This window comes from Sinohyriopsis cumingii, chromosome 1, assembly GCF_028554795.1.
Source record: "Sinohyriopsis cumingii isolate HCF-2022 chromosome 1, ASM2855479v2, whole genome shotgun sequence".
Classification (NCBI taxonomy): Eukaryota; Metazoa; Mollusca; class Bivalvia; order Unionida; family Unionidae; genus Sinohyriopsis; species Sinohyriopsis cumingii.
In genome coordinates this window covers 98,829,300-98,901,388 of record NC_142961.1, presented here as the reverse complement: position 1 = coordinate 98,901,388, position 72,089 = coordinate 98,829,300, and the positions used below count along the sequence as shown (strand labels likewise).

The 72,089-nt window shown below is 38.0% G+C and overlaps 8 non-coding genes across 8 annotated transcripts; 7 read left to right on the top strand and 1 right to left on the bottom strand.

Moving 5' to 3' along the window:
* Positions 1 to 3,413: 3,413 nt before the first annotated feature.
* Positions 3,414 to 3,486, top strand: Trnav-aac (transfer RNA valine (anticodon AAC)). Its single transcript has one exon. It is a non-coding gene; the product is annotated as a tRNA-Val (tRNA).
* Positions 3,487 to 12,793: 9,307 nt separating this feature from the next.
* Positions 12,794 to 12,866, top strand: Trnav-aac (transfer RNA valine (anticodon AAC)). The gene has a single exon. It is a non-coding gene; the product is annotated as a tRNA-Val (tRNA).
* Positions 12,867 to 16,758: 3,892 nt separating this feature from the next.
* On the top strand, positions 16,759 to 16,831 carry Trnav-aac (transfer RNA valine (anticodon AAC)). The gene has a single exon. It is a non-coding gene; the product is annotated as a tRNA-Val (tRNA).
* Positions 16,832 to 26,137: 9,306 nt separating this feature from the next.
* Positions 26,138 to 26,210, top strand: Trnav-aac (transfer RNA valine (anticodon AAC)). The gene has a single exon. It is a non-coding gene; the product is annotated as a tRNA-Val (tRNA).
* Positions 26,211 to 30,102: 3,892 nt separating this feature from the next.
* On the top strand, positions 30,103 to 30,175 carry Trnav-aac (transfer RNA valine (anticodon AAC)). The gene has a single exon. It is a non-coding gene; the product is annotated as a tRNA-Val (tRNA).
* A 9,306-nt stretch (positions 30,176 to 39,481) lies between these two features.
* On the top strand, positions 39,482 to 39,554 carry Trnav-aac (transfer RNA valine (anticodon AAC)). Its single transcript has one exon. It is a non-coding gene; the product is annotated as a tRNA-Val (tRNA).
* A 5,782-nt stretch (positions 39,555 to 45,336) lies between these two features.
* Trnav-aac (transfer RNA valine (anticodon AAC)) lies at positions 45,337 to 45,409 on the top strand. Its single transcript has one exon. It is a non-coding gene; the product is annotated as a tRNA-Val (tRNA).
* A 3,642-nt stretch (positions 45,410 to 49,051) lies between these two features.
* Positions 49,052 to 49,124, bottom strand: Trnav-aac (transfer RNA valine (anticodon AAC)). The gene has a single exon. It is a non-coding gene; the product is annotated as a tRNA-Val (tRNA).
* Positions 49,125 to 72,089: the final 22,965 nt, after the last annotated feature.

Sequence of the window (72,089 nt, the reverse complement as noted above, 5' to 3'; positions counted from 1 at the left end):
TTTGAAACAATGTAAGAATTTTTTTAATAAAATAACTGTAGTCCGATGCCTCTCTTCTCCCAAATCTGTATTGGTATGTAGTGTGACATAAGATTCGACATCTCCTGTTCAGAAAACCTGCAAATATTTCATATAGATATCTCCGTAACATACAGTAGCGAAGTAACGGAATGGGCGGGGGGGGGGGGGAGGGAGGTCGCCACAGCGCCAAAGGTCTTGGGTCGCGAAAATATCTTTACATTTAGATCATCTTCCTCCCCCCAGGCGTTATTTACCGTACGTACACCACTCGCAACATATCAGTACACATATCGATTGTTTCTATATACTTACAGGAATTCTCTTGGCTCTTAAATTGGTATTCATTAGCCACCATTTCACTTATCATTCCCCGAGACTTTTGAAGAACTTTAGTTTTGGAAGAATATTAAAGAATTTTATTCAATATATCTTTCCATCCAGTTCTCTAATGATTGCAGGCATCGATGTTTTTGCAAATATAACCAGGATCTGACCCATTCGGAAGTTGTAGCTTACCCAGAATCTCGCAATGTATTCATCTGGCCCAAATACAATCTAGCCTAAATTAGTTAATGGATGTCGACTCTGACTGTTCTGCTAGTCTCACTTCCGTCTCCCTTCTTAGAGATTCGGGACTCACTGAACCAGAAGTTCGGTCACTCAAAAGGATTCCTTTACGAATCATTGTCTTTCCTTAGAATCTCCTCTCTACGTTTTACCGCTAAATTACGTGTGACTTTCTCGAAGTAAACCTTATCTGCTCATCAATCTTCCCAGGAGAACTAAATTTTCGCTTTTTGATTGATTATTTGGATTAAAGAGGCCATCGCACAATTGTTCATGTGCCTCTTGTTTATTCCTGCACGAAGGATGATAATTGTTCCTGGGGGAAGGAATGAGAGCTACATCCCCCAGGCGTTTATGTGCTAACAGAGCACTGTTAATTTTAGCCTCGGGTCGTAGGACAGTAAGTAAGTCCTTAACGACCGGAACAACGGGATTTCATGAGTGAGAATAGACCCAACACACACTCATGTTAAATAAATGGATGTCAGGCTGCTATCGACTAGTCCATGTGCCTACAAAAACAGTATGTGACGCCAGTTGAGATTGGTTGCCACTATGACGTTACATCGGGACACCTGCATTTGACGGGTCGAAATGGTTCCACAAGTCCGTCATGGAAGAGGAGGTCCAGGAGAAACAAGGGAGGAATGGTACCCGGCAGCAGGCGCAAACGCACATACCCCTGAAACGCCAGCCCGTACTTAACTAAATTTACTCCAGTTATTTAAATGGACGATAACAATTCCAATATTGTGTTAGCCACCTGTGCAATTAGTCAAATCAATAATAGTTATTAATTTTCCTACATCATTCTATTTCAAGCTGGAATTTTGTGTACAAACTGTACGTCAAGAAACGCTAAAGAAATACCAGTCAACTAAGTCAAAATGATTAATAATATTTAGTATCACGCTTAAATTTCAAAATAATAGTGAACATGTTTTGTTGGTGGTATCGAAATGGTCAAATTAGATTTTAAAATAGAGATATTATAAAAAGTGGTTTCCCAACCAAAATGGAAACCATGTAATTCACTTTGGCAATTTTGGCAGGTAGCTCAACCTTTTCCACATCGAGATAAAACCGGTGGTCATCAGAAGTAAGTCAGCACCTGGTTACAGCGCTGCCATCGTCAGTCAACCATAAGTCATCCGGCTCCACTCTTCAAGTCCCTAACAAACTCGTTTGAGAGTCCACCTTGCCATTGGACTGCTAACATCCCAGCTGGTATTTGGCTTGCATACTGCAGAGTAAATTTCCCGTTTTAACTTCAGCAGTACTCTCCTCTATTATACAATAGAAGGAGATTCGATGATATGCAGGTATTACCGGACTTCTGTCTTTCTTCTTCCCCAATTATGTGGCTCCCTGTGTCCGCACATGCAGCATGTTTCCCATGCACCCACAGACCACTCCGTCAAGATACCAGCCAGGGCTCTTATGTTTACTCCCTCGTTGTCGCCAAAGTGAACTACTCTCATTCTTTCAGGCAGGCGGCATCCCCAACTGAAGCAATACAGCAGCAGTGCTCGAAAACTACGGCTACAACATAGTCATTTCAGGGCTGGTGGCTCAGTAGTCTCCATTCCAAATGGCACCTCATGGCCGAACGTGGTCGCTAGAGTCTACTGCTCACCGTTGTTCACTGGTCGACGTATCCAACCCGAATGAATCAATGAATGGATATGTTAATGATGTTGGAATGAAATATATTTTCGCTTGCTAGTTAGAAGTTATGATACGATTCGAAAATGTTATCACCCCCTCCGTCGCAATTCCGATTGGGTCTCTCTTTCACAATGTCCTTCTCGCTGCCTGTCCACGTGGGGACGGATTTAGAACAGGCCCCGGTCCCTCGAGGTTCCTCTGATCTTGGACAAAGCTTTAAAACCTGGGTGGGAAGTCGCTCGATCTAACGCCTAAGCTGATTCAAGATGCCGTGTCCTCTCACTGGTCATGATAGCATTGCGTAAGAGTTTAACTCTAGCCTGCTTACTGGACATTTTTATGATTTCGATAATTCTGTTACATTATGACTTGACTTCACTTTATTTTAATTCTAGTCGTTATAACGGTAGGTATCTGGCATGGTGTATACAGTATACATATACCAGATTTTTTACATTTACCTGAGCGAGAGAGGCCGCTCAGGGTGACCTAGTGATTAGAGCGTGGGCAACGATTGCGGGATGTCTTGGGTTCGAGGCCCAGCCGAGTCATAACAAAGACTTGTAAAAAAACATGGTACTAACAGCTGACTCGCTTGGCGCTCAGCATTAATAGGATATTGTTAGGACTGGTCGGCCTGGTGTCAGGATAATGTGACTGGGTGGGACATCATGCTACGTGTCTGCGGCATGATACCCCGATTCTATCACCATAAACTGCCACACTGCAGACATCGTAGCGATATGACTGAACAATTGTTAAAGTTAGGTTAAAAATTCAAATCACAAACACACACACCTGAGCGAGAGTCTGCGCCACACCACTGCATCTCTTCCTGTACATTAGCCTGCTCTTACTCCTTGAAAAGAATTATCTTGACACTTTCGGTCCACCTAGGCTATTTTTGCGAGAGAAAAATATGTCTGAGGTATTAACTTCTAAGCTGTGGGATGGATTTGACAATGCACTTGCCGTTGACTACATTTGTCCAAAACAAATATACGCGCGGACGGCACAAGATATTATCCGAAATAGGTAAGTTAAGAATAGTTTAATCATTCCCAGATGGATTGAAATCGTGCCAAGATTGACTTTGATTTATATTCGAAATGGATTTCAAGCTAGGTATAGGCTGTTTGACCTTAGGGAATGCAGTTGTTTCTGTGGTGTAGCGGTTATCACATCTGCCTAACACGCAGAAGGTCATTGGTTCGAGCCTCATCGGAAACGTTAAGAAAAAAAAAACATTTTGTTTGTGTCGGGGTATACATTTTTCCAGGCGTTTCTCGTTTACTATCTCAGTGAAAAGTAGACGGGAAAGTCAATAATTCACTTTTAGCCATTTCCTCTATCAGATTCATAGGTACATTGTCTTATAAACTAAAATGCATCTCCATGCCTGGAATGAAATTTCTCTACAGGGTAGACAAACCGGGTCAGAACTCTGGTAGAAGAACTAGCTCGCGTTTCAAGTCGCCAAAGACGACATTGCAGTGTATTAAATGAAAAATGCACAAATATCATTAGTAGACATAATTCTACACAAGATTTCATGAACGTAAGAATGTTTCCATTCTCTTTCTATCTACCTTAAGGTCGTTTCCAAATGTACACGGTTATTTTAAGATGTTTATCTATTATTCTTTCTGTCAAATGTCGGAAAGTTGTTAACATATATATTATATTCATTTTATTCCCTTATTAATTACACTTCATTCTTTCTTCTTTTGCATTTGAGTTGTGCATCTCATCTTTGTACATACTTTATTACATAGACAATAACACTCGCTAACTGGGTTGATCCGTGTTAAATAAGTCTCGTCTCAGACCAGAATCAATTTTCTTCTATTTTATAAAGAAGCATTCAGCACTATGCCGCTTCTACCATAACTGATCTATCGCTTCTTTGCCACATATTAATTCACCTTATTTCAAGAAATCCTGCACGGGATCGGCTCGTTTTATTCGTGTTCCTAATGTAAACGAGCTAAGTAGATGAGGTAATCAAGCAGCGTCTACATGACCAAAGAACAGTAAATTTTACAATCAATTTGCAAGTTACCGTGCCCATGAAACGGCAAGCAGAGGTAACTCTTTAAATTTTCATCAAATAAATTGCATAGTCTACCAATTCATAATTATTAAAATAAGTACTTCACCAAATAAGCCAGTAGTAAACAGATCATACAAACACTGAATCTGGTTGACCTCAGCGAGGACTGAAGTGTAACTGTAAGTTTTAGGTCTCTCTGTCCCCAAATCTATTGGTATGAAGTGAGGCCTAAGATCCGATCTCACCTATTCAGAAAACCTGCAAATATTTCAGACAGATGTAAGAGGTTACAAGCATCATACCACACTTTGCTCAGCCTGCGCCAACCTTTGGAATTTGTAAAATGTAGTCTTCAGTGGCGAGTGCAATGTTCAATTCATTTTTATTGGCGGGGGGGGGGGGGGTAGCACAAGAATAAGCTAGCTGCACAAAATAACATATATACCGTGTCCAAAATGCAAGATATATGTCTCTAATTAAATAAATACAACACTAAAGGAATCTATCCAATACAGACTCTACATTTTTATGATTTTAAGGATTCTGTTACGGTAAATCGTGTTTGCACTTTGGGTTAATTCTAACCGTTAGAACGGTAGGTCTCTCTTCATAGTCTATACAGTATATATGTACTAAAGATTTTATTTTAGATCAACGAGAGACTGCGCCATACCCTTTCGTCCTTTCCTGTATATTAGTCTGCTCCTTCTCCTAAAAATAGCATTCCTTTCACACATTCGGTCCACCTCGGCAACTTCTGCGAAAGTAAAATATGCCTCCAAGTTGCCAGTGAGATTTGACAATGCACTTGCCGTTGACCACATTTTTCCGAACAAAAGATATGCGCAAGGTATTGTCTGAAATTTGTAAGTTATGAAGAAATTAATCTTTCTCAGCTAGATTGGAATTGTGTCAAGACTGAAGTTAATCAGCATTCAGAGTGGAGAAGAAGCTAGGTATAGGCTCGTTGATCAATACAGGTTCAGTTGTTTCTGTGATGTAGTGGTTATCACATCTGCCTAACGGGCGACTTCCGGTTATGACATCAGAAGGAAAACACGTTTGATGATCGCTCCCTGAATTTTCAAGTTTTTTCCTTTAATAGACATTTTTGCTGTTTTAATTTGTTACAGGTACGTTTATAAGATTTGTGTGATCGCATTCATATATAAGTGAGATATATTTTGAGTGTGTGGATAACTTTATCCACCACACAAAATACTATTTTCTGTGACAATGAATACAAAGCCTGGTCGTGCTGCACGTGCAGCACAAGGAGCTGACTCGCACTCTAATGACACCAGTGGAATAGCTAACAATAAGAATGGCATGTCGAGTAACATCGATAGACAGACAGGAGCTTCTCGTCGTTTTGGGAAAGAATGTACCGTGGTGATTGATGTAAAGGATGTGAAGAAAATAAAGGCAAGTGATATTGTTAGAAGTGTAGAAGAATTAACCGGAGATATGTCGGTCTATGCTGTTGTGCCCAAAGGTGCAAATTTGTATGAGGTCACACTACCGAGCAAGGAAGTAGCATATAATATCTTGTGTGGAATTGATATTGGAAGTGAACACTTTGATTGTACTCTCTTATATTCAGACACTATTATTGTGTCAATTCTTCATTTACCAGCATACATCACCGATGATGATATAAGTATGAAGCTCGGTGAATACGGAGTAGAACTTCTTTCTCCCATTCAACGCAGATATTATCCTGGGACTAGTGTGGCTGATGGGACTCGTTATGTCAAATGTAAATTTCCACAGCAGGTAAAATCCTTGCCTTACAGTCTGAAATTTCAGACTGTCAATGGTCAGCAATACTTTAGAGTATTACACGATAACCAAGTTAAGGTGTGTTCTAGATGTCTAGATCCGGGACATGTTATAAAAGACTGCCCTGATTTTGTATGCTACAAGTGTGGGGAGCAAGGCCATGTAGCAAAAAAATTGCACAAGGCAAAGATGTGACAGTTGTGGAAGTTTTCCTCTAATGTGTACATGCAGGATATGCGACAAATGCCACAAAGAGGCGCAAACATGTATGTGTTACAGAGAGGCCATTGCAGGGATTCATTCGCAAGTTGATGATGATACGAGGGAAGACATATTGGAGATACCGAGTGACGAAGATGATAAAGAAGAAATTGAGAATGCAAAACAAGATAACGAGAGTGGAGAAAGTGGGGAAGAAAAAGAAAGAAGTGGAGTTGATATGACCAATGTAGAAATAGAATCTGAGGAGGAAGTAAACAACAATCATACAATTGGAGATGGATCGGGGACAGATTCAGATGATGACAGGAAGATGGTTGCAGACGTTGTTGAAAGATCAAACGAATCACGTACATGTCAAGAAAACGGTACTAATATCGAAAATTTCAAAGTAGTACAAAGGAGAAGGAGAAGGTTTAATCCAGTACCTAACCTGAAAATGAATAGCATGCGACGAACACCTATCAAGAAATGATCAAACACTCAACATTTTTTAATACTTTCAATACACTCATCATAATCATGGCTTTAAATATTGTATCTCTAAATGTAAATGGCTTGCGTAATTTGAATAAACTAAAGTCTGTTTTAGAAATATTTAAAGAGAAAAGAGGCCATATTTTATTATTGCAAGAAACCTTTTGGGATGATGAGTTTGCTGAAAGTATTAGAGAAAATGAGATTTGGAATGGTGACATATTTTATAGTAATGCAGACAATAGGAGGGCAGGTGTTGCTGTTTTAGTAGTGAGAGAATTGAGAAATCAGGTGACACAAGAAATGATTGAAAAGGGTAGGATTTTACATCTTAAAATAGCTATTGATGATAAAGTGATTGATTTAATCAATATTTATGCTCCAAATGTTGTGAAGGAAAGGTTTAACTTTTTCATGAAGCTAAATACATATTTACATAACAGTACTAGTGATAGCACTATCCTGGCTGGTGATTTTAATACAACTTTAGCAGGTATTGATCGACATAACAAAGCCTTACATATTGATGATGTAGCAGTGCGTGAACTTTATAAAATTATTCATGATAGGAATATTACCGATTTATGGAGATCACGAAATCCTAGTACTCGTAGTTTCTCCAGAAAACAAGTTGTACTAGGCGAAATGAAGCAGAGTAGAATAGATTATTTTTTGATTTCCTCAAAATTGCATTCCAATGTGCAAAATATTTATTATGCAGATACATCCTTTAGTGATCATTCTTTTGTATACCTTAAACTAAATACCTGCAAAGTGGAAACAGGACCCGGATTATGGATACTAAATAACAATGTTCTTTTTGAGGAAAAATATGTACAAAGAGTGAAATCAATTCTTACCGAGGGAAAAACTGACGAAATGTATTTTAGTGAACCACTCATTTGGTGGGATAATGTAAAATACAAAATTAAAAAATTTTCCCAAGTATACTGTACAAGAAGAAAAAAGGAAAGATTACAAGAATACTTTACATTGCAAAATAAATTAAAATCATTTTCAGAAAAAGTCGCAAATAAAGAATCATATGACATTAACAAATATGAAGAACTAAAACATCAACTAAGTGACTATGAAACCGATTTTTGTCGGGGTGCTATATTGAGATCTAAGGCGAAATGGGCAATTGAAAGCGATAGAAATACTAAATACTTTCTAAATCTTGAGAAATATCGACACAACAAAAATGTAATCAATGAATTGATTGATGATGATGGTGTAATTATTTCAAATACAAGCGGAATCTTAGATGAAATACATCAGTTTTATAGTCATTTATATTCTTCGGTAACTGTTAATGATAATTGTACTGATTCACTTTTAAATTTTGTAAATTGTTCTGTATCTGATGAGGATAAAGATATGTGTGATGCCATAATAACAGTTGATGAAATACATACAGCTATAAAAGGGATGGCTAAAAATAAAAGCCCCGGCCCGGACGGATTGACAGTAGAGTGGTATTGTAAATTTTATGATTGTATATATGATATTCTGTTGCACATCTTTCAGAGTGTTAAGAATGACACTATTATGTCGAAATCAATGAGATTTGGGGTTATATCACTTATTTATAAAAATAAGGGGGATAATAGAAGATTGCAAAATTGGCGTCCTATCAGTTTACTTAATGTAGATTATAAAATTTTGGCAAGGATTTTGTCTACACGTTTAAAAATGGTATTACCCAAAATTATTTCTCAAACTCAGACATGTTGTATAGTTGGGAGAGATATTGCTGATACTATAGTCACTGTAAGAGATATTATAGATATGGTTGAGAGAGACAATCTTGAGGGATATATCTTAAAAATTGATCAAGAAAAAGCGTTTGACAGAGTTTGCCACTCATATTTGATTTCTGTTTTACGAAAGTTCGGTTTTGGTGACAATTTTATTCAGTGGATAAAGATATTTTATAATGAAATTAAAAGTAGTGTTAAATGCAATGGTCATCTAACGAAACCCTTTTTAATTAAAAATTCAGTCAGACAAGGTTGTCCTATATCAGCAATGTTATATGTATTAGCAGCAGAACCCTAGGGACTCGCTATCAAAGCAAATCCCACTATCAAAGGTATTCCACTCCCACTGTCTAGTAATACAAGTAAAGTTTTTCAACATGCAGATGATACAACCTTGACATTAGCGGACACACAATCCATTAATCAATCTTTTAATGTACTTGACTTGTATTGTAAAGGATCTGGTGCAAAGGTGAACAAGGAAAAGACAGAACTTCTGTGTATTGGATCTGGTAAACTTACTGATGATTATTGCAAACAATTACAAATTCAAATGTGTGATCAAGTCATCTTAATTTTGGGAGCTTATGTTGGAAAATGTGCAAAGTTATGTGAGCAACTGAACTGGAATGATAGATTGTCTAAAATTAAAAACTTATTGCAACTGTGGTCACAGAGATATTTGACAATACAAGGAAAAGTAACAGTTGTTAATAACTTATTAGTTTCTAGAGTATTGTACATAGTGTCAGTTCAGCCTCTTCCTGATATGATTGCTGATGAATTGAAGCAATTATTTCTCAGATTTATCTCGTCAGGAAAGTCCCATTTGGTTCACTATTATACAATAATTGGTGATAAGCGAAATGGCGGACTACAGTTAACTGATATAAAGATGAAAATGTATGCATTCAGACTAAAATTTTTAAAAAGATACTTTGATGTGAATTGCCATGCTATGTGGAAAAATACCTTTGGTCACTTTTTATCTACTGTCCTGAACATGAGGTTGACCAAAGAGTTGTTTCTCATGTCTTTAAATAAGCAACAATTGAATACCCTACCTATATTTTACAGAGAAATGTTTCATGCATGGGAAAAACTTAGAAATAATATCGATACAAATATTGATGTGAGGAATGTTTTTGAATAACCTCTCTTTTTAAATCCTAATATTACATGTGCTGGTAAAACGTTGTTTTTCGCAGAATTTATAGAAGCAGGAATTGTTCTTGTTCAGGATATTACATATGAATTTGTACCTGGAATACTACCTTATAGAGCTATTCAAGAAATGATATACAAATCAAATTCTGAGATCAAAACAGATAAGATAAAAAAAAGACTATAATTGCATAATAGAAAGTATACCATTAGGCTGGAGAAATATTGTTGCAACAGAGTCAAAACCCACTGTAACCAATGGGAAAAATAATATGTTTCTCAGAGTTGATACAAAATTATATGACCTCTGTTTATGTACAACACAACTATTTTACAAGCTTTTATGTACGTTGATTTTTAAAGAACCAGCTTCTGTTTCCTTTTGGAGTAAGATATTTAGTTTGGAAAAGCATAAATACTGGAAATTGATACATCTACCTTTCAAGACCCCAGATTGTATAAATTTGGATTACAGAATAATGCACAATCGAATATTTACAAAAGAGAGACTAAAATACTATGGCAAAATTGATAATGACTTATGTCCAGTGTGCCAGTTGGAAACAGAGGATTTATTTCACATGTTTTTGAAATGTCCTGAATTAAGCTCTTTTAAGAATTATATTGTATATATAGTTGAGATTCTTTTTAAAGAATGTAGAGTTGGTGTTCTCAATAGCACTTCTTTTGAACAAATGCTCATGATAGGATATAACAAAGAAACAAAATCAGTAAATAGTTATTTTTTGAACTACATTCTGAGCATTGCTCGATTGTGCATTTACAAAAGAAGAAACATTATGTCGTTATTAAGCAAACAAATAGACATCGAAAGATTGTTCCAATATTTGACTAGAAAATATATATTATATGCGTATCAACATTACAAAGACAAAAATCAGACTTTGATAACGAAATATTTTGTTAAAGATAATCCTTTAATGAGAATGGAAGAGGATAAACTGTTTATTACATTGTAGAATCATTGTTTTGTACTATAGCATTACAAAATATAATTTTAGAATCATTGTTCTGTAATATAGCTTAACAAAATACTTTTGTAGAATCATTGTTTTGTAATATAGCATTACAAAATACTATTGTAGAACCATTATTTTGTAATATAGAATTACAAACTCCTATGTAAATACTAACTCTATACTTTTAACTTATATACTGTACAAAACGTTTTTTAAATAAAGAAAGAAAAAAAAATCACATCTGCTTAACACGCAGAAGGTCATTGGTTCGAGCCTCATCGGAAACGTTAAGGAAAAAAAAACATTTTGTTTGTGTCGGGGTATACATTTTTCCAGGCGTTTCTCGTTTACCATCTCAGTGAAAAGTAGACGGGAAAGTCAATAATTCACTTTTAGCCATTTCCTCTATCAGATTCATAGGTACATTGTCTTATAAACTAAAATGCATCTCCATGCCTGGAATGAAATTTCTCTACAGGGTAGACAAACCGGGTCAGAACTCTGGTAGAAGAACTAGCTCGCGTTTCAAGTCGCGAAAGACGACATTGCAATGTATTAAATGAAAAATGCACAAATATCATTAGTAGACATAATTCTACACAAGATTTCATGAACGTAAGAATGTTTCCATTCTCTTTCTATCTACCTTAAGGTCGTTTCCAAATGTACACGGTTATTTTAAGATGTTTATCTATTATTCTTTCTGTCAAATGTCGGAAAGTTGTTAACATATATATTATATTCATTTTATTCCCTTATTAATTACACTTCATTCTTTCTTCTTTTGCATTTGAGTTGTGCATCTCATCTTTGTACATACTTTATTACATAGACAATAACACTCGCTAACTGGGTTGATCCGTGTTAAATAAGTCTCGTCTCAGACCAGAATCAATTTTCTTCTATTTTATAAAGAAGCATTCAGCACTATGCCGCTTCTACCATAACTGATCTATCGCTTCTTTGCCACATATTAATTCACCTTATTTCAAGAAATCCTGCACGGGATCGGCTCGTTTTATTCGTGTTCCTAATGTAAACGAGCTAAGTAGATGAGGTAATCAAGCAGCGTCTACATGACCAAAGAACAGTAAATTTTACAATCAATTTGCAAGTTACAGTGCCCATGAAACGGCAAGCAGAGGTAACTCTTTAAATTTTCATCAAATAAATTGCATAGTCTACCAATTCATAATTATTAAAATAAGTACTTCACCAAATAAGCCAGTAGTAAACAGATCATACAAACACTGAATCCGGTTGACCTCAGCGAGGACTGAAGTGTAACTGTAGTTTTAGGTCTATCTGTCCCCAAATCTGTATTGGTATGAAGTGAGGCCTAAGATCCGATCTCACCTATTCAGAAAACCTGCAAATATTTCAGACAGATGTAAGAGGTTACAAGCATCATACCACACTTTGCTCAGCCTGCGCCAACCTTTGGAATTTGTAAAATGTAGTCTTCAGTGGCGAGTGCAATGTTCAATTCATTTTTATTGGCGGGGGGGGGGGGGGTAGGACACTAATAAGCTAGCTGCACAAAATAACATATATACCGTGTCCAAAATGCAAGATATATGTCTCTAATTAAATAAATACAACACTAAAGGAATCTATCCAATACAGACTCTACATTTTTATGATTTTAAGGATTCTGTTACGGTAAATCGTGTTTGCACTTTGGGTTAATTCTAACCGTTAGAACGGTAGGTCTCTCTTCATAGTCTATACAGTATATATGTACTAAAGATTTTATTTTAGATCAACGAGAGACTGCGCCATACCCTTTCGTCCTTTCCTGTATATTAGTCTGCTCCTTCTCCTAAAAATAGCATTCCTTTCACACATTCGGTCCACCTCGGCAACTTCTGCGAAAGTAAAATATGCCTCCAAGTTGCCAGTGAGATTTGACAATGCACTTGCCGTTGACCACATTTTTCCGAACAAAAGATATGCGCAAGGTATTGTCTGAAATTTGTAAGTTATGAAGAAATTAATCTTTCTCAGCTAGATTGGAATTCTGTCAAGACTGAAGTTAATCAGCATTCAGAGTGGAGAAGAAGCTAGGTATAGGCTCGTTGATCAATACAGGTTCAGTTGTTTCTGTGGTGTAGTGGTTATCACATCTGCCTAACACGCAGAAGGTCCTGAGTTCGAGCCTCAGCAGAAACATTATATTTTGTTTGATTCTTTTGGACGTTTAATCACTGCTTTTATCGCATGAAAAATACGCTGGGTTGGCCACGATTCACTATTAGCCATTTCCTCTTCCGGTTTATTAGGGAATTTTATTACATAACCTTATAAAGTTCTCAAGGCATCGACACGAAATTTCTCCACAGAATAGATAAAACGGGTCAGGATTATGGTATAAACTAGATCAAGTTTCAAATCCAGAATAACAACACTGCTATGTATCAAATGGCAAATACACACATAACATTAGTAGACAAAATTCTACACAAAATTTCAGGATCCTAAGAAAGATTTTATGATATTTTAAGATCATTTTTATAGGTATAATGTTATTTTAATCTGTCTATCTATGTATCTTTCTACGAGATTTAGGAAAGTCGTTTACACATAATCTATTCTTACGTGTTTAAGCTCGAATAAACAGTAACACAAGAAAGAGTGAAAACCACAAGCTTTGAAACAATGTAAGAATTTTTTTAATAAAATAACTGTAGTCCGATGCCTCTCTTCTCCCAAATCTGTATTGGTATGTAGTGTGACATAAGATTCGACATCTCCTGTTCAGAAAACCTGCAAATATTTCATATAGATATCTCCGTAACATACAGTAGTGAAGTAACGGAATGGGCGGGGGGGGGGGGAGGGAGGTCGCCACAGCGCCAAAGGTCTTGGGTCGCGAAAATATCTTTACATTTAGATCATCTTCCTCCCCCCAGGCGTTATTTACCGTACGTACACCACTCGCAACATATCAGTACACATATCGATTGTTTCTATATACTTACAGGAATTCTCTTGGCTCTTGAATCGGTATTCATTAGCCACCATTTCACTTATCATTCCCCGAGACTTTTGAAGAACTTTAGTTTTGGAAGAATATTAAAGAATTTTATTCAATATATCTTTCCATCCAGTTCTCTAATGATTGCAGGCATCGATGTTTTTGCAAATATAACCAGGATCTGACCCATTCGGAAGTTGTAGCTTACCCAGAATCTCGCAATGTATTCATCTGGCCCAAATACAATCTAGCCTAAATTAGGTAATGGATGTCGACTCTGACTGTTCTGCTAGTCTCACTTCCGTCACCCTTCTTAGAGATTCGGGACTCACTGAACCAGAAGTTCGGTCACTCAAAAGGATTCCTTTACGAATCATTGTCTTTCCTTAGAATCTCCTCTCTACGTTTTACCGCTAAAATTACGTGTGACTTTCTCGAAGTAAACCTTATCTGCTCATCAATCTTCCCAGGAGAACTAAATTTTCGCTTTTTGATTGATTATTTGGATTAGAGAGGCCATCGCACAATTGTTCATGTGCCTCTTGTTTATTCCTGCACGAAGGATGATAATTGTTCCTGGGGGAAGGAATGAGAGCTACATCCCCCAGGCGTTTATGTGCTAACAGAGCACTGTTAATTTTAGCCTCGGGTCGTAGGACAGTAAGTAAGTCCTTAACGACCGGAACAACGGGATTTCATGAGTGAGAATAGACCCAACACACACTCATGTTAAATAAATGGATGTCAGGCTGCTATCGACTAGTCCATGTGCCTACAAAAGCAGTATGTGACGCCAATTGAGATTCGTTGCCACTATAACGTCACATCGGGACACCTGCATTTGACGGGTCGAAATGGTTCCACAAGTCCGTCATGGAAGAGGAGGTCCAGGAGAAACAAGAGAGGAATGGTACCCGGCAGCAGGCGCAAACGCACATACCCCTGAAACGCCAGCCCGTACTTAACTAAATTTACTCCAGTTATTTAAATGGACAATAACAATTCCAATATTGTGTTAGCCACCTGTGCAATTAGTCAAATCAATAATAATTATTAATTTTTCCTACATCATTCTATTTCAAGCTGGAATTTTGTGTACAAACTGTACGTCAAGAAACGCTAAAGAAATACCAGTCAACTAAGTCAAAATGACTAATAATATTTAGTATCACGCTTAAATTTCAAAATAATAGTGAACATGTTTTGTTGGTGGTATCGAAATGATCAAATTAGGGTTTAAAATAGAGATATTATAAAAAGTGGTTTCCCAACCAAAATGGAAACCATGTAATTCACTTTGGCAATTTTGGCAGGTAGCTCAACCTTTTCCACATCGAGATAAAAACCGGTGGTCATCAGAAGTAAGTCAGCACCTGGTTACAGCGCTGCCATTGTCAGTCAACCATAAGTCATCCGGCTCCACTCTTCAAGTCCCTAACAAACTTGTTTGAGGGTCCACCTTACCATTGGACTGCTAACATCCCAGCTGGTATTTGGCTTGCATACTGCAGAGTAAATTTCCCGTTTTAACTTCAGCAGTACTCTCCTCTATTATACAACAGAAGGAGATTCGATGATATGCAGGTATTACCGGACTTCTGTCTTTCTTCTTGCCCAATTATGTGGCTCACTGTGTCCGCACATGCAGCATGTTTCCCATGCATCCACATACCACTCCGTCAAGATACCAGCCAGGGCTCTTATGTTTACTCCCTCGTTGTCGCCAAAGTGAACTACTCTCATTCTTTCAGGCAGGCGGCTTCCCCAACTGAAGCAATACAGCAGCAGTGCTCGAAAACTACGCCTACAACATAGTTATTTCAGGGCTGGTGGCTCAGTAGTCTCCATTCCAAATGGCACTTCATGGCCGAACGTGGTCGCTAGAGTCTACTGCTCACCGTTGTTCACTGGTCGACGTATCCAACCCGAATGAATCAATGAATGGATATGTTAATGATGTTGGAATGAAATATATTTTCGCTTGCTAGTTAGAAGTTATAATACGATTCGAAAATGTTATCACCCCCTCCGTCGCAATTCGAATTGGGTCTCTCTTTCACAATGTCCTTCTCGCTGTCTGTCCACGTGGGGACGGATTTAGAACACGTCCCGGTCCCTCGAGGTTCCTCTGATCTTGGACAAAGCTTTAACACCTGGGTGGGAAGTCGCTCGATCTAACGCCTAAGCTGATTCAAGATGCCGTGTCCTCTCACTGGTCATGATAGCATTGCGTAAGAGTTTAACTCTAGCCTGCTTGCTGGATATTTTTATGATTTCGATAATTCTGTTACATTATGACTTGACTTCACTTTATTTTAATTCTAGTCGTTATAACGGTAGGTATCTGGCATGGTGTATACAGTACACATATACCAGATTTTTTACATTTACCTGAGCGAGAGAGGCCGCTCAGGGTGACCTAGTGATTAGAGCGTGGGCAACGATTGCGGGATGTCTTGGGTTCGAGGCCCAGCCGAGTCATAACAAAGACTTGTAAAAAAACATGGTACTAACAGCTGACTCGCTTGGCGCTCAGCATTAATAGGATATTGTTAGGACTGGTCGGCCTGGTGTCAGGATAATGTGACTGGGTGGGACATCATGCTACGTGTCTGCGGCATGATACCCCGATTCTATCACCATAAACTGCCACACTGCAGACATCGTAGCGATATGACTGAACAATTGTTAAAGTTAGGTTAAAAATTCAAATCACAAACACACACACCTGAGCGAGAGTCTGCGCCACACCACTGCATCTCTTCCTGTACATTAGCCTGCTCTTACTCCTTGAAAAGAATTATCTTGACACTTTCGGTCCACCTAGGCTATTTCTGCGAGAGAAAAATATGTCTGAGGTATTAACTTCTAAGCTGTGGGATGGATTTGACAATGCACTTGCCGTTGACTACATTTGTCCAAAACAAATATACGCGCGGACGGCACAAGATATTATCCGAAATAGGTAAGTTAAGAATAGTTTAATCATTCCCAGATGGATTGAAATCGTGCCAAGATTGACTTTGATTTATATTCGAAATGGATTTCAAGCTAGGTATAGGCTGTTTGACCTTAGGGAATGCAGTTGTTTCTGTGGTGTAGCGGTTATCACATCTGCCTAACACGCAGAAGGTCATTGGTTCGAGCCTCATCGGAAACGTTAAGAAAAAAAAAACATTTTGTTTGTGTCGGGGTATACATTTTTCCAGGCGTTTCTCGTTTACTATCTCAGTGAAAAGTAGACGGGAAAGTCAATAATTCACTTTTAGCCATTTCCTCTATCAGATTCATAGGTACATTGTCTTATAAACTAAAATGCATCTCCATGCCTGGAATGAAATTTCTCTACAGGGTAGACAAACCGGGTCAGAACTCTGGTAGAAGAACTAGCTCGCGTTTCAAGTCGCCAAAGACGACATTGCAGTGTATTAAATGAAAAATGCACAAATATCATTAGTAGACATAATTCTACACAAGATTTCATGAACGTAAGAATGTTTCCATTCTCTTTCTATCTACCTTAAGGTCGTTTCCAAATGTACACGGTTATTTTAAGATGTTTATCTATTATTCTTTCTGTCAAATGTCGGAAAGTTGTTAACATATATATTATATTCATTTTATTCCCTTATTAATTACACTTCATTCTTTCTTCTTTTGCATTTGAGTTGTGCATCTCATCTTTGTACATACTTTATTACATAGACAATAACACTCGCTAACTGGGTTGATCCGTGTTAAATAAGTCTCGTCTCAGACCAGAATCAATTTTCTTCTATTTTATAAAGAAGCATTCAGCACTATGCCGCTTCTACCATAACTGATCTATCGCTTCTTTGCCACATATTAATTCACCTTATTTCAAGAAATCCTGCACGGGATCGGCTCGTTTTATTCGTGTTCCTAATGTAAACGAGCTAAGTAGATGAGGTAATCAAGCAGCGTCTACATGACCAAAGAACAGTAAATTTTACAATCAATTTGCAAGTTACCGTGCCCATGAAACGGCAAGCAGAGGTAACTCTTTAAATTTTCATCAAATAAATTGCATAGTCTACCAATTCATAATTATTAAAATAAGTACTTCACCAAATAAGCCAGTAGTAAACAGATCATACAAACACTGAATCTGGTTGACCTCAGCGAGGACTGAAGTGTAACTGTAAGTTTTAGGTCTCTCTGTCCCCAAATCTATTGGTATGAAGTGAGGCCTAAGATCCGATCTCACCTATTCAGAAAACCTGCAAATATTTCAGACAGATGTAAGAGGTTACAAGCATCATACCACACTTTGCTCAGCCTGCGCCAACCTTTGGAATTTGTAAAATGTAGTCTTCAGTGGCGAGTGCAATGTTCAATTCATTTTTATTGGCGGGGGGGGGGGGGGTAGCACAAGAATAAGCTAGCTGCACAAAATAACATATATACCGTGTCCAAAATGCAAGATATATGTCTCTAATTAAATAAATACAACACTAAAGGAATCTATCCAATACAGACTCTACATTTTTATGATTTTAAGGATTCTGTTACGGTAAATCGTGTTTGCACTTTGGGTTAATTCTAACCGTTAGAACGGTAGGTCTCTCTTCATAGTCTATACAGTATATATGTACTAAAGATTTTATTTTAGATCAACGAGAGACTGCGCCATACCCTTTCGTCCTTTCCTGTATATTAGTCTGCTCCTTCTCCTAAAAATAGCATTCCTTTCACACATTCGGTCCACCTCGGCAACTTCTGCGAAAGTAAAATATGCCTCCAAGTTGCCAGTGAGATTTGACAATGCACTTGCCGTTGACCACATTTTTCCGAACAAAAGATATGCGCAAGGTATTGTCTGAAATTTGTAAGTTATGAAGAAATTAATCTTTCTCAGCTAGATTGGAATTCTGTCAAGACTGAAGTTAATCAGCATTCAGAGTGGAGAAGAAGCTAGGTATAGGCTCGTTGATCAATACAGGTTCAGTTGTTTCTGTGATGTAGTGGTTATCACATCTGCCTAACGGGCGACTTCCGGTTATGACATCAGAAGGAAAACACGTTTGATGATCGCTCCCTGAATTTTCAAGTTTTTTCCTTTAATAGACATTTTTGCTGTTTTAATTTGTTACAGGTACGTTTATAAGATTTGTGTGATCGCATTCATATATAAGTGAGATATATTTTGAGTGTGTGGATAGCTTTTTCCACCACACAAAATACTATTTTCTGTGACAATGAATACAAAGCCTGGTCGTGCTGCACGTGCAGCACAAGGAGCTGACTCACACTCTAATGACACCAGTGGAATAGCTAACAATAAGAATGGCATGTCGAGTAACATCGATAGACAGACAGGAGCTTCTCGTCGTTTTGGGAAAGAATGTACCGTGGTGATTGATGTAAAGGATGTGAAGAAAATAAAGGCAAGTGATATTGTTAGAAGAGTAGAAGAATTAACCGGAGATATGTCGGTCTATGCTGTTGTGCCCAAAGGTGCAAATTTGTATGAGGTCACACTACCGAGCAAGGAAGTAGCATATAATATCTTGTGTGGAATTGATATTGGAAGTGAACACTTTGATTGTACTCTCTTATATTCAGACACTATTATTGTGTCAATTCTTCATTTACCAGCATACATCACCGATGATGATATAAGTATGAAGCTCGGTGAATACGGAGTAGAACTTCTTTCTCCCATTCAACGCAGATATTATCCTGGGACTAGTGTGGCTGATGGGACTCGTTATGTCAAATGTAAATTTCCACAGCAGGTAAAATCCTTGCCTTACAGTCTGAAATTTCAGACTGTCAATGGTCAGCAATACTTTAGAGTATTACACGATAACCAAGTTAAGGTGTGTTCTAGATGTCTAGATCCGGGACATGTTATAAAAGACTGCCCTGATTTTGTATGCTACAAGTGTGGGGAGCAAGGCCATGTAGCAAAAAAATTGCACAAGGCAAAGATGTGACAGTTGTGGAAGTTTTCCTCTAATGTGTACATGCAGGATATGCGACAAATGCCACAAAGAGGCGCAAACATGTATGTGTTACAGAGAGGCCATTGCAGGGATTCATTCGCAAGTTGATGATGATACGAGGGAAGACATATTGGAGATACCGAGTGACGAAGATGATAAAGAAGAAATTGAGAATGCAAAACAAGATAACGAGAGTGGAGAAAGTGGGGAAGAAAAAGAAAGAAGTGGAGTTGATATGACCAATGTAGAAATAGAATCTGAGGAGGAAGTAAACAACAATCATACAATTGGAGATGGATCGGGGACAGATTCAGATGATGACAGGAAGATGGTTGCAGACGTTGTTGAAAGATCAAACGAATCACGTACATGTCAAGAAAACGGTACTAATATCGAAAATTTCAAAGTAGTACAAAGGAGAAGGAGAAGGTTTAATCCAGTACCTAACCTGAAAATGAATAGCATGCGACGAACACCTATCAAGAAATGATCAAACACTCAACATTTTTTAATACTTTCAATACACTCATCATAATCATGGCTTTAAATATTGTATCTCTAAATGTAAATGGCTTGCGTAATTTGAATAAACTAAAGTCTGTTTTAGAAATATTTAAAGAGAAAAGAGGCCATATTTTATTATTGCAAGAAACCTTTTGGGATGATGAGTTTGCTGAAAGTATTAGAGAAAATGAGATTTGGAATGGTGACATATTTTATAGTAATGCAGACAATAGGAGGGCAGGTGTTGCTGTTTTAGTAGTGAGAGAATTGAGAAATCAGGTGACACAAGAAATGATTGAAAAGGGTAGGATTTTACATCTTAAAATAGCTATTGATGATAAAGTGATTGATTTAATCAATATTTATGCTCCAAATGTTGTGAAGGAAAGGTTTAACTTTTTCATGAAGCTAAATACATATTTACATAACAGTACTAGTGATAGCACTATCCTGGCTGGTGATTTTAATACAACTTTAGCAGGTATTGATCGACATAACAAAGCCTTACATATTGATGATGTAGCAGTGCGTGAACTTTATAAAATTATTCATGATAGGAATATTACCGATTTATGGAGATCACGAAATCCTAGTACTCGTAGTTTCTCCAGAAAACAAGTTGTACTAGGCGAAATGAAGCAGAGTAGAATAGATTATTTTTTGATTTCCTCAAAATTGCATTCCAATGTGCAAAATATTTATTATGCAGATACATCCTTTAGTGATCATTCTTTTGTATACCTTAAACTAAATACCTGCAAAGTGGAAACAGGACCCGGATTATGGATACTAAATAACAATGTTCTTTTTGAGGAAAAATATGTACAAAGAGTGAAATCAATTCTTACCGAGGGAAAAACTGACGAAATGTATTTTAGTGAACCACTCATTTGGTGGGATAATGTAAAATACAAAATTAAAAAATTTTCCCAAGTATACTGTACAAGAAGAAAAAAGGAAAGATTACAAGAATACTTTACATTGCAAAATAAATTAAAATCATTTTCAGAAAAAGTCGCAAATAAAGAATCATATGACATTAACAAATATGAAGAACTAAAACATCAACTAAGTGACTATGAAACCGATTTTTGTCGGGGTGCTATATTGAGATCTAAGGCGAAATGGGCAATTGAAAGCGATAGAAATACTAAATACTTTCTAAATCTTGAGAAATATCGACACAACAAAAATGTAATCAATGAATTGATTGATGATGATGGTGTAATTATTTCAAATACAAGCGGAATCTTAGATGAAATACATCAGTTTTATAGTCATTTATATTCTTCGGTAACTGTTAATGATAATTGTACTGATTCACTTTTAAATTTTGTAAATTGTTCTGTATCTGATGAGGATAAAGATATGTGTGATGCCATAATAACAGTTGATGAAATACATACAGCTATAAAAGGGATGGCTAAAAATAAAAGCCCCGGCCCGGACGGATTGACAGTAGAGTGGTATTGTAAATTTTATGATTGTATATATGATATTCTGTTGCACATCTTTCAGAGTGTTAAGAATGACACTATTATGTCGAAATCAATGAGATTTGGGGTTATATCACTTATTTATAAAAATAAGGGGGATAATAGAAGATTGCAAAATTGGCGTCCTATCAGTTTACTTAATGTAGATTATAAAATTTTGGCAAGGATTTTGTCTACACGTTTAAAAATGGTATTACCCAAAATTATTTCTCAAACTCAGACATGTTGTATAGTTGGGAGAGATATTGCTGATACTATAGTCACTGTAAGAGATATTATAGATATGGTTGAGAGAGACAATCTTGAGGGATATATCTTAAAAATTGATCAAGAAAAAGCGTTTGACAGAGTTTGCCACTCATATTTGATTTCTGTTTTACGAAAGTTCGGTTTTGGTGACAATTTTATTCAGTGGATAAAGATATTTTATAATGAAATTAAAAGTAGTGTTAAATGCAATGGTCATCTAACGAAACCCTTTTTAATTAAAAATTCAGTCAGACAAGGTTGTCCTATATCAGCAATGTTATATGTATTAGCAGCAGAACCCTTAGGACTCGCTATCAAAGCAAATCCCACTATCAAAGGTATTCCACTCCCACTGTCTAGTAATACAAGTAAAGTTTTTCAACATGCAGATGATACAACCTTGACATTAGCGGACACACAATCCATTAATCAATCTTTTAATGTACTTGACTTGTATTGTAAAGGATCTGGTGCAAAGGTGAACAAGGAAAAGACAGAACTTCTGTGTATTGGATCTGGTAAACTTACTGATGATTATTGCAAACAATTACAAATTCAAATGTGTGATCAAGTCATCTTAATTTTGGGAGCTTATGTTGGAAAATGTGCAAAGTTATGTGAGCAACTGAACTGGAATGATAGATTGTCTAAAATTAAAAACTTATTGCAACTGTGGTCACAGAGATATTTGACAATACAAGGAAAAGTAACAGTTGTTAATAACTTATTAGTTTCTAGAGTATTGTACATAGTGTCAGTTCAGCCTCTTCCTGATATGATTGCTGATGAATTGAAGCAATTATTTCTCAGATTTATCTCGTCAGGAAAGTCCCATTTGGTTCACTATTATACAATAATTGGTGATAAGCGAAATGGCGGACTACAGTTAACTGATATAAAGATGAAAATGTATGCATTCAGACTAAAATTTTTAAAAAGATACTTTGATGTGAATTGCCATGCTATGTGGAAAAATACCTTTGGTCACTTTTTATCTACTGTCCTGAACATGAGGTTGACCAAAGAGTTGTTTCTCATGTCTTTAAATAAGCAACAATTGAATACCCTACCTATATTTTACAGAGAAATGTTTCATGCATGGGAAAAACTTAGAAATAATATCGATACAAATATTGATGTGAGGAATGTTTTTGAATAACCTCTCTTTTTAAATCCTAATATTACATGTGCTGGTAAAACGTTGTTTTTCGCAGAATTTATAGAAGCAGGAATTGTTCGTGTTCAGGATATTACATATGAATTTGTACCTGGAATACTACCTTATAGAGCTATTCAAGAAATGATATACAAATCAAATTCTGAGATCAAAACAGATAAGATAAAAAAAAGACTATAATTGCATAATAGAAAGTATACCATTAGGCTGGAGAAATATTGTTGCAACAGAGTCAAAACCCACTGTAACCAATGGGAAAAATAATATGTTTCTCAGAGTTGATACAAAATTATATGACCTCTGTTTATGTACAACACAACTATTTTACAAGCTTTTATGTACGTTGATTTTTAAAGAACCAGCTTCTGTTTCCTTTTGGAGTAAGATATTTAGTTTGGAAAAGCATAAATACTGGAAATTGATACATCTACCTTTCAAGACCCCAGATTGTATAAATTTGGATTACAGAATAATGCACAATCGAATATTTACAAAAGAGAGACTAAAATACTATGGCAAAATTGATAATGACTTATGTCCAGTGTGCCAGTTGGAAACAGAGGATTTATTTCACATGTTTTTGAAATGTCCTGAATTAAGCTCTTTTAAGAATTATATTGTATATATAGTTGAGATTCTTTTTAAAGAATGTAGAGTTGGTGTTCTCAATAGCACTTCTTTTGAACAAATGCTCATGATAGGATATAACAAAGAAACAAAATCAGTAAATAGTTATTTTTTGAACTACATTCTGAGCATTGCTCGATTGTGCATTTACAAAAGAAGAAACATTATGTCGTTCTTAAGCAAACAAATAGACATCGAAAGATTGTTCCAATATTTGACTAGAAAATATATATTATATGCGTATCAACATTACAAAGACAAAAATCAGACTTTGATAACGAAATATTTTGTTAAAGATAATCCTTTAATGAGAATGGAAGAGGATAAACTGTTTATTACATTGTAGAATCATTGTTTTGTACTATAGCATTACAAAATATAATTTTAGAATCATTGTTCTGTAATATAGCTTAACAAAATACTTTTGTAGAATCATTGTTTTGTAATATAGCATTACAAAATACTATTGTAGAACCATTATTTTGTAATATAGAATTACAAACTCCTATGTAAATACTAACTCTATACTTTTAACTTATATACTGTACAAAACGTTTTTTAAATAAAGAAAGAAAAAAAAATCACATCTGCTTAACACGCAGAAGGTCATTGGTTCGAGCCTCATCGGAAACGTTAAGGAAAAAAAAACATTTTGTTTGTGTCGGGGTATACATTTTTCCAGGCGTTTCTCGTTTACCATCTCAGTGAAAAGTAGACGGGAAAGTCAATAATTCACTTTTAGCCATTTCCTCTATCAGATTCATAGGTACATTGTCTTATAAACTAAAATGCATCTCCATGCCTGGAATGAAATTTCTCTACAGGGTAGACAAACCGGGTCAGAACTCTGGTAGAAGAACTAGCTCGCGTTTCAAGTCGCGAAAGACGACATTGCAATGTATTAAATGAAAAATGCACAAATATCATTAGTAGACATAATTCTACACAAGATTTCATGAACGTAAGAATGTTTCCATTCTCTTTCTATCTACCTTAAGGTCGTTTCCAAATGTACACGGTTATTTTAAGATGTTTATCTATTATTCTTTCTGTCAAATGTCGGAAAGTTGTTAACATATATATTATATTCATTTTATTCCCTTATTAATTACACTTCATTCTTTCTTCTTTTGCATTTGAGTTGTGCATCTCATCTTTGTACATACTTTATTACATAGACAATAACACTCGCTAACTGGGTTGATCCGTGTTAAATAAGTCTCGTCTCAGACCAGAATCAATTTTCTTCTATTTTATAAAGAAGCATTCAGCACTATGCCGCTTCTACCATAACTGATCTATCGCTTCTTTGCCACATATTAATTCACCTTATTTCAAGAAATCCTGCACGGGATCGGCTCGTTTTATTCGTGTTCCTAATGTAAACGAGCTAAGTAGATGAGGTAATCAAGCAGCGTCTACATGACCAAAGAACAGTAAATTTTACAATCAATTTGCAAGTTACAGTGCCCATGAAACGGCAAGCAGAGGTAACTCTTTAAATTTTCATCAAATAAATTGCATAGTCTACCAATTCATAATTATTAAAATAAGTACTTCACCAAATAAGCCAGTAGTAAACAGATCATACAAACACTGAATCCGGTTGACCTCAGCGAGGACTGAAGTGTAACTGTAGTTTTAGGTCTATCTGTCCCCAAATCTGTATTGGTATGAAGTGAGGCCTAAGATCCGATCTCACCTATTCAGAAAACCTGCAAATATTTCAGACAGATGTAAGAGGTTACAAGCATCATACCACACTTTGCTCAGCCTGCGCCAACCTTTGGAATTTGTAAAATGTAGTCTTCAGTGGCGAGTGCAATGTTCAATTCATTTTTATTGGCGGGGGGGGGGGGGTAGGACACTAATAAGCTAGCTGCACAAAATAACATATATACCGTGTCCAAAATGCAAGATATATGTCTCTAATTAAATAAATACAACACTAAAGGAATCTATCCAATACAGACTCTACATTTTTATGATTTTAAGGATTCTGTTACGGTAAATCGTGTTTGCACTTTGGGTTAATTCTAACCGTTAGAACGGTAGGTCTCTCTTCATAGTCTATACAGTATATATGTACTAAAGATTTTATTTTAGATCAACGAGAGACTGCGCCATACCCTTTCGTCCTTTCCTGTATATTAGTCTGCTCCTTCTCCTAAAAATAGCATTCCTTTCACACATTCGGTCCACCTCGGCAACTTCTGCGAAAGTAAAATATGCCTCCAAGTTGCCAGTGAGATTTGACAATGCACTTGCCGTTGACCACATTTTTCCGAACAAAAGATATGCGCAAGGTATTGTCTGAAATTTGTAAGTTATGAAGAAATTAATCTTTCTCAGCTAGATTGGAATTCTGTCAAGACTGAAGTTAATCAGCATTCAGAGTGGAGAAGAAGCTAGGTATAGGCTCGTTGATCAATACAGGTTCAGTTGTTTCTGTGGTGTAGTGGTTATCACATCTGCCTAACACGCAGAAGGTCCTGAGTTCGAGCCTCAGCAGAAACATTATATTTTGTTTGATTCTTTTGGACGTTTAATCACTGCTTTTATCGCATGAAAAATACGCTGGGTTGGCCACGATTCACTATTAGCCATTTCCTCTTCCGGTTTATTAGGGAATTTTATTACATAACCTTATAAAGTTCTCAAGGCATCGACACGAAATTTCTCCACAGAATAGATAAAACGGGTCAGGATTATGGACGATAAACTAGATCAAGTTTCAAATCCAGAATAACAACACTGCTATGTATCAAATGGCAAATACACACATAACATTAGTAGACAAAATTCTACACAAAATTTCAGGATCCTAAGAAAGATTTTATGATATTTTAAGATCATTTTTATAGGTATAATGTTATTTTAATCTGTCTATCTATGTATCTTTCTACGAGATTTAGGAAAGTCGTTTACACATAATCTATTCTTACGTGTTTAAGCTCGAATAAACAGTAACACAAGAAAGAGTGAAAACCACAAGCTTTGAAACAATGTAAGAATTTTTTTAATAAAATAACTGTAGTCCGATGCCTCTCTTCTCCCAAATCTGTATTGGTATGTAGTGTGACATAAGATTCGACATCTCCTGTTCAGAAAACCTGCAAATATTTCATATAGATATCTCCGTAACATACAGTAGTGAAGTAACGGAATGGGCGGGGGGGGGGGGAGGGAGGTCGCCACAGCGCCAAAGGTCTTGGGTCGCGAAAATATCTTTACATTTAGATCATCTTCCTCCCCCCAGGCGTTATTTACCGTACGTACACCACTCGCAACATATCAGTACACATATCGATTGTTTCTATATACTTACAGGAATTCTCTTGGCTCTTGAATCGGTATTCATTAGCCACCATTTCACTTATCATTCCCCGAGACTTTTGAAGAACTTTAGTTTTGGAAGAATATTAAAGAATTTTATTCAATATATCTTTCCATCCAGTTCTCTAATGATTGCAGGCATCGATGTTTTTGCAAATATAACCAGGATCTGACCCATTCGGAAGTTGTAGCTTACCCAGAATCTCGCAATGTATTCATCTGGCCCAAATACAATCTAGCCTAAATTAGGTAATGGATGTCGACTCTGACTGTTCTGCTAGTCTCACTTCCGTCACCCTTCTTAGAGATTCGGGACTCACTGAACCAGAAGTTCGGTCACTCAAAAGGATTCCTTTACGAATCATTGTCTTTCCTTAGAATCTCCTCTCTACGTTTTACCGCTAAATTACGTGTGACTTTCTCGAAGTAAACCTTATCTGCTCATCAATCTTCCCAGGAGAACTAAATTTTCGCTTTTTGATTGATTATTTGGATTAGAGAGGCCATCGCACAATTGTTCATGTGCCTCTTGTTTATTCCTGCACGAAGGATGATAATTGTTCCTGGGGGAAGGAATGAGAGCTACATCCCCCAGGCGTTTATGTGCTAACAGAGCACTGTTAATTTTAGCCTCGGGTCGTAGGACAGTAAGTAAGTCCTTAACGACCGGAACAACGGGATTTCATGAGTGAGAATAGACCCAACACACACTCATGTTAAATAAATGGATGTCAGGCTGCTATCGACTAGTCCATGTGCCTACAAAAGCAGTATGTGACGCCAATTGAGATTCGTTGCCACTATAACGTCACATCGGGACACCTGCATTTGACGGGTCGAAATGGTTCCACAAGTCCGTCATGGAAGAGGAGGTCCAGGAGAAACAAGAGAGGAATGGTACCCGGCAGCAGGCGCAAACGCACATACCCCTGAAACGCCAGCCCGTACTTAACTAAATTTACTCCAGTTATTTAAATGGACAATAACAATTCCAATATTGTGTTAGCCACCTGTGCAATTAGTCAAATCAATAATAATTATTAATTTTCCTACATCATTCTATTTCAAGCTGGAATTTTGTGTACAAACTGTACGTCAAGAAACGCTAAAGAAATACCAGTCAACTAAGTCAAAATGACTAATAATATTTAGTATCACGCTTAAATTTCAAAATAATAGTGAACATGTTTTGTTGGTGGTATCGAAATGATCAAATTAGGGTTTAAAATAGAGATATTATAAAAAGTGGTTTCCCAACCAAAATGGAAACCATGTAATTCACTTTGGCAATTTTGGCAGGTAGCTCAACCTTTTCCACATCGAGATAAAAACCGGTGGTCATCAGAAGTAAGTCAGCACCTGGTTACAGCGCTGCCATTGTCAGTCAACCATAAGTCATCCGGCTCCACTCTTCAAGTCCCTAACAAACTTGTTTGAGGGTCCACCTTACCATTGGACTGCTAACATCCCAGCTGGTATTTGGCTTGCATACTGCAGAGTAAATTTCCCGTTTTAACTTCAGCAGTACTCTCCTCTATTATACAACAGAAGGAGATTCGATGATATGCAGGTATTACCGGACTTCTGTCTTTCTTCTTGCCCAATTATGTGGCTCACTGTGTCCGCACATGCAGCATGTTTCCCATGCATCCACATACCACTCCGTCAAGATACCAGCCAGGGCTCTTATGTTTACTCCCTCGTTGTCGCCAAAGTGAACTACTCTCATTCTTTCAGGCAGGCGGCTTCCCCAACTGAAGCAATACAGCAGCAGTGCTCGAAAACTACGCCTACAACATAGTTATTTCAGGGCTGGTGGCTCAGTAGTCTCCATTCCAAATGGCACTTCATGGCCGAACGTGGTCGCTAGAGTCTACTGCTCACCGTTGTTCACTGGTCGACGTATCCAACCCGAATGAATCAATGAATGGATATGTTAATGATGTTGGAATGAAATATATTTTCGCTTGCTAGTTAGAAGTTATAATACGATTCGAAAATGTTATCACCCCCTCCGTCGCAATTCGAATTGGGTCTCTCTTTCACAATGTCCTTCTCGCTGTCTGTCCACGTGGGGACGGATTTAGAACACGTCCCGGTCCCTCGAGGTTCCTCTGATCTTGGACAAAGCTTTAACACCTGGGTGGGAAGTCGCTCGATCTAACGCCTAAGCTGATTCAAGATGCCGTGTCCTCTCACTGGTCATGATAGCATTGCGTAAGAGTTTAACTCTAGCCTGCTTGCTGGATATTTTTATGATTTCGATAATTCTGTTACATTATGACTTGACTTCACTTTATTTTAATTCTAGTCGTTATAACGGTAGGTATCTGGCATGGTGTATACAGTACACATATACCAGATTTTTTACATTTACCTGAGCGAGAGAGGCCGCTCAGGGTGACCTAGTGATTAGAGCGTGGGCAACGATTGCGGGATGTCTTGGGTTCGAGGCCCAGCCGAGTCATAACAAAGACTTGTAAAAAAACATGGTACTAACAGCTGACTCGCTTGGCGCTCAGCATTAATAGGATATTGTTAGGACTGGTCGGCCTGGTGTCAGGATAATGTGACTGGGTGGGACATCATGCTACGTGTCTGCGGCATGATACCCCGATTCTATCACCATAAACTGCCACACTGCAGACATCGTAGCGATATGACTGAACAATTGTTAAAGTTAGGTTAAAAATTCAAATCACAAACACACACACCTGAGCGAGAGTCTGCGCCACACCACTGCATCTCTTCCTGTACATTAGCCTGCTCTTACTCCTTGAAAAGAATTATCTTGACACTTTCGGTCCACCTAGGCTATTTCTGCGAGAGAAAAATATGTCTGAGGTATTAACTTCTAAGCTGTGGGATGGATTTGACAATGCACTTGCCGTTGACTACATTTGTCCAAAACAAATATACGCGCGGACGGCACAAGATATTATCCGAAATAGGTAAGTTAAGAATAGTTTAATCATTCCCAGATGGATTGAAATCGTGCCAAGATTGACTTTGATTTATATTCGAAATGGATTTCAAGCTAGGTATAGGCTGTTTGACCTTAGGGAATGCAGTTGTTTCTGTGGTGTAGCGGTTATCACATCTGCCTAACACGCAGAAGGTCATTGGTTCGAGCCTCATCGGAAACGTTAAGAAAAAAAAAACATTTTGTTTGTGTCGGGGTATACATTTTTCCAGGCGTTTCTCGTTTACTATCTCAGTGAAAAGTAGACGGGAAAGTCAATAATTCACTTTTAGCCATTTCCTCTATCAGATTCATAGGTACATTGTCTTATAAACTAAAATGCATCTCCATGCCTGGAATGAAATTTCTCTACAGGGTAGACAAACCGGGTCAGAACTCTGGTAGAAGAACTAGCTCGCGTTTCAAGTCGCCAAAGACGACATTGCAGTGTATTAAATGAAAAATGCACAAATATCATTAGTAGACATAATTCTACACAAGATTTCATGAACGTAAGAATGTTTCCATTCTCTTTCTATCTACCTTAAGGTCGTTTCCAAATGTACACGGTTATTTTAAGATGTTTATCTATTATTCTTTCTGTCAAATGTCGGAAAGTTGTTAACATATATATTATATTCATTTTATTCCCTTATTAATTACACTTCATTCTTTCTTCTTTTGCATTTGAGTTGTGCATCTCATCTTTGTACATACTTTATTACATAGACAATAACACTCGCTAACTGGGTTGATCCGTGTTAAATAAGTCTCGTCTCAGACCAGAATCAATTTTCTTCTATTTTATAAAGAAGCATTCAGCACTATGCCGCTTCTACCATAACTGATCTATCGCTTCTTTGCCACATATTAATTCACCTTATTTCAAGAAATCCTGCACGGGATCGGCTCGTTTTATTCGTGTTCCTAATGTAAACGAGCTAAGTAGATGAGGTAATCAAGCAGCGTCTACATGACCAAAGAACAGTAAATTTTACAATCAATTTGCAAGTTACCGTGCCCATGAAACGGCAAGCAGAGGTAACTCTTTAAATTTTCATCAAATAAATTGCATAGTCTACCAATTCATAATTATTAAAATAAGTACTTCACCAAATAAGCCAGTAGTAAACAGATCATACAAACACTGAATCTGGTTGACCTCAGCGAGGACTGAAGTGTAACTGTAAGTTTTAGGTCTCTCTGTCCCCAAATCTATTGGTATGAAGTGAGGCCTAAGATCCGATCTCACCTATTCAGAAAACCTGCAAATATTTCAGACAGATGTAAGAGGTTACAAGCATCATACCACACTTTGCTCAGCCTGCGCCAACCTTTGGAATTTGTAAAATGTAGTCTTCAGTGGCGAGTGCAATGTTCAATTCATTTTTATTGGCGGGGGGGGGGGGGGTAGCACAAGAATAAGCTAGCTGCACAAAATAACATATATACCGTGTCCAAAATGCAAGATATATGTCTCTAATTAAATAAATACAACACTAAAGGAATCTATCCAATACAGACTCTACATTTTTATGATTTTAAGGATTCTGTTACGGTAAATCGTGTTTGCACTTTGGGTTAATTCTAACCGTTAGAACGGTAGGTCTCTCTTCATAGTCTATACAGTATATATGTACTAAAGATTTTATTTTAGATCAACGAGAGACTGCGCCATACCCTTTCGTCCTTTCCTGTATATTAGTCTGCTCCTTCTCCTAAAAATAGCATTCCTTTCACACATTCGGTCCACCTCGGCAACTTCTGCGAAAGTAAAATATGCCTCCAAGTTGCCAGTGAGATTTGACAATGCACTTGCCGTTGACCACATTTTTCCGAACAAAAGATATGCGCAAGGTATTGTCTGAAATTTGTAAGTTATGAAGAAATTAATCTTTCTCAGCTAGATTGGAATTCTGTCAAGACTGAAGTTAATCAGCATTCAGAGTGGAGAAGAAGCTAGGTATAGGCTCGTTGATCAATACAGGTTCAGTTGTTTCTGTGATGTAGTGGTTATCACATCTGCCTAACGGGCGACTTCCGGTTATGACATCAGAAGGAAAACACGTTTGATGATCGCTCCCTGAATTTTCAAGTTTTTTCCTTTAATAGACATTTTTGCTGTTTTAATTTGTTACAGGTACGTTTATAAGATTTGTGTGATCGCATTCATATATAAGTGAGATATATTTTGAGTGTGTGGATAGCTTTTTCCACCACACAAAATACTATTTTCTGTGACAATGAATACAAAGCCTGGTCGTGCTGCACGTGCAGCACAAGGAGCTGACTCACACTCTAATGACACCAGTGGAATAGCTAACAATAAGAATGGCATGTCGAGTAACATCGATAGACAGACAGGAGCTTCTCGTCGTTTTGGGAAAGAATGTACCGTGGTGATTGATGTAAAGGATGTGAAGAAAATAAAGGCAAGTGATATTGTTAGAAGAGTAGAAGAATTAACCGGAGATATGTCGGTCTATGCTGTTGTGCCCAAAGGTGCAAATTTGTATGAGGTCACACTACCGAGCAAGGAAGTAGCATATAATATCTTGTGTGGAATTGATATTGGAAGTGAACACTTTGATTGTACTCTCTTATATTCAGACACTATTATTGTGTCAATTCTTCATTTACCAGCATACATCACCGATGATGATATAAGTATGAAGCTCGGTGAATACGGAGTAGAACTTCTTTCTCCCATTCAACGCAGATATTATCCTGGGACTAGTGTGGCTGATGGGACTCGTTATGTCAAATGTAAATTTCCACAGCAGGTAAAATCCTTGCCTTACAGTCTGAAATTTCAGACTGTCAATGGTCAGCAATACTTTAGAGTATTACACGATAACCAAGTTAAGGTGTGTTCTAGATGTCTAGATCCGGGACATGTTATAAAAGACTGCCCTGATTTTGTATGCTACAAGTGTGGGGAGCAAGGCCATGTAGCAAAAAAATTGCACAAGGCAAAGATGTGACAGTTGTGGAAGTTTTCCTCTAATGTGTACATGCAGGATATGCGACAAATGCCACAAAGAGGCGCAAACATGTATGTGTTACAGAGAGGCCATTGCAGGGATTCATTCGCAAGTTGATGATGATACGAGGGAAGACATATTGGAGATACCGAGTGACGAAGATGATAAAGAAGAAATTGAGAATGCAAAACAAGATAACGAGAGTGGAGAAAGTGGGGAAGAAAAAGAAAGAAGTGGAGTTGATATGACCAATGTAGAAATAGAATCTGAGGAGGAAGTAAACAACAATCATACAATTGGAGATGGATCGGGGACAGATTCAGATGATGACAGGAAGATGGTTGCAGACGTTGTTGAAAGATCAAACGAATCACGTACATGTCAAGAAAACGGTACTAATATCGAAAATTTCAAAGTAGTACAAAGGAGAAGGAGAAGGTTTAATCCAGTACCTAACCTGAAAATGAATAGCATGCGACGAACACCTATCAAGAAATGATCAAACACTCAACATTTTTTAATACTTTCAATACACTCATCATAATCATGGCTTTAAATATTGTATCTCTAAATGTAAATGGCTTGCGTAATTTGAATAAACTAAAGTCTGTTTTAGAAATATTTAAAGAGAAAAGAGGCCATATTTTATTATTGCAAGAAACCTTTTGGGATGATGAGTTTGCTGAAAGTATTAGAGAAAATGAGATTTGGAATGGTGACATATTTTATAGTAATGCAGACAATAGGAGGGCAGGTGTTGCTGTTTTAGTAGTGAGAGAATTGAGAAATCAGGTGACACAAGAAATGATTGAAAAGGGTAGGATTTTACATCTTAAAATAGCTATTGATGATAAAGTGATTGATTTAATCAATATTTATGCTCCAAATGTTGTGAAGGAAAGGTTTAACTTTTTCATGAAGCTAAATACATATTTACATAACAGTACTAGTGATAGCACTATCCTGGCTGGTGATTTTAATACAACTTTAGCAGGTATTGATCGACATAACAAAGCCTTACATATTGATGATGTAGCAGTGCGTGAACTTTATAAAATTATTCATGATAGGAATATTACCGATTTATGGAGATCACGAAATCCTAGTACTCGTAGTTTCTCCAGAAAACAAGTTGTACTAGGCGAAATGAAGCAGAGTAGAATAGATTATTTTTTGATTTCCTCAAAATTGCATTCCAATGTGCAAAATATTTATTATGCAGATACATCCTTTAGTGATCATTCTTTTGTATACCTTAAACTAAATACCTGCAAAGTGGAAACAGGACCCGGATTATGGATACTAAATAACAATGTTCTTTTTGAGGAAAAATATGTACAAAGAGTGAAATCAATTCTTACCGAGGGAAAAACTGACGAAATGTATTTTAGTGAACCACTCATTTGGTGGGATAATGTAAAATACAAAATTAAAAAATTTTCCCAAGTATACTGTACAAGAAGAAAAAAGGAAAGATTACAAGAATACTTTACATTGCAAAATAAATTAAAATCATTTTCAGAAAAAGTCGCAAATAAAGAATCATATGACATTAACAAATATGAAGAACTAAAACATCAACTAAGTGACTATGAAACCGATTTTTGTCGGGGTGCTATATTGAGATCTAAGGCGAAATGGGCAATTGAAAGCGATAGAAATACTAAATACTTTCTAAATCTTGAGAAATATCGACACAACAAAAATGTAATCAATGAATTGATTGATGATGATGGTGTAATTATTTCAAATACAAGCGGAATCTTAGATGAAATACATCAGTTTTATAGTCATTTATATTCTTCGGTAACTGTTAATGATAATTGTACTGATTCACTTTTAAATTTTGTAAATTGTTCTGTATCTGATGAGGATAAAGATATGTGTGATGCCATAATAACAGTTGATGAAATACATACAGCTATAAAAGGGATGGCTAAAAATAAAAGCCCCGGCCCGGACGGATTGACAGTAGAGTGGTATTGTAAATTTTATGATTGTATATATGATATTCTGTTGCACATCTTTCAGAGTGTTAAGAATGACACTATTATGTCGAAATCAATGAGATTTGGGGTTATATCACTTATTTATAAAAATAAGGGGGATAATAGAAGATTGCAAAATTGGCGTCCTATCAGTTTACTTAATGTAGATTATAAAATTTTGGCAAGGATTTTGTCTACACGTTTAAAAATGGTATTACCCAAAATTATTTCTCAAACTCAGACATGTTGTATAGTTGGGAGAGATATTGCTGATACTATAGTCACTGTAAGAGATATTATAGATATGGTTGAGAGAGACAATCTTGAGGGATATATCTTAAAAATTGATCAAGAAAAAGCGTTTGACAGAGTTTGCCACTCATATTTGATTTCTGTTTTACGAAAGTTCGGTTTTGGTGACAATTTTATTCAGTGGATAAAGATATTTTATAATGAAATTAAAAGTAGTGTTAAATGCAATGGTCATCTAACGAAACCCTTTTTAATTAAAAATTCAGTCAGACAAGGTTGTCCTATATCAGCAATGTTATATGTATTAGCAGCAGAACCCTTAGGACTCGCTATCAAAGCAAATCCCACTATCAAAGGTATTCCACTCCCACTGTCTAGTAATACAAGTAAAGTTTTTCAACATGCAGATGATACAACCTTGACATTAGCGGACACACAATCCATTAATCAATCTTTTAATGTACTTGACTTGTATTGTAAAGGATCTGGTGCAAAGGTGAACAAGGAAAAGACAGAACTTCTGTGTATTGGATCTGGTAAACTTACTGATGATTATTGCAAACAATTACAAATTCAAATGTGTGATCAAGTCATCTTAATTTTGGGAGCTTATGTTGGAAAATGTGCAAAGTTATGTGAGCAACTGAACTGGAATGATAGATTGTCTAAAATTAAAAACTTATTGCAACTGTGGTCACAGAGATATTTGACAATACAAGGAAAAGTAACAGTTGTTAATAACTTATTAGTTTCTAGAGTATTGTACATAGTGTCAGTTCAGCCTCTTCCTGATATGATTGCTGATGAATTGAAGCAATTATTTCTCAGATTTATCTCGTCAGGAAAGTCCCATTTGGTTCACTATTATACAATAATTGGTGATAAGCGAAATGGCGGACTACAGTTAACTGATATAAAGATGAAAATGTATGCATTCAGACTAAAATTTTTAAAAAGATACTTTGATGTGAATTGCCATGCTATGTGGAAAAATACCTTTGGTCACTTTTTATCTACTGTCCTGAACATGAGGTTGACCAAAGAGTTGTTTCTCATGTCTTTAAATAAGCAACAATTGAATACCCTACCTATATTTTACAGAGAAATGTTTCATGCATGGGAAAAACTTAGAAATAATATCGATACAAATATTGATGTGAGGAATGTTTTTGAATAACCTCTCTTTTTAAATCCTAATATTACATGTGCTGGTAAAACGTTGTTTTTCGCAGAATTTATAGAAGCAGGAATTGTTCGTGTTCAGGATATTACATATGAATTTGTACCTGGAATACTACCTTATAGAGCTATTCAAGAAATGATATACAAATCAAATTCTGAGATCAAAACAGATAAGATAAAAAAAAGACTATAATTGCATAATAGAAAGTATACCATTAGGCTGGAGAAATATTGTTGCAACAGAGTCAAAACCCACTGTAACCAATGGGAAAAATAATATGTTTCTCAGAGTTGATACAAAATTATATGACCTCTGTTTATGTACAACACAACTATTTTACAAGCTTTTATGTACGTTGATTTTTAAAGAACCAGCTTCTGTTTCCTTTTGGAGTAAGATATTTAGTTTGGAAAAGCATAAATACTGGAAATTGATACATCTACCTTTCAAGACCCCAGATTGTATAAATTTGGATTACAGAATAATGCACAATCGAATATTTACAAAAGAGAGACTAAAATACTATGGCAAAATTGATAATGACTTATGTCCAGTGTGCCAGTTGGAAACAGAGGATTTATTTCACATGTTTTTGAAATGTCCTGAATTAAGCTCTTTTAAGAATTATATTGTATATATAGTTGAGATTCTTTTTAAAGAATGTAGAGTTGGTGTTCTCAATAGCACTTCTTTTGAACAAATGCTCATGATAGGATATAACAAAGAAACAAAATCAGTAAATAGTTATTTTTTGAACTACATTCTGAGCATTGCTCGATTGTGCATTTACAAAAGAAGAAACATTATGTCGTTCTTAAGCAAACAAATAGACATCGAAAGATTGTTCCAATATTTGACTAGAAAATATATATTATATGCGTATCAACATTACAAAGACAAAAATCAGACTTTGATAACGAAATATTTTGTTAAAGATAATCCTTTAATGAGAATGGAAGAGGATAAACTGTGTATTACATTGTAGAATCATTGTTTTGTACTATAGCATTACAAAATATAATTTTAGAATCATTGTTCTGTAATATAGCTTAACAAAATACTTTTGTAGAATCATTGTTTTGTAATATAGCATTACAAAATACTATTGTAGAACCATTATTTTGTAATATAGAATTACAAACTCCTATGTAAATACTAACTCTATACTTTTAACTTATATACTGTACAAAACGTTTTTTAAATAAAGAAAGAAAAAAAAATCACATCTGCTTAACACGCAGAAGGTCATTGGTTCGAGCCTCATCGGAAACGTTAAGGAAAAAAAAACATTTTGTTTGTGTCGGGGTATACATTTTTCCAGGCGTTTCTCGTTTACCATCTCAGTGAAAAGTAGACGGGAAAGTCAATAATTCACTTTTAGCCATTTCCTCTATCAGATTCATAGGTACATTGTCTTATAAACTAAAATGCATCTCCATGCCTGGAATGAAATTTCTCTACAGGGTAGACAAACCGGGTCAGAACTCTGGTAGAAGAACTAGCTCGCGTTTCAAGTCGCGAAAGACGACATTGCAATGTATTAAATGAAAAATGCACAAATATCATTAGTAGACATAATTCTACACAAGATTTCATGAACGTAAGAATGTTTCCATTCTCTTTCTATCTACCTTAAGGTCGTTTCCAAATGTACACGGTTATTTTAAGATGTTTATCTATTATTCTTTCTGTCAAATGTCGGAAAGTTGTTAACATATATATTATATTCATTTTATTCCCTTATTAATTACACTTCATTCTTTCTTCTTTTGCATTTGAGTTGTGCATCTCATCTTTGTACATACTTTATTACATAGACAATAACACTCGCTAACTGGGTTGATCCGTGTTAAATAAGTCTCGTCTCAGACCAGAATCAATTTTCTTCTATTTTATAAAGAAGCATTCAGCACTATGCCGCTTCTACCATAACTGATCTATCGCTTCTTTGCCACATATTAATTCACCTTATTTCAAGAAATCCTGCACGGGATCGGCTCGTTTTATTCGTGTTCCTAATGTAAACGAGCTAAGTAGATGAGGTAATCAAGCAGCGTCTACATGACCAAAGAACAGTAAATTTTACAATCAATTTACAAGTTACAGTGCCCATGAAACGGCAAGCAGAGGTAACTCTTTAAATTTTCATCAAATAAATTGCATAGTCTACCAATTCATAATTATTAAAATAAGTACTTCACCAAATAAGCCAGTAGTAAACAGATCATACAAACACTGAATCCGGTTGACCTCAGCGAGGACTGAAGTGTAACTGTAGTTTTAGGTCTATCTGTCCCCAAATCTGTATTGGTATGAAGTGAGGCCTAAGATCCGATCTCACCTATTCAGAAAACCTGCAAATATTTCAGACAGATGTAAGAGGTTACAAGCATCATACCACACTTTGCTCAGCCTGCGCCAACCTTTGGAATTTGTAAAATGTAGTCTTCAGTGGCGAGTGCAATGTTCAATTCATTTTTATTGGCGGGGGGGGGGGGGTAGGACACGAATAAGCTAGCTGCACAAAATAACATATATACCGTGTCCAAAATGCAAGATATATGTCTCTAATTAAATAAATACAACACTAAAGGAATCTATCCAATACAGACTCTACATTTTTATGATTTTAAGGATTCTGTTACGGTAAATCGTGTTTGCACTTTGGGTTAATTCTAACCGTTAGAACGGTAGGTCTCTCTTCATAGTCTATACAGTATATATGTACTAAAGATTTTATTTTAGATCAACGAGAGACTGCGCCATACCCTTTCGTCCTTTCCTGTATATTAGTCTGCTCCTTCTCCTAAAAATAGCATTCCTTTCACACATTCGGTCCACCTCGGCAACTTCTGCGAAAGTAAAATATGCCTCCAAGTTGCCAGTGAGATTTGACAATGCACTTGCCGTTGACCACATTTTTCCGAACAAAAGATATGCGCAAGGTATTGTCTGAAATTTGTAAGTTATGAAGAAATTAATCTTTCTCAGCTAGATTGGAATTCTGTCAAGACTGAAGTTAATCAGCATTCAGAGTGGAGAAGAAGCTAGGTATAGGCTCGTTGATCAATACAGGTTCAGTTGTTTCTGTGGTGTAGTGGTTATCACATCTGCCTAACACGCAGAAGGTCCTGAGTTCGAGCCTCAGCAGAAACATTATATTTTGTTTGATTCTTTTGGACGTTTAATCACTGCTTTTATCGCATGAAAAATACGCTGGGTTGGCCACGATTCACTATTAGCCATTTCCTCTTCCGGTTTATTAGGGAATTTTATTACATAACCTTATAAAGTTCTCAAGGCATCGACACGAAATTTCTCCACAGAATAGATAAAACGGGTCAGGATTATGGACGATAAACTAGATCAAGTTTCAAATCCAGAATAACAACACTGCTATGTATCAAATGGCAAATACACACATAACATTAGTAGACAAAATTCTACACAAAATTTCAGGATCCTAAGAAAGATTTTATGATATTTTAAGATCATTTTTATAGGTATAATGTTATTTTAATCTGTCTATCTATGTATCTTTCTACGAGATTTAGGAAAGTCGTTTACACATAATCTATTCTTACGTGTTTAAGCTCGTATAAACAGTAACACAAGAAAGAGTGAAAACCACAAGCTTTGAAACAATGTAAGAATTTTTTTAATAAAATAACTGTAGTCCGATGCCTCTCTTCTCCCAAATCTGTATTGGTATGTAGTGTGACATAAGATTCGACATCTCCTGTTCAGAAAACCTGCAAATATTTCATATAGATATCTCCGTAACATACAGTAGTGAAGTAACGGAATGGGCGGGGGGGGGGAGGGAGGTCGCCACAGCGCCAAAGGTCTTGGGTCGCAAAAATATCTTTACATTTAGATCATCTTCCTCCCCCCAGGCGTTATTTACCGTACGTACACCACTCGCAACATATCAGTACACATATCGATTGTTTCTATATACTTACAGGAATTCTCTTGGCTCTTGAATCGGTATTCATTAGCCACCATTTCACTTATCATTCCCCGAGACTTTTGAAGAACTTTAGTTTTGGAAGAATATTAAAGAATTTTATTCAATATATCTTTCCATCCAGTTCTCTAATGATTGCAGGCATCGATGTTTTTGCAAATATAACCAGGATCTGACCCATTCGGAAGTTGTAGCTTACCCAGAATCTCGCAATGTATTCATCTGGCCCAAATACAATCTAGCCTAAATTAGGTAATGGATGTCGACTCTGACTGTTCTGCTAGTCTCACTTCCGTCACCCTTCTTAGAGATTCGGGACTCACTGAACCAGAAGTTTGGTCACTCAAAAGGATTCCTTTACGAATCATTGTCTTTCCTTAGAATCTCCTCTCTACGTTTTACCGCTAAATTACGTGTGACTTTCTCGAAGTAAACCTTATCTGCTCATCAATCTTCCCAGGAGAACTAAATTTTCGCTTTTTGATTGATTATTTGGATTAGAGAGGCCATCGCACAATTGTTCATGTGCCTCTTGTTTATTCCTGCACGAAGGATGATAATTGTTCCTGGGGGAAGGAATGAGAGCTACATCCCCCAGGCGTTTATGTGCTAACAGAGCACTGTTAATTTTAGCCTCGGGTCGTAGGACAGTAAGTAAGTCCTTAACGACCGGAACAACGGGATTTCATGAGTGAGAATAGACCCAACACACTCATGTTAAATAAATGGATGTCAGGCTGCTATCGACTAGTCCATGTGCCTACAAAAGCAGTATGTGACGCCAATTGAGATTCGTTGCCACTATAACGTCACATCGGGACACCTGCATTTGACGGGTCGAAATGGTTCCACAAGTCCGTCATGGAAGAGGAGGTCCAGGAGAAACAAGAGAGGAATGGTACCCGGCAGCAGGCGCAAACGCACATACCCCTGAAACGCCAGCCCGTACTTAACTAAATTTACTCCAGTTATTTAAATGGACAATAACAATTCCAATATTGTGTTAGCCACCTGTGCAATTAGTCAAATCAATAATAATTATTAATTTTCCTACATCATTCTATTTCAAGCTGGAATTTTGTGTACAAACTGTACGTCAAGAAACGCTAAAGAAATACCAGTCAACTAAGTCAAAATGACTAATAATATTTAGTATCACGCTTAAATTTCAAAATAATAGTGAACATGTTTTGTTGGTGGTATCGAAATGATCAAATTAGGGTTTAAAATAGAGATATTATAAAAAGTGGTTTCCCAACCAAAATGGAAACCATGTAATTCACTTTGGCAATTTTGGCAGGTAGCTCAACCTTTTCCACATCGAGATAAAAACCGGTGGTCATCAGAAGTAAGTCAGCACCTGGTTACAGCGCTGCCATTGTCAGTCAACCATAAGTCATCCGGCTCCACTCTTCAAGTCCCTAACAAACTTGTTTGAGGGTCCACCTTACCATTGGACTGCTAACATCCCAGCTGGTATTTGGCTTGCATACTGCAGAGTAAATTTCCCGTTTTAACTTCAGCAGTACTCTCCTCTATTATACAACAGAAGGAGATTCGATGATATGCAGGTATTACCGGACTTCTGTCTTTCTTCTTGCCCAATTATGTGGCTCACTGTGTCCGCACATGCAGCATGTTTCCCATGCACCCACATACCACTCCGTCAAGATACCAGCCAGGGCTCTTATGTTTACTCCCTCGTTGTCGCCAAAGTGAACTACTCTCATTCTTTCAGGCAGGCGGCTTCCCCAACTGAAGCAATACAGCAGCAGTGCTCGAAAACTACGCCTACAACATAGTTATTTCAGGGCTGGTGGCTCAGTAGTCTCCATTCCAAATGGCACTTCATGGCCGAACGTGGTCGCTAGAGTCTACTGCTCACCGTTGTTCACTGGTCGACGTATCCAACCCGAATGAATCAATGAATGGATATGTTAATGATGTTGGAATGAAATATATTTTCGCTTGCTAGTTAGAAGTTATAATACGATTCGAAAATGTTATCACCCCCTCCGTCGCAATTCGAATTGGGTCTCTCTTTCACAATGTCCTTCTCGCTGTCTGTCCACGTGGGGACGGATTTAGAACACGTCCCGGTCCCTCGAGGTTCCTCTGATCTTGGACAAAGCTTTAACACCTGGGTGGGAAGTCGCTCGATCTAACGCCTAAGCTGATTCAAGATGCCGTGTCCTCTCACTGGTCATGATAGCATTGCGTAAGAGTTTAACTCTAGCCTGCTTACTGGATATTTTTATGATTTCGATAATTCTGTTACATTATAACTTGACTTCACTTTATTTTAATTCTAGTTGTTATAACGGTAGGTATCTGACATGGTGTATAAAGTATACATATATTAGATTTTTTTATATTTACCTGAGCGAGAGAGGCCGCTCAGGGTGGCCTAGCGACTAGAGCGTCCGCAACGATTGCGGAATGTCTTGGGTTCGAGGCCCAGCCGAGTCATGACAAAGACGTGTAAAAAAACAGGGTACTAACAGCTGACTCGCTTGGCGCTCAGCATTAATAGGATATTGTTAGGACTGGTCGGCCTGGTGTCAGGATAATGTGACTGGGTGGGACATCATGCTAAGTGTTTGCGGCATGATACCCCGATTCAAACACCATAAACTGCCACACTGCAGACATCGTAGCGATATGACTGAACAATTGTTAAAGCTAGGTGAAAAATTCAAATCACAAACACACACACCTGAGCGAGAGTCTGCGCCACACCACTGCATCTCTTCCTGTACATTAGCCTGCTCTTACTCCTTGAAAAGAATTATCTTGACACTTTCGGTCCACCTAGGCTATTTCTGCGAGAGAAAAATATGTCTGAGGTATTAACTTCTAAGCTGTGGGATGGATTTGACAATGCACTTGCCGTTGACCACATTTGTCCAAAACAAATATATGCGCGGACGGCACAAGGTATTATCCGGAATAGGTAAGTTAAGAAGAGTTTAATCATTCCCAGATGGATTGAAATCGTGCCAAGATTGAATTTGATTAACATTCGAAATGGATTTCAAGCTAGTTATAGGCTGTTTGACCTTAGGGAATGCAGTTGTTTCTGTGGTGTAGCGGTTATCACATCTGCCTAACACGAAGAAGGTCATTGGTTCGAACCTCACCGGAAACGTTAAGAAAAAAAAAACATTTTGTTTGGGTGGGGGTATACATTTTTCCAGGCGTTTCTCGTTTTCTGTCTGAATGAAAAGTAGACGGGAAAGTCAATAATTCACTTTTAGCCATTTCCTCTATCAGATTCATAGGTACATTGTCTTATAAACTAAAATGCATCTCCATGCCTGGAATGAAATTTTTCCACAGGGTAGACAAACCGGGTCAGAACTCTGGTAGAAGAACTAGCTCGCGTTTCAAGTCGCCAAAGACGACATTGCAATGTATTAAATGAAAAATGCACAAATATCATTAGTAGACATAATTCTACACAAGATTTCATAAACGTAAGAATGTTTCCATGATACAATTCTCTTTCTATCTACCTTAAGGTCGTTTCCAAATGTGCACGGTTATTTTAAGCTGTTTATCTATTATTCTTTCTGTCAAATGTCGGAAAGTTGTTAACATATATGATATTATATTCATTTTATTCCCTTATTAATTACACTTCATTCTTTCTTCTTTTGCATTTGAGTTGTGCTTCTCATCTTTGTACATACTTTCTTACATAGACAATAACACTCGCTAACTGGGTTGATCCGTGTTAAATAAGTCTCGTCTCAGACCAGAATCAATTTTCTTCTATTTTATAAAGAAGCATTCAGCACTATGCCGCTTCTACCATAACTGATCTATCGCTTCTTTGCCACATATTAATTCACCTTATTTCAAGAAATCCTGAACGGGATCTTCTCGTTTTATTCGTGTTCCTAATGTAAACGAACTGAAGTAGATGAGGTAATCAAGCAGCGTCTACATGACCAAAAAACAGTAAATTTTACAATCAATTTACAAGTTACAGTGCCCATGAAACGGCAAGCAGATGTAACTCTTTAAATTTTCATAAAATAAATTGCATAGTCTACCAATTCATAATTATTAAAATAAGTACTTCACCAAATAAGCCAGTAATAAACAGATCATACAAACACTGAATCTGGTTGACCTCAGCGAGGACTGAAGTGTAACTGTAGTTCTAGGTCTCTCTGTCCCCAAATCTGTATTGGTATGAAGTGAGGCCTAAGATCCGATCTCACCTATTCAGAAAACCTGCAAATATTTGAGATAGATGAGGCTACAAGCATCATACCACACTTTGCTCAGCCTGCGCCAACCTTTGGAATTTGTAAAATGTAGTCTTCAGTGGCGAGTGCAATGTTCAATTCATTTTTTTTGGGGGGGGGGGGCGGGTAGGACACGAATAAGCTAGCTGCACAAAATAACATATATACCGTGTCCAAAATGCAAGATATATGTCTCTAATTAAATAAATACAACACTAAAGGAATCTATCCAATACAGACTCTACATTTTATATGATTTTAAGAATTCTGTTACGGTAAATCGTGTTTGCACTTTGGGTTAATTCTAACCGTTAGAACGGTAGGTCTCTCTTCATAGTCTATACAGTATATATGTACTAAAGATTTTATTTTAGATCAACGAGAGACTGCGCCTTACCCTTTCGTCCTTTCCTGTACATTAGTCTGCTCCTTCTCCTAAAGATAGCATTCCTTTCACACATTCGGTCCACCTCGGCAATTTCTGCGAAAGTAAAATATGCCTCCAAGTTGCCAGTGAGATTTGACAATGCACATACCGTTGACCACATTTTTCCGAACAAAAGATATGCACAAGGTATTGTCTGAAATTTGTAAGTTATGAAGAAATTAATCTTTCTCAACTAGATTGGAAATGTGTCAAGACTGAAGTTAGTCAGCATTCAGAGTGGAGAAGGAGCTAGGTATAGGCTCTTTGATCAACACGGGTACAGTTGTTTCTGTGGTGTAGTGGTTATCACATCTGCCTAACACGCAGAAGGTCCTGAGTTCGAGCCTCAGCAGAAACATTATATTTCGTTTGATTCTTTTGGACGTTTAATCTCTGCTTTTTTCGCATGAAAAATACGCTGGGTTGGCCACGATTCACTATTAGCCATTTCCTCTTCCGGTTTATTAGGGAATTTTATTACATAACCTTATAAAGTTCTCAAGGCATCGACACGAAATTTCTCCACAGAATAGATAAAACGGGTCAGGACTATGGAAGTTGAACTAGATCAAGTTTCAAATCCAGAATGACAACACTGCTATGTATTAAATGACAAATACACACATAACATTAGTAGACAAAATTCTACACAAACGTTTATGATCCTAAGAAAGATTTTATGATATCTTAAGATCATTTTTATAGGTATAATGTGATTTTAATCTGTCTATCTATGTATCTTTCTACGAGATTTAGGAAAGACGTTTACACATATTCTATTGTTACGTGTTTATGCTGGAATAAACAGTAACATAAAAAAGTGTGAAAACCACACGCTCTGAAAATATGTAAGAATTTATTTTCCTGGAAAAAATTTGTAAAATTGAAAAAGTATGAAATTACGGTTTTAAGACTCAAGTCCAGAAATGATCCAAGAATAATCCGCGAATAAAATTTTTGAAGTCCTAATAACAAAATATTCTACTGGTTTCACGTCCGAATCCCGACGAAGAATCCAAAATGGAAGACAAAGACGTATGCTGTAACCTGTAGTGTTGAAGTCTACAGTTCCTTGTAGAAACAAGAATTAGTACTCAAGAATTTCGCATGAGCACACCTATTTTCCAGAAGAAAAAAAGACTTAATCCTTTTGAATCCAAGTAATTTGAAATAAATCCAAACAGCACGACATACAACTTCCAGTGTAAGAAAAAGTCCAGCTTCTACTGAAAATATCTCTCCAAAACAAACGTTATATCGTATTCTAAAGCGCAGAAAGGGGGTCATGTGATCATGTTCGAGAACCTCGCAGAAATTACGTACTTGTTAAAGATCACGTACATCCAGTGTGGCCCTGACTAAAACCAATAATTTTACTCATAGAAATAAAAAATACAGAAATTGTTTACATCTTAAACACGTAGTCCCACCATGACCTCGACAACAACCAATCATTTTAAAATAAAAATAGAACTTATTTACCTGGTTGCTACTAATTTTGAATCAATGTCAGGATCTAGATCAACACCTGGTTGTTTACAAAACGAACAGTCAAGGTCAAATTATTTTCTGGAAAAAGTATCATCTCTAGTGAATACCTTTACATTACAATAGCATGTAATGAGAAATAAAAAAATAAAAAACTGACAAACATTTAAATTGAAATAAATTAATACTAAATTAGATATAATTAAATCAAGTATGTATAACTATATACTATTATATTCATTGTATCCTCCCATCCACTTACACGCAGGTAATTCTGTCATTTTTTGCACTTCTGTCGTGCTTGTCTTGTCTTTCAATAAATGTGCGTAATTTCTTACATTTACAATAACACTCGCCAACTGGGTTGATCTGAGTTAAATAAGCCTGGTCTCAGACCAAAATCAGTTGTATACTATTTCATAAAAAGCGTTAAATTTATGCCACTTTTACCATAACTGATAGACTTCTGTCGTCTTTTTTATATCACATATTAATTCACTATAGTTTACTGAATCCTGAATGGGATAGGCTCGTTTTATGTGTGTTCCTAATGTAAACAAGCTAAAGTAAATACCCAAAGAACAGTAATTTTTAGCATCGCTTTACAACTTGCATTTCCCATGAAACAACAAACAAATGTAACTCTTTACAATTTCATAGAATGTATAGTCTACCAGTTACTTAATATTAAAATAAGTACTTCACCAAATAATTTAACTGTAATCAGACCATACAAACATTACACGTGGTCGACCTCAGCGAGGACTGGGATTAACTGTAGTCCGAGATATCTCCGGAGCATACAGTAGCGTTCTAACGTAAAGGGATGGGGTCAGAATGCGCGGTCGCCACAGCGCCAAAGGTCTTGGGGCGCGAAAAACCCTTTGCCTTTGGACCATCTTTGTCGCCCCAGGCGCCATTTACTGGATGTACACCACTCACAACATATCAGAACACCTGTCGATCGTTTCTATATACGTATTCTCTTGGCTCTTAAATTCCCTAGCCACCACTTCGCTGATCATTCTTATTTGAAGAAATTTATTTTCGGAAGAATATTAATGTTGGTGTTGTTGTTGTTGTGTGGTTTAACGCCATTTTTCAGCACACGATAGGCTATACATGGCGGCCAATATTAATGGTGGAGGAAGAACCCGGGAAAACCCCGGAAAGAACCACCGACCCACGAGAAGCTACTGGCAAGCTTTCTCACATACCCACATTGGCTGAATCCGAGACTTGAACCGCCGCAGACAGAGATGAGATGGCACTGATCCGTAACGAAAAGCGCTTTAGACCACTCGGCCACTCGGGCCCCCCGGAACAATATTAAAGATTTTTCTTCAATATATCTTTACATCCTCGTTATCGAATGATTGCAGACATCGATGTTTTTGCAAATATAGCTCGGATCTGACCCATTCGGAAGTTATACCTTACCCAGAATCTCGGAATGTATTCACCTGGCACAATTATTATCTGGCCGAGAATTTTGCAATTTCGTGATCGGTTAGAACCTTGAAACCACACCTTGCTCAGCCCGCGCAAACCTTTGGAATTATTTTAAAATAGTGTAGACGTCAGTGGCGAATGCAAAGTTAGATGTTGTATTTTTTATTTTTTTTATTTTTTATTTTTTTTTAGCAGTTGGAGAAGCCTAGCCGCTCAAAAACACGTGTATACTGTATCCGAAATGCAAGATATCTGTCTCTAATAAAATAATTGCATTAACAAAGGTTTCTATCCTATACCTACTCGACATTTTTTATGATATCGAGAATTCTGTCACGTTATATATTGTTTACACTTTAAAAGTCACTGTCATTAGGAACACACATAAAACGAGCCAATCCCGTCCAGGATTCATTTAACCATAGTGAGTTAATTTGTGGTAAAACGCGATATGAATCTATCAGTTGTGGTGAAAGTAGCCTAGTTTTTAACGCTTATTTATGAAATAGAAGTAAATAAGAAAGTATGTACATTTATTGAAAGATAGGACAAGCATGACTCAAGTGCAAACTATGACAGAAATACCTGCGAATTGATGGGGGAGGAGGGATAGAATGAATAAAATAGTACATGTCTAAACATATTTCCTACATCTGATAGAAAGTTTGATAGATTAAAATCACCATGTACCTGTGAAAATGACCTTACGGCGGATAGGAAGAGAACTGGATCGTGGAAACATTCTCACGATTATGAAATATTGCATAGATTTATGTCTACAGTACGTGCATTTAGCCATCTTTTAATACATGGCAATATTGTCATTAGTGATTTGAAACTTGAGCTAGGTGTTCTACCAGAGTGCTGACTCGGTTTGTCTAATCTGTGGAGAAATTTCATTCCATGCATGGAGAAGCATTTGAGGTTATAAGACAATGTACCTATGAATCTGAAAGAGGAAATGGCTAAAAGAGAATTGTTGACTTGCCAGCGAGATACAGAAAGCGAGAAAGACCTGAAATTCTTTTTTTTTTTTAAAAATAAAAAAATAAAAACGTAATGTTTCTGCTGAGGCTCGAACTGAGGACCTTCTGCGTGTTAGACAGATGTGATAACCACTACACCACAGAAACAACTACTGAAGTAGCTTCAATCTTGGGATAATACTAGTCCTGCTGAGAGGGACTAATCTCTTCACATCATATATTTTTCAGAAAATACCTTGTACCGTCCACGCATATATTTGTTTTGAACAAATGTGGGTTCTTCCTCCACCGTTTATACTGGCCGCCATGTATAGCCTATCTTGTGCTGAAAATGGCGTTAAACCTTTAGACAAAAACAATAACAACTTATATATTCTTACGAAACTAAATTTCTTCATAATTTTAGGGTAATGATCAGTGGGGTGGGGTTGGCTAGGGGATATTAATAAAGAGCCGAGAGAAATACCAGTAAGTGAATAGAAACTATCGATATGTACACAGATATGTTGCGAGTGACGTACTAATGGTAAATAGCGCCTGGGGTTACGATGACGGTCCAACGATGTTTAGGCTCCCCTAGACCTATGGCGCATGTGGCCCGTGCGTCTACCCCTCCCCCCGCCTAGTACGCGACTGTACGTTGCGGAGATATCTGAAATCTTAACTGCATCCAGTAGCATTCGAGGTTATGGTTATATGACAACTTCCGTAAGAAAATGGAAGAAGAAATTGCTCAGAATGGTTAATCTCTTCATCACTTAAAAATTTCAAACAATACCTTGCACCGGAGTACAACGTCAAGTACCTCGCACATCTTACAGGTTAGTCCTACACATACCTGAGGCAGATTTTTCTCTCGCAGAAATAGCCTAGGTGGGCCAAATGTGATAAATCCATATATTTTTTTACGAGGCGGATTAGCCTAGTGTACATGACGAGATGCCGATCGGAACATCCCAGAGTATTTCTACCAGGTCGTTAAATAAACTCAAAAATAGTTGTAGGAATAGAGATTAATTTGACATGTATGATGAATCGCTTCAAGCGGAGAGGACACCAAAATGTTACGACTCAAAGTACGAGAATGTTATGGTTTTGACTTTATGTCTTTCCTCCACCATATTGTCCCATGTGAACGAAAGTAGTTCAAAATATCTTTATCAAATGCGATGAAATTCGTTATTTCTTTTTCGATTTGATGGTAAAAACTGATAATGTTCCGCCTAGACGAGATACTCAGATAGAATATATAATATGTAGATGTATAATATATAAATTATATATACGCACCTACCGTTATAACACCTAGGATCAAAATAAAGTGGAGAGAAAATGCGTCACATAATTCTCTAAATCATAAAATATGTTCCTCAAGTACAGTTTGGATATTTTTAAAATCCATTTAGTTTGTTACATACAAAAATCTTGCATTTTAAAATACGGTATATATGTCATGTTATGCAGCTAGGCAGGACAAACATTGATTTAACCTTGCACTCGCCATTGACGGCTACGTTGTTCATAATTACAATGATTTGCATGTGATAAGCAAGGTGTTGTTTTCAGATTTGTAATCTCTGAAGAATCCAGGGCTAGATTGTAATTGTGCCAGGTGAATATATTCTGTGATTAAAGATACGGCACAATATTGGCCATATTGGATATTGGCCATATTTAAAAATTATCCTTGCGATCATTAGATAACTGAATAGATAATTGGAAGGTTATACAGAGAAAGAGTCTTACCAAACTTAATTTCTTCACATGTTTCGGGGATTGATAAATGAATGTGTGTGTGTGTGTGTGTGTGTGTGTGTGTGTGTAATAGTTGGCTGTTTATACAAGGCAGCCTAAACATGCGAATAGTTTTCATGTAGTTTAATGAATTGATTTGACTTTTGACTGTCGGGAAGCGAGCGCTCTGATTGGTTGCTACTTACTTTTCTTTTGATGAGGAATATAAAGTCCACAATGTGCATAACTGGACGAAATTATACATAGCATAGAGTGGCATAAAGAATAGGTAAAATAAGTACCCTGGGCTCTCATTTTGACCCCGAAAGCCTAATTTAGGCGCAAACTGTTTGGCCCTGAAAGGATCCCGACTGATATCGTGACACCCCAATTGAGATTAAAAAATTCAGTAATGCACGAAAAAAGATAAGTTTGAACAGTAGGAGAATTCACAACACAGGAACACTCGAATCGGATGTGACTCTTACATGTTTGGAGTTAGGCTAGGGACCGCCCCACACCAAATTGGAAACTGGGCATAAATTTGAATTAAAAGAAACTTCTATTGCGTGTACCAAAAGGTGACAGCCTTGAACGGAGTAAGACGGAAGAGAGTATTCGGGGCGCCATTTCCTCCTGCGGCTTACTCTGGAGATACGATTTAGCGATTAATCGCATACATTTAATAGCACGCAAACGCGTGCAAACTAAAGCATAGCACATGCCGACAAGGCGATAAGCGACGTTAATTCAAGTCATCGTCGTTGCTACTTGTATATTGTAGGTATTGTTGAAAGACCCTTTGATTTCCTTTATGTTTGTATATAGTTCAAGGATGTTATATGAGGTCAGACCGCAATGAAATTTCGTATATATTCGATACATACATTTCTCCCAGCTGTTCAGACCAACGTTCCAGTCATAATGAGATTCGTAGACATGACATTGCCATTACAGAGCATTACTTACAGAAAGACTTGTGAGCATTTGTACAGCATAATTACGTTTAACAGCTGCTGCTCAAAATCTACTTAGGTCATTGCTCATTTATGGGGACCGCTCCGGTGGCCTGAGTGGTTAGAGTGTCCACCTCAGATGCAGGGGTGGGGGTGGGGAAGGGTGTCGGTTCGAATCCCGACCGAGTCATACGAAAGGCTTCAAAAATAATGGTACTAGCAATTGCCTTGCGTGGCGCTCAGCATTAGGAGTTTAGTGTTTGGATTGGGCGACCTGGTGTCAGGATAATGTGACTGGGTGGGACATGATGATACATGGGTACGGCATGATGCCCCAGTGCTAGATATCACTATAAACTGCTACATTGAAGAAGTCACCGTTGCGATATGTCTGAAAAATTGTTAACGCTAGGTTAAAAATCCTGATAGCACACACACACACTCACACACATACACACACTATATATGGGTCAATCAAAATATGGTTTCTGATTAATTTCACACAATGTCTTTACATTTGCACTTCCAGCATTTCACCACAATGCTTTCACGAGCACAGTAAAGTGCAGCTCAAAATAAAGAATGACCCTTTTCCAATTATTCCATGGTAAAAATCAGCCCTTGTCAAGAATGTTTCAAATGAAAGGTGCAGCCAAATCAAACGACTCAATTTAGATCTACTTAGCTGGGTACTCACCCAACATCATTTTATGCCGGTTTGACCACAGTTAGGTTAGAGAGCATACGGTGTAGCATTATTATAGACTTTAGAGTTACATCCCTCTAAAGCCCATCATTTTCCCATTCTGGAATTCCTATTGTAACTGGAAAATCTAGACAATAATTTTTATTTTTTTAAACAAAAGTACTGTATTATTAATTTGTAGTACATTCAGAGGCTAAAGTTAGTATTTTTTGGACCAGTTCATGTTCATGTATTAAGCACATGGAATCAACGATTTAAATAAGCTGTCAACGTTAGGCAGCAGCAGCAGAGGGGGGGAACAGACCGAAACTATTTTCACAATAAACCCTTTCACGGAAACTTTTCCCGATAGAGGGCTTATTTCGACAAATAAACCCTTCTATTCAGAATACAGGACAAAAAAAAATGTCCTTGAAAATGCTTTGTATTTCCGCTGGCAACGCGAGTTACTTCAATAAATCCGACTCGTATCCGACATAATTTCCACGGTGAGGTATCATCGAAAAATCAGGTGTAGTTTGCGCCCCTCTGCTGCTCTACGAAATGAGTTTCCGAGCGCGTTAACGCGCCAAGAAAACATTTTTATGTTAACCATACAGTGTATCAAGTCCGATACGGTATCTTGTTCTGGGATCGTGTAAATTTATTGTCACAAATCCATGCTGGTTTCTTCGAGCGTGACTAAAGAAATTCTTAAACTTATTAATATCCATATCGCCGCTACACCATGTCTGATGAATATTTCTCAGCGTGTGAACATCAACTCCATTAAACACAGCAAGAAGATTACAGTTATCCCTGATTACTTTTGGAATTTGTGTGTAACGCTGAGTAACATAAATCACATCGGTGTTTTTATGACGACCTCGTGAAAATATTCTTGCAGGATTTTTTTGCTTGTCCAGCATCACATCATCGTACACTACTAGGTTATTTATTCCCCCGTCGAGGTCTTCCACGGACGGAGCTTCTTCAATATCAGTTATAAATTCAACAACATCCTCGTCGCTCAGCGTTTTTGCACTCTCATTAAAATCTTTTATAACATTATAGCATCGCTGATCGTCTACAGATGGTGCTACCAAATACAGCTTATCCCATTTCATCCACTTCATTATCATGTTCAGTAGCAGTTGCGTTTTACCTGATCCTGACGGTCCTATGATGATCATTCTGATAGAATTTGGTAGCACGGAATTATGCTTGACTGGTTCTTTCCTTCGCGTCGCAGAAAAATCAGTGATCTCCATTTGTATATAAGGAATAATAATTATGGATCTATATTGTGTGAAGTGTCGGGCACGAACCCCTACGAATGATCTAACAACGGTTACAACAAAAAATAACAGACTAGCAACTTCAGGTACGTGTACGCGATGTGGCACAAAAAAATTTAGATTTCAAAAAAAAAGCCTGACAAAGTCAGCGGAGGTGACATTGCAGCCGCCCTCGGACGACTTCCAGGTACCCCTTGGGCTAAATATCCCGGAGAAAAACATCTCCCAGGATACAATTACTGCGGTCCGGGAACACGACTAGATATCAGGCTTGACAGCAACGATCAGCCCAAACCCGGCGAGTATCCGATAAACGCTATCGACGCAGCGTGTCACATACATGATATTGCTTATCGAAGTAAAGATCTACAAGACAGGCATATCGCGGATGTGAAATTAATTCATGCACTAAGCGCCATAAAAAATAAATCATTTAGGGAGTCACTCGCTAATTGGTTAGTAAGATCAGCGATGAAATCTAAATTAGTAATCGGGGCTGGATAATTAATAACGATGCAGACAAGTCCAAGGACTTCCAACGCTAGTGTTTCCATGCAAGCGATTTATTATTCCCCAATCGGATACTGGAGAGGTAACTCAGCAATTAATAAACTCGCCAACGCGGCATCAGTAACACGCGAGGTTGCCAAAAAATGGCTGTCAAAACAAGCAATATGGCAAATCTACTTACCACCACCTCGACAAATCAACTTTGCACATTTTGATGTTAGTACCCCCAATGAAGTTCATCAGGCTGACATACTATTCCTGCCTCATGATACTGTCCGCAGAAAAATATACAAATACGCGCTAACAGTAGTTGATGTTGCTAGTAGATACAAAGAAGCAGAACCGTTAGCGACTAAAACAGCGTCCGAAGTCGCCTCTGCGTTTTCGCGAATTTATCAGCGAGGACCTCTAAACTGGCCACGATTATTACAAGTTGATCCTGGTAAAGAATTTCAGGGCGCGGTGTCATCACTGACAAAGCAGCATAACGTTACCATACGACGAGGACATACTGAAATTCATCGGGATCAGGCAATTGTTGAGCGATTTAATAGAACACTCGCTGAGAGATTATTCGGATACCAGTACGCGAGGGAATTCATTTACGATACACGATCTCGTGAATGGGTTGCAAGACTGCCAAACGTGATCCACGCACTGAATAATGAAATTACCAGAACAACAAACATGAGACCTGTAAATGCAATCACAAAAAAATATATACCCCGCGTCAGTGAACGTGTTTCAACGCAGCCAACGACGCTAGCGTCCCCGTTGCTGGGTAATGTCACCGTTAGGTATTTATACGAACCCGGCGAACTCGAAGGAGGAAAAAAAAGAGCAACCGATCCCACATGGAGTGTTACCACGCACAAGATATCTAGCATAACCAGATCAACTGGGAGAAACGCAATCTACAGATTAGATTCAACTGCTCCTCAGCGTGGGTTCACACGCGAGCAACTTCAGGTGATCCCCGCGGATACACAATTACCACCTCGATCACTTAAATAACTGCAGCAGCACCTCTGCGTCGATTACACTCAAGACAGGTCAACATCACATTTTCACGCGTATGACCGCGATTACTATCTATTCTATCTACGGTAAATTGCCTTGGATTATTTTTCGAATACTGCCACAGCAATAAACAATTACAACTCGCGCAGTGATTATTCTGCTGTTGTTGTAATTGTATAATAAATGTTTCGTCGAGATCAAACTCGTTGCCATTTTTTTTGTCGCTCTGTTTGTAACCGGCTAATTTCTTTCTTATTGTATCATCAGCGATTGATCTGTTGATGCTGTCGTTGATAACATCATCTAATACAATTCTTCGTAACTGACCTATCCTTCTTACTCTTGACACGGCTAAATAAACTAAATTTGACCACTCGATGCGATCATCAACAATCCAAACTGTTGTATCTGAAATAGTTAGTCCCTGCGAACTGTGGATGGTCATAGCGTATCCTAGCGTCCACGGGGATTTGCTCATTTTCAGTGCCTGTTCAACAGCATCAATATCAACTGTGACAATATCATTTAATACTAAATTCTGTTTTTCCGATCTCCCAGGTATATCAACGTCGGTATTCTGCAATCGCGTATCAGCTGGTCTATAACACAACGGCACTGGCAACATGGGAAATTTCTTCTGATGTAACTGAAATAACCGCTGCTGAAGTGTGTCCCTGACTATCTTTCTACTTGCCACAATTAAATCACCTGGTTTCCACGTTTCCCAAAAGTCGCCCAGGGACGTTTCTGGAATTATTTCACGCATTATCTCACATTGGACTTTATTGGTTTGTAGCCTGATCAACGCCTTAAACTCTTTCAGCGTTTCATCGAGTGCTCTAACATCGTTAGTTATTTCCTCATAATAATCTACAAAAGTTTTCAGCCACGTGTGTGGAGATTCACCTGTAAATGGCGGTGGTTGACCATGATCGCCGCACATAACAACTGCGGTATTTTTCTTTAGCAACCAATCCAGAAACTGTTTTAATGTATCCAACGGCACAGTGTCTATCTCATCCCAGATTATTATTCCAGGGATATATTTCGTACCCATTCGTTCAGGTGTCCACGTGCCGCCGCTGTATTTGAAAAAACTGTGATACGTGCACGCGTTAACTTTCCGTTGTCTCATCTCCCTGGCAAGTCTGTGTGTGGGAGTCAGCACAATCATGTCAGAACCGCGAAATAATTCAATCGCCCGAGTTGTCTTACCGGAACCACCAGCCCCGTTGAGATAAACTGTTCTATGTCTCACAACAGGATCGTGCACCGGCGGCAGCGAAGTTGTCGTAGAAATTGAAAATTTCCCAGATATTTCTGCGCCGCGATATTCATCCTCGATTTCAACATCAGCCGATTCACAATATCCATGCAACATTTCATTTTTTATTCTCCATGAACCCCACGATGGATCATTCGGTATAACCTTATTCAACGCCGCTAAGTGTTTTTTATCGATATAGAATGAATCCGTTGCAACTCTCACTGCGTCAACGGGAAACCTATTAATCATCGACAATAGGTTTATTGATACATAAGCTAGCATCGAAGATCTCAAATGTGTGTACTGAGATGATTCTCCGTCGATATAACTAAAAACAGTTCCTAATTTTTCCCCGTTTGACAGAAACACATCTTCGCGGGTACAAAACGTATTATTCGTGGCGGCATCAGCGACAATAAGATCCAATTCGGCCTCGTCCATGATTAATCGACTATGATGTAGTTTATGATCATACGCTCCACCTTGAGTAAATTTTCCTATTATTCTTCGTCCTAGATCTTTTGCGGCGCTTTCATCAGTTCGGGGAGTTCTTTCGATGATAGTGTCGATAAAAGATTCTGGATACTCCTGGAAATTATTAGTTTCTTCGATGACTTGCGGAGTTGGCAACCAAACTTCGGTTTGACGACAATAACATATAATCGCTTCACTGACCGTCAGCGACAGCAGTATTCGACTGTCAAGCATGTATCGCAATAACACTATTGGGGCCCATCGCTTCTCAACGAAATGTTTACCAAACCAAGCATAACACACAGGATGTAAACCCGTAGCGAATTTAAACGACGACACACAAGCAACCCCGGTCAGGTCAAAATCAGGTAATGGTCCGTTCACGGATACTCTTGTCATCGAGCTTGTAGGATGACCAAACCGCGCAAAATACTCACTGCATTCTCCACGCCCAAGAAAACTTCCTGGATAACACGCCGTCATATCCACGGATATCATATCGCGGTGATCATACTGGGTATTCCACAAACCACCGTGCCCGTATTCGATACAGCTCTGTTGAATATCCTCGAGAAAGCTCTTCGGGGTTGGTCTCCATGAATTTCGTTCTCGGGCTATATGCGTGACAACACCCGGGACAGTAAAACACTGCGTCAGTAACGTATCAGTGTTCGTCGCATGATATTTTTCTGCGAGTTTTTTCATTTCGTGATGTAATGCCGCCGTTCTGTATACCTCCCCGTTGGGTTTCACAAACTGATCAAACTCTCCCTCGAGGTCACTTCGGAATAACCACACCGACACTGGATCGGTTTTACTTATCTGATAAATAAAATCAAACATAGAAATGCTTGCATTTCCAGAAACTCTTCGAGTTTCAATGCTGGCATTTCCGCTCGTGGAACCACTAGCATTTTCCAATTCCGGATAATACTTTACAACACGGTCTCGAGGAAATATCCTAACCGAGTCAGTCCAGGCGTGACTGTTATGATCGATAATAGTTATTGGTGCTCCACGGGAATCATATTTACTCTTGTACAATACCTCACCGGTCAACGATGAAACCGTTATAGGAAATTTTAGTAATCGTTCGAGCTCGGCAACATCATTTACTGACGCTCCTTCATCCACTACTTTTGCCGCCCACGCTGCTATTTTAGTCTGTCTTAGCGGTGTTAGGCCGTTTCCTCGCGCGGCATTTTTAAAATGTTCCATTACTCGCTCGGCTACACAATTCAACCCTGTGGATTTTATCAATGACTCTGACATCTTCATCGGGGCGAGTTTATCAACGCGTGGTTTCTTCATCGGATAAATTCCATAAATGACTGCGGTCACAGGATACGCTCTGGCATAATACGGTGTATCAATCCCAACAAGTACTCCCGGGTTTGAGTCTTTGGTTACGACGACGGTTTTTCCCCGTCGGGCATCAAGAATAGGGTCTAGTTTGTCTCTGATAATCCATGTTGTTTCACCTGTTTCCGTGTCGTCGACGCCAACGATAAATTTTATCTGAATGAAATATTTTTTATCATCGAGATACCCAATTATGTTCGACGCGATTGTATCGTTGATGGTACCATCAATGATGGCATTTTCAGAAATGATTTTATACGAAGACCACACATGTGCGGCACCATCACGACGAAACTCTTCTTTGGCGTTCTTGATAACACCAATTACGAGTGTGAGTTCTCGTCGTCGTCGATCAAAAGTTAACCGGTCAAGATCGAATCGACCTCGGGGAAATTGGAGATTTCCAGGTTTTATTCTGGATAGTCTTTCAAAACTCATTATTATAATTAAGACAAGTATTTAAATAGACAAATATATTATATGCACCAATGCAAGTGGATTAAACTAAATTCATCAGCGCCGTGTAGCAAACCATGCAGACACGAATACTGTGGACAACATGCTCAGCAGGTCCGCCGTGGAAGTCTAGGACCGATACCGTGTATCAGATGCGGCATTGGAACACGGGGAAAAACGCAATTATGTTCATCATGTGGTGGGAAACGCTATCGAGAACTGAAACGTTATTATGATAAAAAAAACTGTGATAACTCTCTGAGTTTCTCCGAGCGTGATTATATAAATAAGTTTTCAGACAAATTATGAATTAGACAATGATTTTGCTTATAATATAATGAATCAAGAATTCGTCCCCGAACAAGAATTTGTTCCCGAACAAGAATTTGTTGCACATCCAACTATTAAAAATTATGAAGCAAACCGCGACGGAGTAGTACGACACTGCAGACTGAAGAAACCAGTTGGTTTTGTAAGTAATACTGGTTATCGTCGATTTACTGCTCGAGGAAAGAACTATTCATGTCACCGTTTCGTCTATGAATGTTTCCATGGACTGATCAAGACCGGGTTTGTCATTGATCACATTAACGGTAACCCCCTTGATAACTCTATAAACAATCTTCGCGTGGTCACTCAGAGCAAGAACTGCTTACTGGGTAACACAGGGCGTTGTAAAACAGTTGCAAGAAGAGCTATCAAATCCATAAACGCAACCGGTGAAGAAATTGTATTCCAGTCAATAAACGCCGCCAGTAGGTATTTCGATATTTTTCCACCTGCTGTACAGTATGTCGCAGATGGGATCCGCAAAACAGCATTTTCAAAGAAGCTCAAACAGAAGATCACATTTAGTTATGTACCTCTTATCGTTGACACAAACGACGATAACTCCTCCACGAGTGTGTAACGCTCTGCAGAGTTGTCGTCGTCAGAGGATTTGCTCCCCTGAGAAAGCCACCTTGATAAAATATTTTATCGAGTTCATAACATGTAATCATTTATTTACCGTAGAATATATATTTTTTTACAAACAATATCCTCGTTTTACTGAATATATCCGACTGTTTTGCTCTTCTGTGCTTGTTATATGACCGCGCTCAAGAAAACATACAATTAAAATATTTTAAACAAGTCCCGCCCACTGCTAGAGCGAATTTGGAACTCGCAAGTAACAGTTGGGTTATATACGAAATCGCTCCCTAAGACCTTTGGGTCGATCGAAAGTCAGCACGCGCAAGCAAAACCATAAATTTAATCCGCCAATGGCGGGTGTCTTTTGTGCACCATCCAATGGTCGATTCAATGGATGGTTTTGCTCTGCTGCTGACCGTAGAAAATGACCCCCCTGCATGTTTGTGTCGTCTTAGGATAAGTTAGGATAAGTTAGGATAAGATTACATGTTCATTGTGCCTTTGCCTGCTATGACACTCGAATCAGAGGTAAAGGTTGTTTGTGTTGTCAAATAAATGTTTGCCGGGCTTGCTAGAAAACTCGATCCTAGAAGCCAGGATGTCTCGTTTTGTTTTTTGGCGATGCTAGTATTTTTCATGCATTTAAAAATATGAAAATATATAATAATATGAATCACGAAAATATAAATACCATACTTGTTGAAATTAAAGAATTACAACAGCGAGGTTTTAATATTTTACTAGACACTGAAACAATTATGTCAGATTTTGAATCCTTGAATGAGCTATCACGGCAGGGAAAGAACAATCTCTCTGCGAGATATAGGTTCATTAAGGGTTTGCAAGATCGCATTTACAGATCACTTGCCACGATAACTGAAAATCAGGTATCTGAATTTATTCCACTGTGCCGTGCAGTTGAGAAGATTCGTCTTGTATTGTCAAGCGAGTATGAGACTCGAAAATTAATTAGCACCAGGGTGAGGCAGTTAAAAGGTTATATAAAGGACACGGAAATGCCTGAAAATACTAGTATTTGTGACTACGAGGCCGACAAGGAAGTATAAATACAGCCGCGTGTGACTCACAGCACAAAGTGAAAGTAGAACCTGAGCTAGCGTGGAAACTCAAAGCGGAAGCGAAAATGCAGAGCATTTCACAAGCACATTTCACGGGTAAAAAAAAAGTGTATTATTTTTTTTGCCCGAGCGTGGAAACTCTTCGAGTTTTACATGAGAAATGCTTTGCATTTCCAGAGAAGTCCTTAGACTTCCAGGATTTGCTTAAGCGTTTCAACATCAATACAACAATGAGAATAGTTCATAATCTGTTCTCGTTGACACCAAACTGTGATTGTATTATTTTGCTGTAGCTCTGTTAATTGTGACGACGTTAACAAGAAGTCTTCGTCGCCGTACACGTCAACGATTATTTTAACGGGGAAATACTGTTCTGGGAATGTCTGTATTTGAAATGCGGTTTTTATTGCCGTGTGAAGAATTTGCTTATCATGAATATGAACTCGTGCGTGAATGTATTCACACATTATATACAACTGTTTTTTTTTAAATGCGCGCCTGCGTGCTAAGCACTCGCATGAGAAGTCCTTTGGACGAGAAATGCAAAGCATTTCCAGAGAAACTCTTCCAGAAATGCTTTGCATTTCCAACGATGCCGGTTTTGATGGGGTATTTGCACGCGATGACGAAAGTGGACCACTGCAGAAAAAAAACTATTATTATGGATCCGTTGACTTGTCCTTGTCCTCGAAGAGTTTCAGGACTTCACCAGTAAGTTCACGGAGACAGTCTCGCCACGCAGGTCCAACAACCCCCCCCGTTGGTCGGTGAGTTTAAAATTTATCGTTGACAACCACGGATTATTACACCGCAGATAGACCACATTGATTGGTTCTTGCACAATCAGAAAACCAGGGGGGTCTCTTGGTGTGAACGTATACAGAATAAACCCCTGTTGGGCCGTCGTAGTATCTGATGCGCTGTAGCTACCGTCGATGACGTCACATACAAGATTGACCGCAATAACATCTGTGATATTTACGATCCCGGGTGAGATGTGTCTGCCATCGGATGCTGTACTGTTGTCGTGCCTTAAAATAACAGGTAGTGGTTTTATTTTCGCATACGCGGCAAGAATATCTTTGAAAGATTCCTCGATGAGATCCTGGACTGATTTTCTCAGTGTGTGCACGTTATATCCAGGAAGTTTAAAATCTGAAATATCCTTCACGGGAATACCAAATCGGGCTGCAAAATTCGATCTTTTTTGGGTTCCATAATCGCCTTTGAGATCCAGTAGATGTTGAATTACTTTTTGATTTATAAATTCCATCGTGGATGCGAGTTTGTTTAGTTTTTCTATGGTGGTGATAATGTTCGTGCGAGAATGCAAAGCATTCCGAGAACTGCTTGCAGAAACGCTAGCGTTTCCAGTTCCAGGTTTTGTTATATCAGAGATATAATCTTGGAAATGTCCCCGCAACAGGTCTAGCTGTTGTTTATGTGCTTGTTTGATCGGATTAAAAAAATGAGCTTCTATATCTTCTGGCCGGTAATCCCTGCCTCCATACCCCTCAAAAAAAGCTGCCCCTATTATATCCAAGGGAACTTGATCTGATGTTGAAAACCGGGCTTGGCCTGATCGTAATTGATCTGAAAATAATAAATACTCGCCGCGCACGAGGTCGTGTATTTCTTCCTTGGTGGTCTCGAAATCCGACTTCGATGGTGGCGGTGGACCCGGTTCGACCTCGGGTCGTTCTTGTGGCCATCCTAATACTGTTCGGATTGAGCTGCTATAAATATCCACGGCGTATCCCGGTGTTGAGATTTCAATGACCGCAGACAGCGTTGGTTCGTGCGCGGCTATAGATATTTTGGCTTCCTTGCCGGTGATTCGTTTTATTTGGCGTTGTATCTCCGCGTTGATTTCTTCGATCTGATAACTCCCAGTGGGTAGCGTAATTGTATCCCAGTCGAATTCGTCAGAGTCGGCTTTGGTTTTCCACGAAAACACAAACGAATTATTTGGCTGCTGACCGGAAAATGATGCTGACCTGATATTGGGCCAGCTGTGATACGCACTGAGCTTCGACAACGCGATTTCGTTCACGGCAATTGGAGTTCGAAAATTAATGCTGAATTCTGGTGTCGTCGAGGACACTGAGATCATTGTGGTCCTTACCGGTGTTGTGTTTGTGACTATTTGCTGAAGCAGTTCTTGTGGAGTTGCCATCAGTGACATTATTTATTTGTTTAGTTTTCAAATAGTCATTGTACACATCTGACATTAGTTTGAATTCAGAATCTGATATCAACGCAGCGTCGCTGGATTGCGCGTCTAACGATGATGATATCAGCGATGATAATTTCTGATATGCGGTCGTGGCTGTATTTAATTTTGTCGTGTAATCGTGTAATTTTGTGACCGCGCACGAGGATATTTTTTTTGCTATGATGCCGAAAACTCCTGCTGTTGCTGTAGCAGCGGAAACAGAGATCGTGGCAGCGACTACTGCAGTCACTGGAGTGACCGCTGATAGTATTACTCCCGCGGATGCAACAACGGCGGATACTGAATAAACCATAACGTCTAACACTGTTATGCGTCTGCGGTATTTTTTTACTTTTTGACTGGTTACTTCGATGACAGTTTTTAACTCAGATTGCCACTCACGGACTTGATTATATCGATATTGTTGAGCATCTGGAAATCCTTCGGATTTCAACGTTGACATTATTATTTAAAATCGCTGGTAATTTTTAATTACCGAGGAGGCACTGCAGCGACGAATTCCAAACACCACCAGTAATTGACTGTGGCTAATCCTTGTGGATTTTCAGGTTGTAGTGTAAAAATTTCTTCGGTTGTTTTGTTTATCACCACAGACGCAACTCGGGAAAAACTGTTAGTTAAATCATACTTGGTAGATATCTTAAATTCTACAGCAGAGATTATTGTCAGTCTATATATTCCAGTGACCGTTGCTGGGTATTTGATAGTGTTATTTTGTCGTGACCATGTTGCGAATCCCGATAATACCGTGAATACGATGTTGGTGATATGCCCGGGAGTAACGTCCGCGGGGACCTTAATCAAACTGGTTTTGCTATCGATCTCAGGAATTCCCGCTACGATATTCTGCTGTGTTTGTTTGATCGTGTTAATGTTATTTTCTATTATCTGAATTTGATCTGAAAAACTTTTTTCCGTTCTGACTACACCTAACCGGGTATTAATCTTATTGATATCGTTGGCGTTATTAGTAAGATTTGGTATGATTTCAGAAAGTTTCGTGTCGACGACTGGAGGATCCCCAAAGAACTTATCCACGGCCTCATCAGTTTTTGAGAAGTTTCTTCGAAGTCTTGTAAACGCGCCCACGTGAACATCATACTCTGCACGCAGCGTATTTAGTTTACCGTTGACGATGTCCACGTATTGTTTGTTTGACGCATCCTGGTCGGATTCGGGATTTGCTAACGCGGTTATTTTGTTGCCGCTCATGTCAAGTCCGCCGGTCATTACGTCGCCGGATTTTATTACTCTGTCGCTGACTAGGTCAACAACGAGTTTGTACTGCGCGTCGACGTATTGTTTATTTGCGGCATCTTCGTTCGAGGCTGGATCTCTGAGTACGGTTATTTTGTTTCCATTCATGCTGAGTTCTCCTGTCATTACGTCGCCGGTTTTTTTCACACATTTATCAACGCCGCTATCAATACTGTCTTTGATGCTTGCGATTGATATGTTCGAGTCCTTGATCCGTCCGCCATCACTAAATGCGGCGAAGTTATCCTTGGTAGCTCCAAGAACTCTGCGAATTATGTCATTCCACCTAATGTTGCTCGTTCTTAGTTTTCCCTGCTTGTCCTGAAAAATAGCAACTTCATCTGGGTCAACTCCAGCTATATTCAAAAGATTATCGACTTCATCTCGGGTCGCATATTTTGAGAGATCAACATCTGTGCCAGGTTTGACTTTTCTTGTGAAAGGTCTTCCGTAAATATCCACCATTATTCTTATTGCTGTTTTTCAAATGCGAGCATGAAAATGCTAAGCATTTCTCGATGCGGTATATTCATGCACTACTCGATGCGGAGACGTTGCTGGATTTCTTGAGATCGCATCAAGAACATTTAAAACCTCGTTTCCACAAATGGGCGGATCAATTAATGTTTGTGTTGGTAGCGTCGACTGCCACACTGGAATTGAAAATCCTTTGGATTTCTTAGAAAATCTGCTGTTGAGAGTGCGAGGCACTCCGCGGACATACCTGAGAAACTCAGTTGGCGGTGCTAAACCGTACGAATCGAAATAGATAATTCCACGTGGATCGATCGCGTAAGCAACCCAGTGAGTTCCCGGACCATCTTTGTTGTCGAGATTGATAATGCCAGTTTCCGGATTCCGCGGCCGCGTCGGTAATTGATCTCGCATAAATACTCCTCTAAAATGTTTTATACGCAATTTTTTAACAGCATCGAGTAAATCAAAATTAGAAGCTGGAAGCGTCAACGGCGTTAGAATTTTTTTGGATACCATGATGGTGGAGTTCCTGGTAGTCTTAGCCCTGATCCGCGAGTGGATCTCCCCTTTTTTTTCTTGTATCCCTTTCCCGTTGCCTTCTTTAGTGCCATTCCAGCTGCGGTTCCAACTGCACCTAACGCTGCAGCTTTTGCCGCTGCGCCAAGTAATCCTGGAATTGCAGCAGCTAGTATTGGGATGAGGGGAAATATTCCACCGGTTTTAGTCATGTCCTTGATAGCTGCAGCAGAGAAATCAAGGCGGATACCGGTTTTTGCTGTTAACGCCTTATTAAAATGTTTAATCTGAGTATTAGTCAACGACAGCTTGTTTGGACCACTACCAAGTTGATCTCGTTTTAACGTTATTGATGTCCCGCATGTGCTTGCGTTCTTCGATTGCAATTTCTTCGTTTGACCGGAAGTCAAGGTGACATTAACATGACTGTATGACATTATATTTCAGAAACTAATCTAATTGTTACATGTTTTCTACTGGAGCGTCAATAACTCTCATTCGTCCGCCAACACCTTCAAGCAGCATTGCTTTATCGGAGAGTATAACCGCGACAGCTCTAAAACCAGCAGGGCCTGCCATTCTAGTTGGAACAACAGGGGGACCTGCGGCCTCGTTTGCACCAATGATTTCAGGTGGAAACACAGCGACGTTAGCTCGAAAGTAAATATCAACAACAGTTTGTTTAGCCAAATCCATATGCTCGAGTGAAAAGTAGTAAATGGGATACAACGTTGTAAAATCCAACTGTGATATTTGCAGACCAGTGTCGACATTCTGATCGCGACCCATAAATGTCATTAAACGATGATATGCACGAGCAACTTGATTATTCCTAAAATTTATGGTTATGTCTTCGGATGGTTCTTGATGACCGTTTATCCGCAGCGAAACATTAGTGACTCCAAGATTATCAAATATCATGTGATTTCTTGTTTGTTCACCAACTCGGCTGTTATTTTGAAGTGCAATAAAAATGTGACGCGGCGCTGATATTCCCTGTTGTGATGATATATGCCAAGTAAACTGTCCAACGCCAGAACCTTGAGCAGAATCTGTTGTTGTTGTTAACCATGATATTAATGATTTGCCGCCTTGGTCCATAAAAGAAAGTAATCGTTGTTCTTCAGCGAGCGACGGGGACATCACTGGCATCCACAGTGCAAGTTTTGATAATACTACTTTACCGTTAAGTGCTGTCGTGTTAGCAATTGTATCAGCTACTTGATGCCAGAGAGCGTCATTGTCGTCACCTTTTCGGGTGAGTACAACTGAATGCTTGGCTCCAAAAATAACCTTTCGGACATTTCTGCAGAACCCAAAAATGTGAGACAGCGGAATTGCGCAGGAAAAATCTCTGCGATCTCCTGTTAGCATTAATTTACGCGTAGAAAATCCAAGATTATAATCAGGATTTGTTGATATTACTGCGGTTGTATCTGCTGCTCCTCCTACTGCTCTTACAGGACCTATAATAACGTTTCTTTGATCGGGAAATTGACTATTATCCTTAGCGAACATCATTGTTGGGCCAGCTGATCTAGTGTAATCATCTGAATATCGTGCTAATCCAAGAATAGTTGTAGCAACGTCAACATTATCCTGAATTGTTTCAATCTCCCTCCCATCAATGCTATATGAAGCATTTCTAAATAGCGCCATGATGCCATTATTAACAAAACCAACTCGGGTATTAATGTCGTAGTTGGTATCATCATTTTTCAAAATAATACCTTCGACTTCAAGAAATGCTTCCGCGGGCAAGAAATATCTACTTGTGTCTTGGACTTGCAACTCAATTCGACCCCGTTGATCAGGTGTTCGCGCTTCATAAGAATAATACTGATAGTCGCGCACGGACTCATCTTTTAGTGTTGGTGCATCCATGTCGAACGCGGGATCAGATACACGTTTGAACATTTTATATAAAATTATTGTCTTCTAAAACGAAATCCGCTTCCTGATATCAAGCTTGTATTTATTTGTTCGGGTGTTTGGGTTACAAGCTCTGCAAGTTTTTGATTGGCAGCCTGATTTATTACTTTACTGACGTCCGCGGGCATAAGTTCAGTACTGGCCAGTTTCACCGGTGGTGGTTTTTTTGATCTGCGAATTAACCGTGACAGTCTGTCCTTGATTGACGCGAATGCTTTCCCGGCGAGATCACCAACAGATCCAAGGGCTTTATCCTTGATAACATCAATAGCTTTCATCGACAATTGTTTTGCAATCGGTAATGCCTTAGGGGCTATTCTTGAAAACAAACCAGTAATTGTATCACCGAGACCATCTCCGTAGGTTGCTCTGTAGACTGGTAATCGCGAGTTTACTACGCGGACTTGTAACACACGAGCGTGTCCGGGTTGAGAATTGTGCACGATCATTTTATTTAATTATTGTTTCTCTAACTAAATTTGCTAGTCGCTGTGGTAACCATCCGCGAGTTCATCAATGAGTCCCCGGTAAGTACTAATATCCATAATTTTGCGCTGAAATAGTCGTTGACAGATATCTGCGGCTTCATTTATAATTTCCCGAGAGTTGTTTCCGGCGCGTCTTCCTCCGATGAGAACTTCTAACCGGGACACATCATTAATGATATTATCAGGACAAATGTGGTTGTTATATCCGCTACCAGTGCGACTTTCTTCTTCTTCTTCTTCCTTTTTTCTTTGTTCTCTCCTTGTCTCTATTTCTTTTATTATTTCAGTAAATTCACCAAACAGTTCCCTTTCCTCTTTTTCTATCTCTTCTAGCTCACGTGTGGTCTTCGAGTCTGGTATCCTCGCTTCTAATATTTCTCTTCTACCTTTTAAATCCTGCAGTCTTTTTCTCATACCATCTCTTATTTCTTCTAGTTTGTATTCCACCGATCCCACCAAAGAAGGGGAAGTGTGAGGAGGAGTAGGAGGCCGGGTAATCCTATATTCTTCCTGTTTCCGAGGAGAGAGAGGGCGTGGACGGATAAGTCTAGGTCTACGTGGAAGTTGTTTTATTAACTCACGTTCAATTTCAACTGGATCAGACGATGCAAATACCGGATCTGATCCAATATCTGATACTTTCTTCTCCCACCCTTTTGTCTTTTTTTCCATTTCCGTGTCTTCCTTTTTTTTCCTTTCCTTGTCTTCCTTTTTTCTCTTTTTTTCTTCCTCCCTTTCCATTTTTAATTTCTCCCTCATTTCACTTATTTTTCTTTTTTCTTCATCCCCCTCCTGCTTTTTTATTTCCTTTTCCTGTATTTTTAGCTGTCTTTCCTTTTCCTTTGCCTTCATTCGTTGGTCTCTTAGTTCCTTATTAACCCCAATTACGCCAGTTTTTATAAAATTATAGGTATCATCAGTGCTAGATATTCGAGAAATACCCCTGTTTACTTTGTAAACATAATCCCTCCAATCATTCAGGGTTATACCCGAGGCAGCTCCTGGTTTTAGAAATTCTTGCCGGTTAGGATAATTTAAGACAATCCAAGCAGAAAACTCCCTAAGCTCATCCACGCTAGTAAGTGGAATATTTTTTATATCAGTAATACCATCTTCGGTAAATTTATTAATAAATGTTTCCTTAGCAACTGTCACTACTCCGGCGGCACCTGGATCAACTACAGCACCTTCATCTGCCTGTTGCTGTTTAAGTTCTTCTATTGCTTGAAGTAACCCTCGTTTTGTTTTGGTAGGGTCAGCAGGATCAGGTTTTCCTACAATTGCAGTTTTAACTTCACCAGTAGCTGCTGTAATAGGCTTAAATAATTCCTCCGCGGATGTTGCAAACTCAACCTGCGCTTCTTGTCTTGCTTTTAATTTTTCTCTGACGGAATCACGGACAGGAATAAATTTTTTAATCGCGGCTAGTCGTTGTCGTGCCAATCTAGTTGTGAATGCTTCTCCAATATTTGCCATTATTTATTTGTCCACGATTTAATTTCCCCGCGAAAACTCTTCGAGGGATCGGGGACATTTTTTTTTGTCCTGTATTCTGAATAGAAGGGTTTATTTGTCGAAATAAGCCCTCTATCGGGAAAAGTTTCCGTGAAAGGGTTTATTGTGAAAATAGTTTCGGTCTGTTCCCCCCCTCTGCTGCTGCAGCGTATTGGTTCCCTAATACAACATTACTAAATATAAAGAAATTTCATTCCGAGTGTATGAAAGAAGCATAAAATTATGCCAACAATCTCTCCATCAAGTTTTTACTGCAAATGCATACGACTTCCCATTATGCCAGTCCCGCTTTCAGAAGTACTTCATAACGATGCATCTGAACCCAAACACATCTCTTGGGTAAGATCACACGTTTTCTTTTGGTAGTGCATGCAGTTATTTTGATACGTAACATGCTGATTGTTGACAATAAATATTAAAGTCATTAGTCATTAGCAAGGTGTCATTTCTAGCGTGTTTCTGCCGGAAAGATCACGGATTACATCCCACTGCCAACGGTGTCAATGCATTCTTTCAAAATTGACCCGGAGGTCTTGAGCAACTCTTTGGAATGATTAACAAACACGATTTTCCTTCCCCTGCTTTCACCACACCCCAAGAAGAAAAAAAAATGTACCGTCAAGAAGCTACACTAACTTAATGCAAAGATATATCAACTCATTGAAGTAATGCATTGTTACTGATTTTCTCCATATTCTTCCGAGAATGTGATGTCGTCATGGTAGCGCTTAGCGCTGAAAATATCAAATAAGTAAAACCTAGAAAATTAACCCAGCTTGATATATCGTTTGACCCATCAATATCCTCTTTATGCAAGATTGGTGCCAGTCTGCCCCCCATTTTTGTAGATTCTAAATTTAAAAGCTTCATCTTGTTTTCAACCTTTCTTCAAATGTTATGATAAATTTAAGAGTGAATGCTCAAGAATTTCTTTCATTACCCTCCATCAAACAGTTGTTTTTTCCCCCGTGAAATCTTTGTAATATTACAAAATGATGGCATCCTGAAAATTCATACCAAAAACTTAAATTGATGGATCCATTCTCCAATCATGCATAATGAAATAGCGTTTTATGTGGGGGTTTTTTTGTGTGGAGAGGGTGGTCATTAACGATAGCAAACCACGAAGGCTATATGGTGGCAAAGCAAGTTTAGTAAAGTCTTTTGCTCAAGGACATGCCACTTCAGCTGATGCGGGCTGATCACATTGCAAGATTCCAGTCGCAACCCTTCTGTTCGTAGGTAACCAAGATAGCAAACCACAGAGATAAATGCATTGATATTGGAACCTGAAAATGTTTCGTATCCTTTGTTTAAGAAAACAACATTTGAAGATGAAGCAAACAGTTCAGTTATCTTCAGTGTTGACTGGTACCAGAATTAATAAAATTTTCCAATATCTGATATAAGCATAAAGCTATACTAAAACGTGCAACACTCTGACAGTGGATTTGCTATGTTAAACGAAGCAAAAAGGAAAGCAATCTTGTCCATCCGTTCAACATATATACATTAAAATATTAGAAGCTCTTTACCCTGCTACTGATGACTGAAGCTTCGGTTTATTCCTATGCAAAACAGAAAGATAAAAGTGCACATACAGAGAGGACACATCCAAACCTTACGAACCAATCAAATAAGTACTTGTTGTAGTTTATTATAATTGGGAAAGATGCATATATTGCGGATAATTCTGATAAAGAATTGTTGATACAGGAAGATACTTAGACATGCACACCTAATCGAATTTCTGATTTACTGATCAACAAACACAGTTTATTTAACGAATAACCGTGAATACGTATTACAAAATATATAAAAGTGTTTAAATATGATACTGCGTGAGATTTACATTGGAAATCTGTATGTCTTTATGTTTCTTGCTTCGGTTTTACTTGTTATGTAGTCTGTATGGAGAAACATGTACATATAAAATCATATAAGATAAATGCAAATGTTATCAACACAAACAACAAACTTTTGTAGAAGTATTACGTTACCATCTTAGTGAACAAATATGTTATTAAATGCGTTATCAAGGCAATCTCCCTTTGTTAACAAGACTTGTCGCTGCTTGTAATGTGTTGACCATCTACACAAGCCAAATCGACCCCGGACATATTTGACTAGCTGAAACACTGTCTATGGCTACGATATTTCATTGGATCCAGCTGAGAGTAAAGATCAAATCAGATCGCTCGTTACATTTACTGGCATATGCAAAGATCCTAATAATAGAACAGTCAACACGAATTCAAAGTGGACATATTATTGACACCAATTCAAAGTGGACATATTATGCATCTTTAATAACCATTGCCTGATTATGTGCAAAAACTAAAATGACTTTGAACAAAATTATAAAACTAGTACATGGGAAATTAGGAAATATAATGTTTTAAAATTCACAATTAGGACAAATAATGTTTTAAACGTAACATTTAAAAAAAATAGCCTTCTAAACTTTAAAATTAGGAAAAACAGCTTTCTAAACCTCACAAAATTAGGAAAAGTAGGGTTCTAAGCTTTACAATTAGGAAAATAGTTTTCTAAACTTCACATTTAAGAAAGATAGCGTTCTAAACTTCACAATTAGGAAAAGTAGCTAAAGTTCACAATTACAGAAAATGACGTTATAAACTACGCTACTAGGAAAAATAGCGTTCTAAAGTTCACGTTTAAAAAAATTGCGTTCTAAAATATACCATTAGAAAACGTAGCGTTATAAATTTCAAAGTGATGAAATATAGGTCTTAAGCTACATTATTAGGAACAATATTGTTGTAAACGTCAACAAGTTACCTTCACATCAGACGAAATGGAATGATGAATTTCGTTCAATTATTTAAGACCAAAGCGAAAAATACATGTAAACTGTCAATCAATAGACAAAGGAATTGTGCCTCTTGTATATGTAATAAACTTTGAAAACATT